At 32.2% G+C, this 58892-nt stretch overlaps 3 protein-coding genes, 2 long non-coding RNA genes and 1 pseudogene across 6 annotated transcripts; 2 read left to right on the top strand and 4 right to left on the bottom strand.

The window, feature by feature from the left end:
- Nucleotides 1–3893: 3893 nt before the first annotated feature.
- LOC144552657 (uncharacterized) lies at nucleotides 3894–5274 on the bottom strand. The gene is made up of 2 exons (XR_013511190.1): nucleotides 4643–5274; nucleotides 3894–4430 (listed from the first exon to the last, which is right to left on the bottom strand). It is a non-coding gene; the product is annotated as an uncharacterized LOC144552657 (long non-coding RNA).
- A 1028-nt stretch (nucleotides 5275–6302) lies between these two features.
- On the bottom strand, nucleotides 6303–7823 carry LOC144552447 (2-oxoglutarate-dependent dioxygenase 19-like). Its single transcript, XM_078300430.1, has 4 exons — nucleotides 7776–7823; nucleotides 7347–7588; nucleotides 6822–7149; nucleotides 6303–6696 (listed from the first exon to the last, which is right to left on the bottom strand). Exons 1-4 carry the CDS (start codon nucleotides 7821–7823, stop codon nucleotides 6442–6444), a joined length of 873 nt encoding a protein of 290 aa, XP_078156556.1. The 3' UTR covers nucleotides 6303–6441.
- Nucleotides 7824–8487: 664 nt separating this feature from the next.
- On the top strand, nucleotides 8488–9819 carry LOC144552388 (uncharacterized). Its single transcript, XR_013511113.1, has 3 exons — nucleotides 8488–8611; nucleotides 9231–9461; nucleotides 9609–9819. It is a non-coding gene; the product is annotated as an uncharacterized LOC144552388 (long non-coding RNA).
- An 8287-nt stretch (nucleotides 9820–18106) lies between these two features.
- Nucleotides 18107–21122, bottom strand: LOC144552700 (protein DETOXIFICATION 27-like; annotated as a pseudogene). Its single transcript, XR_013511205.1, has 8 exons — nucleotides 20761–21122; nucleotides 19843–20383; nucleotides 19678–19764; nucleotides 19476–19532; nucleotides 19095–19333; nucleotides 18614–18732; nucleotides 18386–18472; nucleotides 18107–18281 (listed from the first exon to the last, which is right to left on the bottom strand). The product of XR_013511205.1 is annotated as a protein DETOXIFICATION 27-like (transcript).
- Nucleotides 21123–23342: 2220 nt separating this feature from the next.
- On the bottom strand, nucleotides 23343–27685 carry LOC144552699 (protein DETOXIFICATION 27-like). The gene is made up of 8 exons (XM_078300693.1): nucleotides 27304–27685; nucleotides 26380–26921; nucleotides 26202–26288; nucleotides 25590–25646; nucleotides 25213–25451; nucleotides 23952–24070; nucleotides 23752–23838; nucleotides 23343–23609 (listed from the first exon to the last, which is right to left on the bottom strand). Exons 1-8 carry the CDS (start codon nucleotides 27538–27540, stop codon nucleotides 23568–23570), a joined length of 1410 nt encoding a protein of 469 aa, XP_078156819.1. The 5' UTR covers nucleotides 27541–27685; the 3' UTR covers nucleotides 23343–23567.
- Nucleotides 27686–45661: 17976 nt separating this feature from the next.
- LOC144553641 (purine permease 3-like) lies at nucleotides 45662–47830 on the top strand. Its single transcript, XM_078301887.1, has 2 exons — nucleotides 45662–46571; nucleotides 47293–47830. Exons 1-2 carry the CDS (start codon nucleotides 45765–45767, stop codon nucleotides 47641–47643), a joined length of 1158 nt encoding a protein of 385 aa, XP_078158013.1. The 5' UTR covers nucleotides 45662–45764; the 3' UTR covers nucleotides 47644–47830.
- Nucleotides 47831–58892: the final 11062 nt, after the last annotated feature.

Consider the following 58892-nt stretch of genomic DNA (forward strand, 5'->3'; position numbering starts at 1 on the left):
TGCATGACCGAGATATTGTAAATATGATTATCTAATATGATGTGGATTTTATTCTATAATGAATATTTGCATGTTTGACATGATACATAAGCATTGCATTTTTGGTAACTAATGTTCATGTTAAAGGTTTGAGATAAATGCATAAGTTTAGGTGAGAATAGGATTGCACAAGAAAATTTTATTGAACTTTTAAGTCTATTGCACATGAGCATTGCATAATAGAAACTAACAACATTGAGATAAATGCATTTTTTTTTTCTATGAGCAATTTACATGCTATCTGATTGATTTCAGATTCTTTTGTTATTTCTTGGATTTCTATAATTATTGTTATTTTATTATAATTATGCTCAGTGCTGGTTTGTTTAGTTGGTTGAGTCATATAATAATTCGACTAGAACTGAATACCGCACTGGGAGATTTTCAATCTCTCAAATTTCCACTTTGGTGGATTCCAGGTACAAAGCGCAAGACACAAAAAAATGAGATGTTGAACTAGAGAGCTGCATGACGTGCCACAAAGATGAGTATTTGGTTCACTCTAAATAAATAAGTTATGGTATTTTGATTTCATTTTATTATACCGTAACATGTTTATTCTCAATTTGTTTGTTACATGTAAATTTCGAAACTTAAAAGAATAGTTTATTCATGTATTGTGGCTCTTGTCTTTGTCATTGGTAATGTACATATATATATTGTGTATGATTATGGAATCGCCTTGTATTAATAAAAGTGACAGGTTGTCTGCCCTGTTGTCGGGTGTAACAACTAAAGGGGATATATCAATGCAAATATACAATCACTAGTGGAAAAACAGGAATCAGGATCGGTTATATACACATATCAGTATCGGAATCCAACCGATCCTGATGAAGGCGATACTGATACTATCAGGATCGGTTTTATATTTTTCAAGAACCGATCCAAATAGAAACTATTAGGATCGGTTTTTTAATAAAACCGATCTTAATAGTTGTTATCTAGATCGGTTTTTGACTAAGAACCGATCCCGATACGTACTATCAAGATCGGTTTTTATATAAGAACCGATCTTGATAGTATTTTCGAATTTTTTTTTTAAATTACATAACAACCGATCCTGATACATACTATCAAGATCGGTTTTATATTAAAACCGATCTTGATTGTATTTCAGATCATAATTCCAAAAAAAAAAAAAAAAAAACTTTTAGGATCGGTTTTTATTTAAAAACCGATCCTAAAAGTTTTTTTTTTTTTTTTTAGAATTAGGATCGGTTATTTTAAACAACCGATCCTAATAGTAGTAATCTGGATCGGTTGTTTAAAATAACCGATCCTGATGTTTTATTGAAGCTAAAAAAAATATTTTTATTTATTTGACCAGCTTCCATATATATTTTGCTGGCCAGCATCCTAAATTTTTTTTTGTTGCATAGTAAGAAGCAATAATCAATTAAATATCATATACACATTCTAAATTAATTATCATACACATCTTAAACTATTACAAAAAATTCATGTACTTCATAAAAAGTTTTGTAAAGCATTACATGTTATAACAAGAAATTTAAATCCAAAAAAAAATTAATTAACAAACATACAATTGACTAATTGGGCTATTTCTTCAATTAACACACATTTATACAATATACACATTTATGCAATTAATGTAAAGCACAACAATAAAAAAATCAATAATTACCTCTTTTGCAATCACATCACTTGAGATTAAAAAAGACCCTAAAAACAAAAACAAAGGTAACAATTAGATGGAAAAACATTTTCCAATAAAAAATACAAAAAAATGTGTTTTAAAAGTATAATAATGAGAAAATTAGATAAAGCTAATACCATGATAGTTGATCGGCCGGATGATTAAGTAACTTGAGAGAGATGTCCTCAAAACTGTAAAACAATATACAAACACCATTAATTAATTTTTGAAACAATAAAACAAATTAAAAACTGGCACAATTGAGTCGGAGGTGCGAGAGGCTCGGATTTGAGAGGAAGAGACGGAGAGAAAGAGAGAGAGAGACACGGAGGAGAGGGAGAGACGGAGACAGAGAGAGAGAGACAGAGTACTGAGGATTTGAGAGGAAGATACGGAGACAGAGACAGAGATGCTAAATTGAAAATGAGAGGCGCGAAATGAAAATAAGAAGAACCCTAGCTAAGCTGGTTATATAGGAATTATCATTAGGATCGGTTGTTTATAAAGAACCGATCCTAATAGTATCAGGATCGGTTTTATAATAAAAAAACCGATCCTAATACTAATTTTTTTGTATAAAAATAGTATCAGGATCGGTTTTTTATTATAAAAAACCGATCTTGATACAAATTTTTTTTTCAAAATTGATTCTGTAAAAAAAAAAAAAAAAAAAAAAAAAAAAAAAAAAAAAAAAAAAAAAAAAATCAGGGTCGGTTTTTTAGAAAAAACCGATCCTAATAGTATCAGGATCGGTTTTTTATAAAAAACCGAACCTGATTTTTTTTTTTTTTTTTTTTTTTTTTACAGAATCAATTTTGAAAAAAAAAATTTGTATCAGGATCGGTTTTATTGCTAAAAACCGATCCTGATAGTATCTGGATCGGTTTTTAGCAATAAAACCGATCCAGATAGTTTTTTTCTTTTATTTGGAAACTCTTTTCATATGGTTATGTTTAAATAAATATAAAAAATTACATATTAGAAATATAAGTTAATTATTTAATAGAAATTTTATTTAATTTTCAAATTCTACTTAAATAATATTAAACAGGAGATAGGTACTATTTGACATTGACATTTCATTAATGTAATTTTGATGAAAATTAATGTAATTTATATTATTAAAATTTATGTGATAATATAATTAATTATTTGACATTGATATTTCATTTTGAAGTCATTTTGACTATTGAATTTTTTTATACAATCATGCATGATGCATCAATGACTTGTGCCATATAATAATATACATAGGACTTGAACCCTTGTTGTGTGGGGTTGTGAAGGAACGAATACGAACATTAGCATTTGGTCGATCGGAACCGTTAAAATGAAAGAATGTCATATTAATTTCACCATTATAAAATTTGATACAATTCGGGATTCATTTACTAGTTCATCAAAGCAAAACAATATAGCAACATCGCACGGCCGTAAATAGTTTACGTTGGATCTTAATATTATTTAAGTAGAATTTGAAAATTAAATAAAATTTCTATTAAATAATTAACTTATATTTCTAATATGTAATTTTTTATATTTATTTAAACATAACCATATGAAAAGATTTTCCAAATAAAAGAAAAAAACTATCAGGATCGGTTTTTAGCAATAAAACCGATCCTGATACAATTTTTTTTTTTCAAAATTGGTTCTGTAAAAAAAAAAAAAAAAAAAAAAAAAAAAAAAAAAAAAAAATCAGGGTCGGTTTTTTATAAAAAACCGATCCTAATAGTATCAGGATCGGTTCTTTATAAAAAACCGACCCTGATTTTTTTTTTTTTTTTTTTTTTTTTTTGCAGAACCAATTTTGAAAAAAAAAATTGTATCAGGATCAGTTGTTCTAAACAACCGATCCTAATAGTTTAACTATTAGGATCGGTTTTTTAGAACAACTGATCCTGATACTATCAGGATCGGTTTTTTAGAACAACCGATCCTAATAGTTTAACTATTAGGATCGGTTTTTTAGAACAACCGATCCTGATAGTATCAGGATCGGTTTTATAAAAAACCGATCCGGATAGTTCACAAATTAGGATCGGTTGACTAAAAAACCCGATCTAACTAGTTTTTAGGATCGGTTTTGTTCAGAAAACCGATCCAGATAGGTATTAGTATCGGTTGTTTCATATAACCGATCCAGATAGGCCGATCCTGATTCATGTTTTTCCACTAGTGAATAGAGACATAGTGGACGCATAAAAAATGAAATCATTTGAACCATCTATAAAAAAAAATTGGCAAAATAAAGTGTTGGACAATCAAGAAAGAGACCCAAACAAGTATAATCTTAGTCTTTCCTTATTTTTATTATTTCAGTTTTATTTGCTGAACAATAAACACCTTGTACTCAGAGAAACAATTTCATCATACAAGTCTTAATTATCTTTGTGCAATCTTACAAGGTTCAACGCTCCTTTCTCCACAAGACTGTTGCTCTGTTGGTGTTCCAAGTAATCCCTAAACCTCAAGCCGTGAAACACGGCAGGGCAATCGGTGTTGACCAAATCCGCAATTGGTTCCACAATCACATCAAGCGATGGCCCAATGACTGTCACAATAGACATCCTGTATCAGTTTTCGAGTTAAAGCCACTACCGATTCGAATCGGATCCAATACATGTGCCCCGATATATGATCCTTTTTCATTATCTGTCAGATCGAACAACGCCTTAAATGATTCCAGCATCTCATCCTTCAACCTGTCTTGGATTCGATGATTTACCAGCTAAAAAAACAGTGAAAATAAAAATAAAAATAAAAATAAAACTAAAAGTGACAAACAAAAGATATAACGTAAGATCAGAAATGAAATTGTCGGATATAAGAATTTCATTGTCTCCAGCATCAGAAATTTCTAAACAAGAACTAACAGAACGATGCAAAATCAGCCGAGCAAGGCAAATGATACGTACCAGTACAGTATGTGAGTGTGCGTACCGAATTATATATGTTCTAGTAACTAATCAGTACCATGAAGAATCCCCAATCTTCACAAGCTGTGGCAAGTAATCAAACCATCGCCGACTGTTGATCAGGGGTTCCATTAACAAGAAGTCTGAAATCAATGGTTGGGATAGTCTCTTCTTTGGGAAGTTCAGCATCTAAAGAAATTAAAGAAGTCATAGAAGAGAAACAAAAGAAGAATTGATGAAGCACTAGCTGTCGACAAACTTATTAATGTCTTAATTATTGCCTTTATGATTGTTTCCAAGAAGAAAAGGACATATATATACACACCATAGTTTCAAAAAGGAAGAACATATGTGGACCGAAAGCTCTGGTCACATATCCTTATCATCAAAATAAATCGTTTAATTGGAAATAACAGAACCACTTTCCAGTATATATAAATGGTGACAGGCCTAGTTTTTTCTAGAAAAATGAAGATTTGATTCTATCCATCTAAAAAGTAATAATTACGGAAATTAACAGAATTCTTAAATAAAATAATTATGAATTGTTTACCAGAAGGAAGATTATACAAAATAATAATAAAAAAAGTAATCTGTTCAGCTGGGTTGAGAGGATACAATTGACCACATGTGAAGAAAATTCAACAAAATTATGTCCGGTGTCATCCGTTGGAACAATGTCCGATGATATGATTTGGATGTTCTAACAACTCTCCTCTAAAATGACATCCCATGATATGATTTGATAATTTAAAACAATACTGACACATAGTGACATTAATTCGGTTCCTTCTTCAGGTATTAAGCCAATAATACTCCCTGATATGATTTGAGCATTCTAACTACTTTACTGCAATAATATACCATGCACGAATCACATCTTATATAATTATGAAGCATAAAAACTTGGTGACCATCCTCAGAAGCTTACCAACATTTTTTATTAAGTGGCAAGCCAGTGCCAACTCTATTACATGTTGAAGTAATCTAATAACAAGTACTTGTTACGGCATCCAAAAGTTTGTTACAACTAGTATCTCTTGCATACTGCTATCACTCCAAGAATTTTCTCTAGTACGGCACTTAGTTTTATTTATTTTTTTTCTTCTTGAACAGAGGCAGAACGTGCCATGATCAGGGAAAAATGTATGATGCTAGATTATAATGGCAATAACAGAGAAATCCAATGTTATTGATTTGTATTACCGTATGAGGAAAAATATATAGAAGGTAGAGTCTAACGACTTTGTTCTAACAACTTTTTACTGGGTCAAATATAAAAGCCAGAGTCTAATTAAAGATTAGAATATCTCGACCATTCAGAAGACCAAGCGTTTGTTTTGGACCGTGATATATAGAAAATTTAGTGGTTTAATTATTTAGTAGTGAACAATGTTAGTGTTTCCAGTTTGGAATTCTCCTGTGATTGTGAGGGAGAGACGAGTGGAGGACATGACAACCAATGATGTTGGCTGCTGAAATGTGATAAGATTGTCACTGGATGCGTCTTATAATTACAAATATATCATAAATATTAATATCACTCATATAACATGGTCATGATTTTAGTTCTGGTATTACATATCTCAATTGTCATTTAATATTTAGCTAGAGAGATAATTGAAATTTTACATCGATTAAATAAAAAAGTAGAAAGAGATCCAAACAAGAGCACATTCAGACAGCTCCCCTTAAACTATGATCTGTATACATAGTCTTTCCTTATTTTTATTATTTCTGAGTTTTATTTTTTAAGCACTACACACCTTGCTATTGTGAATGTTTTTCATCATACCAGTACGACCAATTGTCATTTTCAAAGTCTTAATTATCTGTGCGAAATCTCACAATGTTCAACGCTCTTTTCTCCACAATACTGTTGCTCTGTTGGTGTTCAAAGTAATCCCTATATGTCAAGCCACGAAACATGGCAGGAGAATTGGCATTCACTAAATCAGCAAATGGCTCCACAATCGCATCAAGCGACGGCCCAATTACCATCATAATCGACATCCTCACCATCTCACTGTCCAGCACTACTCTGTGCAACACACTCTTGTATTTGCCATTGCTTACTATCTGCAAATATATCAAAACAACTTTTTTTTTTTTTAATTTTTATGAACAAAACAAAAGTCGCATAATGCGCATATTCTACAAATTGAGACAACTATTTCAGATAAAAATATCGAAGATGCCTGTACCTCCATGTGATCGCCGATATTGACCAAAATGGAATTTGGTATAGGCTTTACGTATATCCATCTATCTTTGTGCATGATTTGGAGGCCATCAACACCGTTTTGGTAAACAAGTGTGAGAAAACCAAGGTCGGAGTGTGGTGCCAAACCGAATGCACTACCAGGATTCAAGTACTGTGGATATAGATTGGCTGCCAAATATTGTGTGCATAAACCGAGTTTTAAGGCCTCCATGACGCGGCTTTCTTTTATGCCTAAGCCCTCCCAGATAGCCTTGAGGAGCTCCAGGCCTATAACTCTTGTGCAATCAGAATACTGTTTTGATATATTCCTGTGAATTTGAATTTAAAGAAACAACAATTTAAAAAGGGTAATTGAAAAATAGTACAATTTTAATTATGACTGCTGCTCCAGTGATATATAATGATCTACATATGCTTGACAAAAGATTTTGACCAGACAAACCTTAATGCACCTTATAAACATTTAGTACAACCTGCTGTCTTAGGGTTGAATACTTTGTGGTACCTGAAATTAAGAGGCTTTGGTACAGAGTGGAATTCAGGATGCACCAGTATCTTTGCATGATGTCTCACACACTGACACTCCCCTGTATCAGTCATGGAGTTAAACCCACTCCCCATTCGAATCGGATCCAGTACATGCGTCCCGATATATGATCCTTTTTCATCATCTGTCAGATCGAACAATGCCTTGAATGCCTCGAGCATCTCATTCCTCAATCTTTCTCGGATTCCATGATTTACCAGCTAAGAAATAAAAATGACCACAAATAAATTTAGTAGTGCATAAGATCATAAAGGAAATCGTAGGATTTAAAAATAAAAATTTGCAACATAGGCCAAGCTAGGCAAATGATACATATTATTATCAGTACGGTATGCGAGCGTGCGTACCGATTTATATATATACAAGTTAATAATAAGTAATCAGTACCATGAAGAATCCCCAATCTTTACATGCCTTGGCCAGTGTTCGAAGCATTACAGACCGTTGATCGGGGGTTCCATTGACAAGTTGTCCGATGTCAATGGTTGGGATCGTCTCTTCAGCAGGAGCTTCAACAACTAAAGTATTTATTGAAGTCATAACACATAAACAAAGGAAGAATTGATTAATGAAGCACTAGCAATCGATGAACTTATGAATATGATATATTTTCTTTATGATTATTTCGAAGAAAGATGGCACATATATATACACACACACACTATATATACTTTCACAAGGGAAGGCACGCTGTAGTTTGGAATCATTATTTTCAACAAAACGTGTTTCATGCTTATTTCTAGGAGGAGGGATCGAGTTACAACAATTCTGAGTTACAACATTTTGACACTATTTATTGACCTTTGGATCTGCTTTAAAAATGGTGCACATCTATGAAAATTTGTCGCTGAAATTCATCTCTCTATGGTCTGGACACGTCCAGTTAAATAAACACCCCCCAAACCTCACTCTAACATCCAGTTAATGAAACTCCGGACCCCTCTCTCTCTCGCGAAAACTCCCAAGTAGCGAAAACCTAGACGGTGCGCCCTGTCCTCTCCACCCCGACCCAATCCTCTCCTCCACGACCTCGCCTCTCCTCTCTCGGCACCGCACCGAACCCTCCTCTCTCTTCCACGACCTCTCCTCTCCTCCGCTTACTTTTCTCTTGCCTCCGCGCCTCATCTGTCTCTCTGCCGTCGGAGGTGTCAAACGCACTTCGGTTGGAAATTTCTGTGCTGGAACAAAAGAACCTTTATTTGCTCCAAACCGTTGTTGATAAGGTATTGGTCTTTTCGAGTAACTTTGTTGTTTAATTTTATGTGGTAATATTTGGCATCAATTGTTGAAAATTTCACATACTTATGGTGATTTGAGCATGCACATTTTATATATTTGTTCATGTAGGATGTAATGAACTCAATTTACAATTGAGTTTTGATAGCTGAATTTTTGCAAAAGAAAAGAGAAGAAAAGGGTAAAAGAGAAAATTTTGGATTAAAATGCATAATAAGATAGAAAATAGGGTTTCTTTGGTTCTGTAACAACAATGGTAAGCAAATTGCAGAAAAACAGCTTATTGGAAGAAATGCAACTAGCAATAATTGAAAGAAATGCAAAGTAACAAGAATGATGAGTTGATACCTAAATATACAGTGCTCCAAATATAAATTTTATTATCATAGTACAATTCAAGTAGTGCATACTTTAATTTTACCTAATGGTAGTTCTGAATAATACCAATATATCGGTAATTCGTTAATTATTATGACTATGTACCAATCTGATTTGGAAACCCTAGTAGAGGGGATGACTTTGTTACTGCTTTTTAACACTGTTGAAACTTATCTCTTGTGAGTTCGGGTAATTACACCTCTAAATCAATCTATAAAATGCTCACAGGAGGAAGGATTACTTGCAATTTTAGAGAAGTGTGGCAGGCCAAAGCACCAACCGTGCGAATTGTCAGATACACCCTCTTAAAAGAAAAAATTATGACAAGAGATGTTCTTCGGAAAAGAAAAGTGGCTTGCGAGTTGGATTGGGTAATGTATGATGATCAGAGGGAGGAGTCAGCGTTGCGTCTCATGTACACCTGCTCGTATGCACGCGGTCTAGAGCTATGGATCTAGGGTTCTTGAGAGGGACCATGATATAAATTTTCAATTTTCCTTGACAGCCACTGTTAAGTTATTTTTTGGAGATGTAGAAATATGCCAACATATTTGAGGGATGAGATGATGAATTTGAATGCTGATGATATAGAAGAATCACATAAAGGCTAACAACTTGTGATGTTTATATGACAACTAATGTTTTTTGTATAGTTCTTATGTAAAATTGTTTATATGACAACTTGTGATGTTTCTATTGTGTTGTTATTTTTTTGTGTTATATTTTTTTTGTTATGCTTAGATGTTGTAATTAAGCTTATTACTTTTTAGGATATGGATTCTTTTGAGATGTAATTTTTCAATATGAAGTTGTTAAATGGAAGTAAATTTGATCTTTATATGCCCTTTTAATTTATGTTTCTAACTGATGTCTGATTTTGGTTTGTTCTGCGTATCAGTTTTTGTATTTCCAAAAGCTGATCTTTGAATCTTCACCAAAAATTGTAGAAAAATTCAAAAAATGTGAAACTTGTTTCTATGTACTCATGGGGAAGTCCTCTATTAGCTGGTAAAACAGTTTCACTAAATTTGATCTCTAGATGCCCTTTTAATTTATGTTTCTAACTGATATCTGATTTTCGTTTTTTCTGCATGCGTACCAGTTTTTGTATTTTCAAAAGCTGAACTTTGAATCTTCACAAAAAATTGTAGAAAAATCCAAAAAATGTGAAACTTGTTTCTATGTACTCATGGCGATGTCCTCTATTAGCTTGTGAAACAGTTTCACTAAATTTGATCTCTAGATGTCCTTTTAATTTATGTTTCTAATTGATGTCTGATTTTCGTTTTTTTTGCGTATCAGTTTTTGTATTTTCAAAAGCTGAACTTTGAACCTTCACCAAAAATTGTAAAAAAATCCAAAAAATGTGAAACTTGTTTCTATGTACTCATGGCGATGTCTTCTATTACCTTGTGAAATATTTTTACTAAATTTGATTTCTAGATGCCCTTTTAATTTATGTTTCTAACTGATGTCTGATTTTTGTTTTTTCTGTGTACCAGTTTTTGTATTTTCAAAAGCTGAAATCAGAAAAATAGAATCACAACAAAAGAAGTCATGCTCAAATCAGTAAATTAGAATAACAACACAAGTACAACAATAATAATATAACAAAATATATTAACTTTAGCATTCACTTAAGTATTCATACAAAATCTATTAAAAGCAATACAGTCAATCAAGATGCAATTTTAGGAGAATAGATGTTTCTTGCGTCTGTCATCAATAGAAGGAATTTATTAAGTATACTACCTGCGAAATTTCCACTAGATAGCGTGAGGTCAGAGAGAGAGAGCGAAGGGTTGGAATCCAAATCGTGTCGGAGAGATTACACCAAGGTTTTCAAATTGCGTCATCCAGTTCGCGTCGGAGAGAGTATTTTCAAATTGCGTTGGAGAGAGAAAGGGGAAATACAGTTCGCATAAAAAAAATATAGCGGGGGAATTGGCAACTGGACGGTCCAGTTCCGAGATAGCGCCAGCGAAATTTGTAAATTGATCTGGGCCATTTGATTATAATAGATCCAATGGTTTAGAAATAGTGTAAGATGTTGTAACTCAAAATTGTTGTAAGTGGATCCCTCCTCATATATATATATAATATAATAATAATATATTATTATATTATATAATATAATAATAATATAAATGAAAATCTCGGACTGGTTTTATAACTCCGTCCGAGCTATTTTTTTTTTTTTTGTTCTGTTCTGGACGGGTCTTTCTATCCCATCCGAATTCTTTTTTTTTTCTTCCACGCGACTAAGCTGCTGTTAGCGTTAGTTAGATTAAGAAACCCGGACGGGTTAATTAGTCCCGCCCCATGGGACGGGTTATTAGAACCCGTTCTACTTATATCTCGAAAAATTTCAAAAACAATTCCGTATTTCGATATTTTATTTATTTTTTTCTATTAATAAAAAATTCGGCAGGAGGAATAGTGCTCTAGAGGAGAATTTAAGACGTTTTGAAATAAATGGTGTTGATAATCATGGAGACATTTTTGTAATGCCAAGTAAATTTAAATTAATGTAAAACCTAAACTATATTAATTAAATGAATTAGTAGAGTCCAATTAGTTCCGAAGTCCATATTTTCTGATTTGTCTTCAGCCCAATTTAATTAGTTAATTTTCTAAAGCCCATATTTCCTTATTTAGTTTTCAGCCCATAATTATCTCTCTGCCAAACCACGCACTCCTTAGTTCGCATCCCTTCTCTGTTCGCTCCTTATCCTCTCCCGTACGTAACTCCTAGAGAAAACTCTTCCTTTAAAACTTGTCCGCCAACCCTTGTATTCTAAAATATAGAATCCTTATATGCTACGTTTCTCCTAGTAGTACTCTTATTTCTGCTCATCACAATTGCATTCATTTCACAGGTCACATACTCTTGTTAATTCTTTTTTTTTTTACTTTAAATTTTCTCTTCTTATATAAGATTGTAAAATAGTGAATATACTATGAATATTTGTAAAATAAATATTTTCAGTCAATCAAAAACTATTTTCATAAGAATATATATATTTAATATACAAATTACGTTTCCCATTGATGTTTTATTTCGCTAATTGTCACAACATTCATTAAATATGGTGTACACATATATATAGCTCATGTATAATTAAAACATTATCTGTCAATTTAACAATGTCTTCCATCATATATTTTTATATACATGAAACAAAATTAATTGAAGTAGTAATGAAATAAATTAGGTTCAAGTCTAGAGATTGGAGAACGTGACGAAAGTGAAAGGTACGCTTCTGGATAGTACGGAATTCCAGGTGCGGTGTACTTATCCCGGATAGTTGTTAAATTACTTTACCGCTTTGGTTAAATATTTATATTTATTGTTATGTGATGTGTGAAAATCTAAGGAAAGATGCCATAACTATTATTGAAATGGATTTTTGAAAGGAACGTGATATATGTGAATAGAAAAGGCTAGGATACTATAAGTGAACAGGGGCCGATATGTTTTACATATCGGGATGTATACATTGGGTCAGGTGTTCGACTAGATTCCTCGTTAACGTGACAGTAGGCGAAAGCGGTCCTGTCACAGGTCAAAATTTAGCGGAAAGCCGGATGCACCGTCTAATGAGACAGTCAAGACCTAGCGGAAAGCTGGATGCACCGCCTAGTGAGACAACCAAGACTTAACGGAAAGCTAGATGCACCACTTAGTCAAGCAAAATAAATGTAAATTAAAAGAGAAAAATAGATGTTTTGATTAAATAACTAAATTCGTGCATCATTGGATAGATTTCATTAATTGAATTTGAATGAGAAATTTATATTTGATATCTAAAGTTAATTTCACAAAGATCAGGGCTGGAACTAAAAATCCGCACGGAGAGTTTCGTTCGAGCTCTCATCAGTACCACTTTATTTATGTGGGTTCTAGGTGACAAAGACAACGTAGCTAGGCGAGATGAAGAGTAAAATGAGAAAGCAAAGCAAGGATAACTATTATATTGCCACTTAGTTTGCTTATATTTTATTTGTTTGAATACATATAATGAACATGGTTATGTGACATTTATATAATAGCCATGTCTATGTATGTCCTTTGTATCAAAATACTTGTGTGATTTATATATAGATTTGTGGCAGTATATATATATTTTATTAAAATTTTATTGATAATGTGTGTAACATGCTTACGCCTTACGTATAAGTACGTAACGGGTTGTCATGGGGTGCGACAATTTTGAACAAAATGGTCTAGAGGAATAGTGGTCAAAGGTGTTACCAATTAAGTAACGCATCACCGCACAACATTTTTCTTTTACGAAAGAGAAGTATTTTGATCATTTTTATGGTCAAATTGTGACCATAACTTCTGTCAGAATTTTTAACGCCTAATATATGTAGAGTTAGGCTACGGTGCTATGCACATATATAATGCTATCTGATGCTATGTACTTTTTGACCATTGATAGGCTTTGAGATCTGTGCAAAAATGATGTAACACTTGAATATGGGGTTAGTGGGATAGACAGGATATGAAGTTTTCTAGCGGCAGACAACAATCTGATTTTATCCTATTGATATAGATGTTGTGCTCAAGTTAGTTGGGATAGACAGAATATGAGGTTTTGAACATGTGATGAAATGAATTTTCTATTAGTGGGCATTTTGGTCATCAATGATGCAAGCAACTAGATTTCTATAATAGTAATACATTATAGGTGTTGTGTATGTTTTTTGTTTCTATATATGACCAGTATTAGTATTGGTACCAAGGCAAATTTATTATCAAGATATGTATATGATGCATGTGTGTGTGTTTTTTTTATTATAGTAAACATCATTGGTACCTTGTATTTGTTTCTTCTATTACTAAAATGACAAAAAAAAAAAAAAAAAAAAAAAACGAAATTTGGTTGTGTAGATATATGGCAGAAATAGGGAATGAAATATACTCCAATTTGACATGCAGGATATTCTTTATAGTGTGATTTTTGATGTAGCAATCCATTTTTCTCTCCAGGAACTAGTTGGCTGTGTTGTACCAACTAGTACAAGATTGACCCTATCAGGGAAATAAACTAATTGAATAAGAAAGTGATTTTTAAAGCTATTTTATAGCTGGCCAGTATATACAATCTTGTTATGTACCTTGTAGAAAAATTTCGATGATAAGTTTACTTAAGTAGCTTATCACAAAGTATGCTGTAAGTATTATGATATGTTATGATTGTCACATTGTGTTAGATTTTGCTGTGTTAATTTTTGCTTTAAGAAAAAAAAACTGTCTATATGGTGTCCGTAATCATTTTCAGCACAACTAATTTCTGTTCAAAAAGCAAAATAATTCTGGATGATTTTCTTCACTTCCTTTAACCATATAAGAAACAAACAAAGTTTTGAAGTTAATTTTTAGCATAAGAAATGAAGAAGAGTTGGATGCATTGACAAATACAAATTATCAGCTTGTTAATAGATCTGATAATCTACTGGTACTTGAGAATTTTTTTCTGCTTCATCTGTAACAGTAGTAAGATTAGCAGATGACCCATGATAGAACATAGCAATTTCAAATACAAACAATTTAACCTCAGTAAATCTAAAAAATTACAAATGAGATAACATAGCAATTTCAGATCTAAAAAATTACAAGCAATGGCAAATAGAATTAGATGTAAATGTTAAGACCTGAAAAAGAAATGCAATTACATAATAGGCCAAATGGTCATACATATATCACAAAGTTTAGTAACGAGACTAATTATGCACAAAAACTTAGTCCATTCAAATGCTTAAACCAAATAATACATGGTACAAAACACTAATGCTAGTAGTTTAAAATAAAAAACACATCAACGCTTAAATTTTCTATAGCTACATACTAATTACATCGACAACTCTTGTCAATTCCTCAACACCTATTTCTTTTACCCTGCACCTCTGCGTACCTGATTCATATATAGGCACCTGGCATGGGAACCTGAGTCGGCCAACAATCGGCTTGTGGTTCACGAAGCCCCATATGCCATATGTACCCATCAAATAATCCAAATTCATATATTATCTGCACAGCAAGAAAATGCAAATAGTACATTAAAATTAAACAATTATGGAAGTGAGATCAATTTCAGATCGGGATTAATACCAACATATGCATGCCAGACCTCTCTATTTTGTATATTCATCTCTTAAGGGAATGATTTGGTACCGAGTTATGAACTGATCCAGGGAATGTATCTTTCCCTACATCAAATTTGAACTTTTAAAGTCGAATTGATTGGACTATTAATATATTTTTGGATATTATAATACTTTAAACACAATAATAACAAAATAATCCTACAGAGGTCAGTACCAAATCATCTACTTGTATGTATTGGCACGACAGTACTAGCAGTGAGAACTTTTCCAAACCTTTAAAATTTGTTTTGAATCCTTCTGACTTCTGAGGTCCACCTGATCTGTATTTTGCACGAATATTCTCGGTATTATAGTTTTTACAAATTTTTAAAGAAGGCAAGGTCCTAAACAGAAATTGTCCAACGGGGGAGTGGGGTCTCACGAGGTTCGACGATCAGGTCCCCCGACCCTTTTCTTTCTTTTAGCAATTACCGTTAACTCCTCTCCTCTCCTCTCTCTCCACGTCTCCCCCGAACCTTTTCTTTCTCGTGCGTAGAGGTGCTACTTTTACCCGATTACCCGGATCCGATCCGGAACCGAACCGGATCCGATTAATTTGGATAGGGTATGATTTAAAAAATATAACCGATTAAATTATGGGTATGAGTACAAAATTAATAATTTAATATCCAACCCGGATCCGAACCGGAACCGATACTGTAATGGGTAGGATATGGGTATCATTTAATTATCCGACCCATAACCAGACCCGACCCGATACCCGTATAAATACCCGATAAAATATATATTAATAACTCTGCATCAAGTTTTTGTGTTAGATAATATATTTCAGCTGAGCTATAATTTGATAAAACTTAACCAAATTTATGCTACTGTTTTACACTACCCTTTAATTACATCCTTAACTAGCCCTTTAATTACGTCATTTAATTTTTGTTCTATATTATACACATGTGACACATGACACATGATTGTCAAATTTATTCTTCCATAACCAGTTTATTTTATATTTTTTTTCTTCTATTACATTCAATTCATAGATTTTTTTGAATTATAGAAAAGAAAATCATCATCTCTAAAAATATTTTACTTTCTAAAAATTATATCTCCTCCATCCTCCTGAATTCAAAAGCTATTAACAAAAAACTGAATTCAATATTTTTTGTTACACCATGAGTACTCCAAACAACCAACAACCAACTAATAATTTAGAGTTATTATTTTTATTTTGCTATGTAACATGATATATTTTATTATTTATAAACATGATTAATAGTATAATTTTTATTTTGCAGTAGTTTTTAATTTATATTGTAATGATTTATTATATGAGATGTTTAAGAAATTATAATTATATTTAAATGTAAATAATTTCTCGAATACTTTGGAGTTGTGACCTATACCCGCTCTGGATCCGGAACCGCCCCGTATCCGAACCGGACCCGATAATCCATAAACAAGTTACGGGTATCTATCTACCCGGAACCGAAAGACTGGACCCGAAATATCTACGGGAGAGTCCAATTTAAGGATTTCATAGTCTTTATCAATTTATCTCAAGCTTTATTGTCCGCTGTATTTGTTATATATCCTTTCAGTTTATTTGATAGATATAAAAGTATTTTCTTTAAAAATAATTAAATAAAGCAACTTTTCTTTAGGGGTTAGAAACTGAAAAAAAAAAAAAAAAAAAAACTGAATTAGCACTGAAAGAAAGTCTGAAAACTAGAAACTGAAAGCATTGGCACTGGAGGCTGTTACCTAGTGTGAAAAACGACACTGACAAGTGGGACCCACTTCTTCAACTATGAATATTTTCTTGTTAATGCCACATCAATATTCATTGCATAGACATTTGTCTGAGGTTCTTTTCCCTCTTAGTTCATTCATCTATTTAAGTGCTAGCTACCACTACCAGTGCATGGCAGTGAGTGAGAATTTAGCATCTCACATTTTTCCTCCATCTCTCCTTCCTTGCTTTCTCTTTGTTAGTTCTTTCTTCCTGTGTGTTGCAACTTGCAAGGTATTTAATTTCTTACCACCTACTACTTTGTGCCTAGTTTAGTAAATGAATCAAGCTAAGAAAACACTTGTTTTCAGCTCATACTTGAATTAAACGAGCTATTTACAAGTTTTTCAAACTAATTTCAAACGAATCACAAGCTATAAGTTTTTTTTGTCAGTCCTCTTTGTATCATATAATCACAATAAAACTATTATTATGGCAGATTCTTAAAAATAAATTGTTTACTAGTTATTCCATAATTATAATCGTTAAAAAATATTTTGGATTGCCAATCAGTAGAAAATTAAAATAATACAAGGGTATTTCAAGATTTTTTATTTCTGTGTTTAGGGTTCGATGGTAGTGAGCTTAATTATAATTGAAAATTTATAATTTTGTAATTTTTTTATGCATTAATATTTGTCAGTTCTATTAATAAAAAAAAATACTATACTTAAGTTTTTCACCTCTTCTAACTATTCTTGGAACGCTTTTCGACTCTGTATTTTTTTTTGTTATTTTTTAGAGAAATATTAATATGAACAAGAAACAAGAAGATGTAAACAGTAAAACACACAGATGCAAACAATAAATCATCAATAACATAAAATATTGACAACCACATTGTTAAACATTAGTAACTGTTCACAAGATGAATACTGTAAAATCACAAGATAAATACTGTAAAATTAACTAGTCTGTATCAAGCAATTTTTTTCTTTTTTCTTTTGAAGTGATACTACTGATAAAGCCTTCTGATTTCAAATTTTTTACTATGCAAATTTCTACTCAATTTACAGAGAAATTTAAATTGTCTGCATTGTAATAAAATTGTGTATTTTTCCGTTTTACAGGTTACAGCAGCTGACATTTAGCAATATGCAAGTTGGATCGCTTATGCAAATAAGGGATGAATCGTTATTTAATTAACATTTAATAGTCAAATGTACATTACAATCGTTATTTAAAAAAAAACAAAATTCTTTGTAATACACACTAAATCTGCTTTCACGATGAACTAAGCCTAAAATTTTAGTATCATAAAGGTGAAACTTGAACACTAATGACAGAAGCATGCATGTCTTGCTCATTTAGGATATATTTGATTAAATAAGTCATCATTTGGACCACCTTGATATGCGTCTACTTGCTTTATTTGCCTGGAAAAAAAAATAACAATTTGTGAAGTAATTTTTTTTTTTTTTTCCTTTACAATGTACACACAGTTGACCTTAAGTTTTTTAAAAAGAAAAGAAAATCTTACCTCCTCAGTCCAGTTGCATCTGATGGTGAGAACTGCTAAAATAATTGTCTGTACAAAAGTTCCTCCAATCATCCCTGCCCAAATACCCTGTGCAATAATAATCAAATTTATAATCTTCTTCAATCAGAATTTCACATTGATCACTTTAACATTACTTTTCATATGAAAATTTGGAAAATCAAACTCTCCAAATACTAACTATCGTAAGAAATGTAAAGAAGCATTTACCAGAACGCCATAATGGAATGTCCACCCTAAAAATATCCCAAATGGAACACCAATCAGGTAATAACTCCCGATGTTCACGTATGCCACCACCGATTGCCATCCTGAGCCCACTGCAACGCCTAAAAAACAAATACATCATTGAGTTTCACAAAAAGTATTTAAATTCCCATTGCACAGGGCTCACCACAAATAACCAATAGCTAGGAAATTTTGTTACTGGTATAATTAAGAGTTATATGAGGCATACATAGTAGCCTAAAACCTGTAATAACCAGCTTATGTTTGGTAGTGGTTACATTCTAGAGTACGCAGCCTAAGTACATTACCTTCAGCAATGGTACCATGTTAGATCAGTTAAGAAACTAATAATAATCAGCATATGTTTGGTACTGGTACAAATAGTCAAATACCATTTAGAATTAGGTAGGATCTGATATAAAATGAAATTATCATATATGCTTGAACTTTGGTAACGACTAACCAGAAAGAACAGGTTGGATGCTATTTAGGAGAATTGTGCAGGCTAGCAAAACAGAGAGCTTCTCCACTGCATTGAGTACTACCTCACTCGATGTGAAAAGCAGGGCAATTTTGTCATGGAATGCCAGTATTAGAACCCAAAAGAAAATTCCTATCAATAGAGAAGTCACCACTGACACAATCATGGCAAATTTCGCTGCGTGACCTCTACCTGCACCGAGTTCATTTGCCACTCTCACCCTTGAAAAACAAAATATTTTTTACCAGTAGAACACTCGAAAAAAATAGAAAAGAATTTGTAATTTTCAGTTTTTCTAAATTGAGTCTTGTTACAGTAATTACTAAAGAAAATGACTTCATTATTATGGTATTTTTGACTAACCCAGTTCCAGCAAAGAAAGCGAGAGGGATCATCAGCTCCCATGTATTTATGCTCATGCTGTTCCAATAAATTTACACATATAAGCTTGTTGCAAAAGATCTTGAACTTAGTAATTAGTGGATGATTTTACACTTTCAATCATGCATCTACAGACGAAATTTTATTTTTTGACAAAGGTAAAAAAGAAACAATTAAAATCAACCAGATTGTAAGCGCATCAACGGCAAGTTCAGCATTGGGCAGATATCCTGTAAGCAGAACTAGCACTCTATAATACCAATTCTCCAAGCTGCAGAGAACAACTAATTTTCAACATTACAGAGCTTACCACAATATAAGTCTAAACCCAAAGTAATAGTTTGCTTACCACAACATGACACCCGAAAAGGTGACAGCTTCACAAACTCCCACGTATCGGCAAATGCATCCATAGATAACCCCTTCCATGTGTCGGGGCACCCCCCACAAACGACATAAAAGAACTGCCCGAGCATGACCAGCCACCAGCTACTGTCCAATATCAATGCCGCAGTAACCAGCCCATAGTGCCACTTGTACAGAAACAACCAACTAAGAATTATGTGTGATACAAGTGCTGTGGCTGCACTGGCAGCAGTTACCCAGTTCTTGAGTTGGCTTTGCAAGAACCGGTTGATTGGAAAATTCAGAGCAAATGCAAAATGCAGGGGAATCTGCCAGATTGATATTGTGCCTGTCATCTCAGCTAGATTGTCTGGCTCACCGCATAGTTTGAGTAATGGAGTTGTGTAGAAGTAAATTGGAAGGAGCATGACCGCAAAGATAAAAAGAATGATCCATGAGCGTTGTAGGTAGACACCGAGCATGTGGTACTTCTTTGCTCCAAATGCTTGACCACACAAGGTCTCGAGGGCACTTGCCATGCCCAGCTAAAATCAAGATTTGATATTTTATTTGTCATACCAGGCTTAATTAATTCATTAACTAACTAATGTATATTTAAACTAATGACTCACCCCAAAACGTTAGGACATCACATGCCATAATATAATTCACCTCCACTGTTTATTTTGACTTTTTCATAATTTAAAATTGAGCTATAATTTATTTTAGCTCCAATCTGTTTATACTAATGGATTTAAATCTGTAAGTATTTCAGATGCAAATTTTGATGAAATCACAATTCTTAATGAAGTTTTAACATAAGAGAATACTGAATGAATAATAAAAAAAAATATTTCAAATGAATTTTTTGTAATTGATAAGAGATTTGCAATTTTATGTAATTGATAAGAAATTTGCATACAAATAAGCCAAAATTAAAACCGGTGATGACAGTAGAAATGGAGTAAGCTGCAAGCTCGAGATCACCCAAGTGACCCGCAAAGGCCTGTGTGATGACAATCGTGCTAAATATCACAACTCTTTGAAATATCGCCGGCCCCACAATCCGCCATAGTTTCTTTGACTCCTCGAAGACTCGCCACCCCAAGCTCCTCTTCTCTTCATTTTCACCACTCTCAAGTAGAGGTACTCTCTCCATTTTTGCTGTCTTTCCTTATCCTCTACTGCTTCTTCTTTTTCTTTTTCTGATACTATCTGCCTGAGAGTATTGTGATTTGACTTTGAAAGAAGAGGAAACCTCCCTCCGTGTATCTTACGTACCCCACCTTCCATCAAAAATGGTAAGAGAGTTGTATTATATCAAAGCGTTGAAAGTATGCTTCATTAACAATAATTGTGCATAAAAAAAATTTTGGAATTAAAAATAGTTTTTGACCCCTTCCAGAACACTAAGGGGCACGATACAGGTTCTTAGTGTCATTATTTATATTAAACGGTTTGGTGTAATAATTATATTGAGGAAGAGGGAAGAGAAAGTGATAAAATATTAATTTAAAGATTGTTAGTTTGAGTGGCAGTAATATATATAGATTATGGATAGCCTCAATTATACCAGAGAAGAAGAACATGAGAATTATCATCTCGATCTGCGCATCTATTACATATAGAATTATGCTGTGCTTATAGAAGTTTGACTTTCGAATACATATCTGTTATGTAGAAAAGGACAGAAGCACAAATTTAACGCAAAATTGGTCTATCAATTAAATAAAACTTGTGCTTCGAGCATGGTTCCAACACACAAAATAATGGGTTCTTTTGCTACAAATAAGAAAGATCATTTTTCAAGCGATCGAGTCGTGTAAATTTAGGAAGTCAGCTGGCTATTGTACAATTGTATATATATATATCAAACAATTTTTTATGCTTATTCTTTTTTTCTTTTTTTAGTGATGCTGATCACCCAAGATTTCTGCATTTTATTAAAATAAATTCTGGCGAATGATGAAATGTTTCAAACTGGAAATTAGTTGGTATATTACCTGTCCTAGTGAAAAAATTGACCTGTGATCATGGAATTAATTGTGGATGAACTAGCTCTGGATCTCTAATTGTTACGAACTTACGATATCTCTTAATGATACAAGTCCAAGTCAAAGTAAAAGTCTAACACTTAGTAAATTTTGTGATAAACCCGGAATAAGTAACACATCATAAATTAACATTTTATAAGCAACGACAGTCGTGCCCTTTCCCTTCGACTTCACAACCGCACCATTATCCATTGCAATTTGAGTAGTGGTGGTCGTATCAAGTTTGCAAAATAGCGACTCGTCTCCAGTCATGTGATTGCTACACACGCTATCAACATATCACACACTTCTTATATTTCAACCGCTAATTGACCTGCATAAAATGTGTTTTCAACCGCTTGTCTTTCTATTAAATAAAATGTACTTTCAACAACTTCTTTTCAACCACTGATTTGCATTCATATTAATAGACTTTTGAAACCCTAGCCGCCCTAGCCTCAGCCACCCCTCCTCCTCCCATTGCGCACTGCCTTTCTCCAGCTAGCGACCGTCCGCTCCACCCCCATCTCTTGCTCTCCTCAGGGGGAGCAGGGTGATCCGCACAGCACACTAGTGGAAAAACTGGAATCAGGATCGGCCTATTTAGATCGGCTATATAAAACAACCGATACTAATATCTATCTAGATCGGTTTTCTTAACAAAACCGATCCTAAAAACTAATCAGATCGGGTTTTTTGGTCAACCGATCCTAATTTGTGAACTATTAGGATCGGTTGTTTATAAAAACCGATCCTGATAGTTTCTGGATCGGTTTTTACAAACAACCGATCCTAATACTATAACTATGAGGATCGGTTGTTTATAAAAACCGATCTTGATACTATCAGGATTAGTTGTTTATTGGATCCGGTTTATTCGGTTTTGAACCAAACCGAATTAGTTCGGTTCAAACGGTTCGGTTTGTTCGGTTTAATGGTTCGGTTTGGTTTGTTTTTTAAAACCGAATTATAACTTCAGTTCGGTTCGGTTTGAAAATTTTCAAAACCGAAATAACCGAACTGACCAAACTTTTATATAATATGAATTTGATCCGAACCGCCCCGGTTTTATTTCTTAATCAATTGCTTTAAATACTTGATTTATTTCTAAATATCTTAGTTTATTTCTTAATACTCTGATTTATTTCTTAATATACTTCGGTTTGTTATAAATCAATTGTTTTAAATAAAAAAAATTTATATATTTCGGTTTGAACAGAACAAACCGAAATAAACTTCGGTTCGGTTCGGTTCAGTTGCAATGCTAATTCGGTTCGGTTCGGTTCTATTTTTAAAATTGAATTATAACTTTAGTTTGCCAAGTTCGATTCGGTTTCAACCGAACCGAACCGAACCAATGAACACTCCTAATTCTCAGTATGGAGGCGTGGAGCACTATGCAAGTTGGATTGATTATGCAAAGGGATGAATAGTTCTTTAATTAACATTTAATATCAAAAGTCTATTAATATGATAGAAAGGAAAGAACCACTCGTGTTAACAAAACAAAATTATATGGTATTACACAGAAAATCTGATTTCAATATGAAGCCAGCCTATAAATCTATAATTTTAGTTTCATAAAGGTTACACCTTCAATAACATATTCCTCTGCTATTTTGTGGTGAAACTTGGCACTCCAAAGCTCATTAATGGTATATTTGAGTAAATAAGTCATCAACAGATCCACAAGTCATCAGCTGGACCACCTTGATATGCGTCTACTTGCTTTATTTGCCTGAAAAAAAAAAAAATTTCTTAAGTGACGTTTTTATTTCCTTTTTGTGGCAATGAAAGCAAATTGGAATTGCAATTTCCATGTTTTCTTTACAATATACACAGTTGACCTTTAGTTTCTTAAAAATAAAAGCAAATCTTACCTCCTCAGTCCAGTTACTTCTCATGGTGAGAACTGCTAGAATAATTGTCTGTACAAAAGTTCCTCCAATCATCCCGGACCATATACCCTGCACAACAATAATCAAATTTATAATCTTCTTCTACCAATATTATGCGTTGGTCACTTTGAAACTACTCACTACTTTTCTTATGAAAACTTCAATTGTATACAAGCATTTACCAGAACGCCATAATTAAATGTCCACCCCAAAAATATCCCAAATGGAACACCAATCAGGTAATAACTCCCGATGTTCACATATGCCACCACAGATTGCCAGCCTGAGCCCACTGCAACGCCTGAAAAAATAGACAACATTGAATGAAACAACAGGCTCCCAACAAAGGATCAATACATGCGGCCAATATATGAAATGCATTATGTGGAATCTGTAAATAGTCCCAGTATGAGATCTGTTATTGGTGTAATGTAAGAGTTATATGAGGCATACTTTTGGTAGTGGTTACATTTTAGCAGTGTTGCAAAATGCGGTTCTATGCGGCGCATATGCGTATGCGGTTGAAAACCGCATAGAAAAAAACATATGCGGTCTAATATGCGGTTCCGCATATGCAACTGCATATTCGGCCGCATAGTTTTGACCGCATACAGCCTAATCAGCCGCATTAAACCATATTTTATTAATAAAAAGCGGATCAGATAACGAAATCCAATATCACATACTCATCCGGACCCTGAGGTCCAGTTAAGCTATTTTCCAAGGTGTATCCGACTTGTTTTATAGATCCCATGAGCTACATCATAACATTGATTAGATGATGTGGGACTAATAACTGTACCGGTCGGGAGCTGGAGTTCACGGAGGTTGCTTTGAATTGATTTAATTTATGGGGATCCACCAACAATGTGCGGCCTGCTTAGGTTAAATGGGCTTCAACAGAGAATAATGTACTACAAATAGGCTTTTATTTATTTTTTATTTAAGAATTAAGAGTGATGCTACCAGTCTCCTTCTTAGCCTCTAAAATTGATTGATATCACATATTATTCAAACAATCTAAGCACAAGTGATATGTTTTATATGTTAATTGACAAGTATCATAATTAATTTTTGATCAAATTAAAGTATATTAAATATTTAATATTTAATTTAGGATATCATATTTAATATTTAATGAAATAATCCACATATATAAGTCCGCATAAAATTCCGTATATGCGGCCGCATACCGTATATGCGGTATGCGGTGACCTTCCGCATACCGCATAGAAACCGCATTTTACAACACTGCATTTTAGAGTATGCAGCCTACCATGTTAGATCTGTTTATGAAGAAGCCAATGTAGTGAAACAAAAACCCCTAGTACTAACCAGTATATGTTTGGTACTGGTACCAACCCCAATTTATATCAGTTAGATAGGAGCATATAATATGAAATCGATTTCATATTATATGCTTGAACTGTGGTAAGGACTTACCAGAAAGAACAGGTTGGATGCTGTTAAGGAGAATTGTAAAGGCGACCAGTACAGTGAGCTTATCCACTTCATTAAGTACTGCCGTACTCGACGTGAAAAACAGGGCAATTTTGTCATGGAATGCCAGTATCATTGCCCAGAAGAAAATTCCTATTAATAGAGAAGTCACTACTGACACAATCATGGCAAATTTAGCTGCTTGACCTTTTCCTGCACCTAGTTCATTTGCCACTCTCACCCTTGAAAAACAAAAGATTTGTTACAACTTACAAGTACAACACTTGAAACCAAAAAAAAAAAAAAAGGAATTTGTGATTTTCAGTTTTTGACCATTGAGTCTTGTTAAAGTAAATATTCAAGAAAATGGTTTCACTAACCCAGTTCCGGCAAAGAAAGCGAGAGGGATCATCAACTCCCATGTACTTATGCTGATGCTGTTGCAAAATATATAAACATATAAGCTTGTTGCAAAAGATACTGAACTTGTAATTGGTGGAAGATTTTACACTTTTTGTCAAGCATCTATAAAAGAACCTTTTTTTTTTTGAGGAGGGTTCAAATGCCTCCATGTTTTTGTGCCTCCATCATGCCTCCATCTCTTTTCATCATTTTCAAAGTTCAAACAGTCGATCCGAACCGCTTAACCTAACCTCCATACTAAAATATGTTTGGAGACCAAATTTTATATTTTTAGGAATTTTTTTACTATTTTTTTAGATAGGTACAAAAATACTGTTTTTAGATGGTTCAGATTTACTGATTTTGTACCTATCTAAAAAAATAGTAAAAAAATTCCTAAAAATATAAAATTTGGTCTCCAAACATATTTTAGTATGGAGGTTAGGTTGAGTGGTTCGGATCGACTGTTTGAACTTTGAAAATGATGAAGAGAGATGGAGGCATGATGGAGGCACAAAAACATGGAGGCATTTGAACCCTCCTCTTTTTTTTTTGTGACAAAGGTAAGAAAGTAACAACTAAAATTTTACCAGATCGAAAGCGCATCAACAGCAAGTTCAGCATTGGGCAGATATCCTGTAAGCAGAACTAGCACCCAATAATACCAATTCTCCAAGCTGCAGAGAACAATGAATGTTCCAAATTACAGACCTTACTGCAATAAAATCCATCTTTAAATGTCAAAAACCAAATTAATAGTTTGCTTACCACAACATGACACCTGAAGAGGTCGACAGTTTGACAAACTCCCACATATCAGCAAATGCTTCCATAGAGAACCCCTTCCAAGTGTCTGGGCAACCACCACAAACGACATAAAAAAACATCCCGAACACAATCAGCCACCAGCTATTGTTCAATATCAACACTGCAGTAACCAGCCCATATTGCCACTTGAACAAAAACAACCAACTAAGAGTTATGTGAGTTACAAGTGCCACGGCTGCACAGGCAGCAGTTACCCAGTTCTTGAGTTGGCTTTGCAAATACCGGTTGATTGGAAACATCAGAGCATTTGCGAAATGCTGGGGAATCTGCCATATGGTTATTTTGCCTGCCATCTCAGCTAGATTTTCTGACTGGCCACATAATTTGAGTAATGGAGTAGTGTAGATGTATATTGGGAGGAGCATGACCGCAAAGAGAAAAAGAACGATCCATGAGCGTTGTAGGTAGACTCCGAGCATGTGGTACTTCTTTGCTCCATATGCTTGACCACATAAGGTTTCGAGTGCACTTGCCATGCCCAGCTAAAATCACAAAAATATATTTTATTTGGCATGCCTGGTTTAATTAATTAATGCATTAGTTAGTTAATTAATTAATAATTAAACTAGTAGCACATCCCTGAACCTCAGGAAATCACTTGGTTGTAAAACAATCCACTGTTTACTTTGACTTGTTGATATTTTGAAAAGTATGAGCAATAATTAATTTTTGCTCAAATCTGTTTTGATTACCATTAATAATAATGATTTAAACTGATGGTTCTAAATCTGTAAGTATCCTGGATGCAAAAGTTTGATATATGAAACACACAGTTCATTAATTTCTAACATAATCAGAGTGATCGAAGTAATAATAAAAAACTCTTCAAAGGAATTTTATGTGGTTTATGAGAGATTTCCATACAAACAAACCAAAATTAAAGCCAGTGATGACAGTAGAAATGGAGTAGGCTGCGAGCTCGAGATCTCCCAAGTGACCCGCAAAGGCCTGTGTGATGACACCCATGCCATATATCACAACTCTTTGAAATATCGCTGGCCCGACAATCCGCCATAGTTTCTTCGACTCATCGAAGACTCGCCACCCCAAGCTTCTCTTCTCTTCACTTCCTCCATTCTCTAGTAGAGGAACTCTCTCCATTATCAGTCTTTCTTCTCTTCCTCTTCCTCTCTTTTTTTTTTTTTTTTTTTTTTTTTGGTACTATCTGCCTGATAGTATTTTGATATGACTTTACAACAAGAGGGAACCTCCTTCGGTATCCCTTGTGTACCCAACTTCAGTCAAAGGAAGCGTTGTTTTGTTCATCGTTTGTTCACAGCTTTAACTTGCGTGAATACTGTAAAATTACTTTTATATGCTGTATAATTATATAATATATCACATAAAATATATCAGTTAATCATAAAACATTCAGCAACTATTTGAAGTGGTCTCATGATAGTTAGAAAAAGATTGCAACTTGCACAACAAGACAAAATAAATGTACTTTCAAACTGTACTTTCGGAAATTACAGTTATAGAAAGTTATTGGCAGTTAGAGTTAGTTATTAGCGGTTATTGGCGGTTAGAGTTAATTATTAGCATCCGCACTGGGTTGAATCTTGTATACTGTAAAATTGAATCTTGTATACTGTAAAATTGAATCTTGTATACAGTAAAATTTTCAATTGAATCTTGTAAACTGTAAAATTGAATCTTGTATACTGTAAAATTGAATCAGCATAACTGTAAAATTGAATCTTGTATACAGTAGAATTTTCAATTGAATCTTGTTCGGATGAATAAGAAGCCTCTCTATCATCTCTTTCCTCCAGATTTTCACAAGATGAATACTGTAAAATTACAAGATAAATACTGTAAAATTAATAAATCAATACTTCATATCGTATTTCTATCATCTCTTTCCTCCAGATTTCTACAAGATGAATACTGTAAAATTAATGGGACAATATTATAAAATTAACAGATCAATACTCCATATCACCTCTCTATCATCTCTTTCTTCCAGATTTCCACAAGATGAATACTGTAAAATTAACAAGGCAATACTGTAAAATTAACAGATTAATACTCCATATCGCCTCTCTATCATATATTTCCTCCAGATTTCTACAAGATGAATACTGTAAAATGACAAGATGAATACTGTAAAATTAACGACCGATCATCTCTTTCTTATCCACTCTCGTTGCCGTTGCGGCCGTCGGTAGAGAGGTGAGAGAGAGGAGAGATAAGAGACGAGAGGCAGCCAAATGAACAATTACGACAAAAATGAATCAGTAGAATTTTCGTTTGACCACAGCACGAGGCAGCCAAATGTAAAGATACGAACCAAATCACGAATGAACAGATCCAATGATCATAGGGCAGATTGTCCCATCCTCGTGTGAAGATTGTTCGTCCCATCCTTTTTTGATTCATCATTAATAATCTCGCCTGCATATTATATCTGCATATGATATCTCTTTGAAATAAATATCCCTTCCCCGTCGCCCCATTTATTCGCCTCGGTTTTTGAATAATAAGACGTAAACTTTAACCTTCTATTAAATGCATGCCTACATTGAGCACAACACCTTCAAGAAATAATTATTAATTGAGATGACTTGATTGATGCTTGTTGTCACTGATAAGGGTGGCAACGGGCTCGCTTTCTCGGTCTGATTCTGAATTAGGCTCTAGCTCAATAATTTTAGATTGAGCTACATACATTTAAGCGAGCTGAACTTAGAGTATTCGAGCTAAAATTTTAGCTTAAAACTGTGACAAGTCAGTCCGAACTGAGTTGAATTTGCTTGGATTTTGTTTTAAGAAGAAAAAAAAAATTTACTTACTTTTTAGATCAAGCTAAACTGAGCTAGACAATATAAAATGAATAGAAGTTCATACAAATTTACAAATTGATGCTTAGCCGAGCTAGTTCGCAAGTTGGCGAGCAAGCTAGGCTACAGTTTGAACTCATTAATTCTGAATCGAACTAGTGACAAGCTGTCTCGTTAACGAGTGAATCAGGTGCGAGTTACAATCAAGTCATGCACGAGCTAAGAGCTTTTTTGCCACCTACTTGTTGATACCGTATAAAACATTTTCTTTAATTTTAACACTCTATTCCCATAACTTTCTACCAAATCGGGGCGGTCTGATATGTCGGAGTCATCCAATTTGCATTGAAAGATCAGTGTGTATAATTTCAAGAGAGCCGTCAGGATCAAGTATACTGTATACATGAATCTTGACAATAACAAATTTTGGTTCGATATTTATGAAACCGCCCTCCAATCTTTTGAAACTATAACTTTAATTTCTTATATATTTTTTTTAAATATTTTCTCGACATGTTTTTACATTCTCCATTTTTTTTTAGTTTCAATTGCTTGATAATATTAGAGTCGAGTTCTTATAACCTTTGGAATTTTTATTATATGTAATAAAAACACCACATACTCTGGTCAATGAACTTTGTTGTACATTCATGTGCTCCATGATTTTTGTGCCGCCTTACATGAGAGCAAAGAGAACGGAACGCGAGAGATTTCTTTATTTAAAATGACTGAATGACGATAGAAAGGTAACTAAATTGGAGAGTTTCTATATTTTAGAAGGATAAATATGATACTTCAAATTTGGTGAGAAGTATGTAATATTAATGGTTTAGAAGGATAAATATTAGAGTTTTTTGAATTTTAGAAGGATAAATATATCATATGTAACATTAAACATAATTTATAATTTTAAAAGTTAGAAGGATTAATGTGAGATATTTTTGTTTTAGAGAGGGAAAATGTAATTTAAATGTTTTATAAATATATGTATGAAATTTATAAAAATTAAAATTTATTAATCAGTCATTTTATGTGAAAAGTCATGCCTTGCATTAGGCATCATAGTTCATGGATTATCATACATATTTTATTGATATTATAAAAGTTTGTTATGAAATATTTCTTAGATCAATAGCTTTTTTCTCGTATATTAAATTAATTCATGATTTTTGAAGGTGTTTTGGTATGTTAATCACAGGTGCAAAGTTGGGCTCAGAAGCACTCCTTCAGCAGTTCGAGAAATTTTTGAGAGCCGATATCTTACGATCTGTTTTGAGATTTTGTATGAAACTTCACAGTTTTATTCTATGAAGTCAAGAATGCATGTCGGTAAATTGTCATGATTTTTGAAGGTGTTTTGGTATGTTAATCAGAGGTGCAAAGTTGGGGTCCGAAGCACTTCTTCAGCAGTTCGGGCAATTTTTGAGAGCCGATATCTCACAATCTGTTTTGATCTTTTGTATTAAACTTCACAGTCTTATTTTATGAAGTCAAGAATGCATGTCAGTAAATTTTCATGATTTTTGAAGGTGTTTTGGTATGTTAATCAGAGGTGCAAAGTTGGGGTCAGAAGCACTCCTTCAGCAGTTCGGGCAATTTTTGAGAGCCGATATCTCACAATCTATTTTGAGATTTTGTATGAAACTTTACAGTCTTATTCTATGAAGTCAAGAATGCATGTCGGTAAATTTTCATGATTTTTGAAGGTGTTTTGATATGTTAACCAGAGGTGCAAAGTTGGGCCAAAAAAAGAATTTTTTTTTCTCCAAACTCTAAAAGAAAAAAAAATATTTTAAAATCCGGGCCGCAGAAAATATCCGCGCTCGGAATAAAAAATTAAAAAAAAAAAAATTCGGGGCGCAAATATTTTCCGCGGCCCGGAATAAAAATTCCGGGTCGCGGAAAAAATCCGCGAGCTGGGTAGTTTTAAAATTTCAGTTCAGATATGGTTATTTTTATTAAATTAATTTTTTTAATGGGTATTTTTAAAAAAATCGGCAAGTCAGATGTTAGTTTAATCATCAGTCAGGTATTGCACTGGATATGAATATGAATTAAATTCCATGGAGACGAGCAGATGGGAATTGATATCCGGAACTACGGACAGCCATATATTTGGAAAGTAGTAGATTCAAGGAAATACCTGTCGCATTAAAAGACCCTTTAATCCAATGAATTCTTATCCTCTGCATTAACTTAAAAAAAAAAAAAAAAAAGAATCTTTTGAGTTAATGCATCTGAATTGGTTATGTTAGAATATTTGTTTAATTGATTAATTAGTAGCTTGGCTTTTAAGTTGATTGAATTTAAATGTTTTCTTAAGAAAGATAGAGTTAGCCTACCAAATTTTAGTGAGAAATTTTATAGATGATCTTTCTTTTAAAACTATCAAATAAAATATCTCCTTTAAAATTTTATAGATGATCTCTCCTAAGTACTCTTTTCTACACAATTTTTCTTTCTTCTCCCTTCTCCAATAAATATTGAATTAAATAATTTATAATATTGATTTAACAGATTTTATTCCTTTAAATTTTTAAATATTTGATTAGGCATAATTTCTCTTATTTTGATTTATTGCAATATTATATATGATGAGGTCACGTGCAATGTGTGAACCATGAGTGATGAAACAAAAAAATAAATTTAATAATATTATAAGCTTGTTTTTCAACGAGGAAAAAAACATGGGTGTGATATAAAAAATTGAAAAGTTTTGTCCTATGAATTTTGACAGAGTCATGTACAAATTCAATTATATTCATTCCCTCTGTAATGAAATTTGTATGGACGCATTTAAAATTTTACAAACTTTGATCATCTCAAGAATTAATTTAAGTCGTCAGTAATAATTCGATCGATATGTATTAAAATTTCGTACAGACGGAATTAAAATCTTTTATAAAGCGTCTCAAAATTTCATGAGTATTCCCTCATGTACTGAATTCAATAGAATACTCGCAGTCAGATTAAAATTAATTTGGTGCCTATTAAGAATAGAGTTTGACTAATTCTTTAGAATATGGAGAGAGATTTTTTTTATTTATATTAGTGTCAAATTAAAACCGACAAGTCGGGTATAATTTTACTCAGTCAGGTATTGCACTGGATGTGATTATGTGAATGTGAAATAATTCTATGGAGCCGACCAGATGGGTCACAGATCACAGATGGATATATTTGAAATCCAAATAAATCAGCTGTTATTCCAATCCTAACCGTTCTAACTTTCTAATACACGAATCTCAATGAATCTCAACGGTTGGAATTGGAATAACAGGTTCTTGTTATTCCTTTGAAATAACAGCAGATTTATTACCATTTGGAATGTAAGAAGATACCCGCCGCATTAAAAGACCTTTATTTGAATGATCACTGAAAAGTGAAAACTCAAAGACAGCTGCCACTAGATTTTCTGTGCATTAATTATATCATACATCAAAATATTTGTTTAATTGATAAATTACTAACTTGACTGGTAATAAATTTGAATTTAAATGGGTTCTTACGAAAAATATTGTTAGCCTAAAAGAATTAATGGGAAATTTTATAGATTATCTTTCTTTTAAAACTATCAAATAAAATATGTCTTTTTAAATTATTAACAAAATACAATAATGAATGCCAACTTTGTCATCCCTTCTCCATTTTTAGGGATTTCTCCAAAATTAAGCCAATTATATGTTTTTTTGCTTTTTTCTAAGAAAGAGGTTGGAATTAAGCAGATTGTTTAGGAATTTCTATTTATGACAGTGGACACTATAAAAGTTAATTCATTTAGAAAGATAATTTAACTTCATTTTACTTTTATTTTGCTCCACATCTGAAATTGAAATATGAAGTAAGAAATTTACTTCACAATCAAACATTTGTCATAGTTCTTATATAAATTTGAAGTAAGAAATTTACCCCACAATCAAACATTTGTCATAGTTGTTATATAAATTTGATACATGATTTTTTGAACGCTTCTTTTAAAGGAATCTTTAAAAGGTACATGCTGCGAAAGTTGTGTGACCTTAAAGTGGTAGAGCATTGATAGTCTCTTTTGAATATATTAGTTAATAGTTTACCAGTATCATCGTATATGTACGTTATAACGGAAACATATTATATGAGAAAAATCAAATATTTTCATACAAATTTATTTTCAGAAAAAATAGACTGATAAAAAAAATAATTATTCAACAATAACCATGAATGATATTAAAATAAATTTGTTCTAAATTCATATTATAAATAGAAACTCAATTAGTATAATAAAGTACAATGTGAAATAATGATGACTTAGTGCAAAATGAAGATATCAATGTAGTAGCTATATTATACATCTTGTATCTATCAATGATAAAACAAATATTCATCTGCTCTAGTCATTTTGATATTTTTTATTGAATTAGCAAAATTTTTATTACATTTATTTAAATAAAACGAAATTTTTTTTATTGAAAACAATAATTTCAATTAGATTAAAATAAATCTTGACCATATCAATATAACAAGTCGTGTAACAATCAATTACAAGCAACTAATTAGGATATTAAAGAGAAATTAATTAATTAATTATAAGCAAATTTCCATTATAACAATGTAACAATCGATTATAATTGATATAAAAATGAAAAGAAATAAAAAAAAGTAACCAATCAAAGTTCAAAAAGAAAAAGAAAAAAGAAACATGTACCACCAATGTATTTTTTTTATGAATGATAAATTTTCATCAAATTTTATCTTTTGCCATGCATGTGACTTACATATATTGTATATTACAATTCAAATGTTTGGTTTCAAATTAGATATTCTTTATAGTGATTGTCAACATTGTTAATTGATTTCAAATCGAAATATGTTTGGAGACCAAATTTTATATTTTTTTTCTAAATAATTTTTAAGAAATTAAAATATTTCAAAAAAATTGCCTGCAAAAGCATTTTAATATGAATATTATATTGAACCGTTTTAATTGACTTTTTAAATTTTATAAATATATATAAATATGTAAAAAAGTAGGAAAATAATAATACTTTTCATCCCTACTCGTAAAACATAGAGATCTATTTTGATATTTGTGTCAGATTAAAACCGAGTTAGATCTCATGCATTCTACTGCACTGGATCTGAATTCCAATTAATTCCATCGAGCCGACCAGATGGGAATTGGTATCCGGAACTACCGACAGCAATTAAATTTGGAGTGTAGATTTTGTTTTTCCAGATATTTCATACAGTACAAATGAACTGTAATGTTTATTCTTGCTTCCAATCAGAACGTTACGGTTTATAGTCCGCTGAACGTTATAAATAAATCATGAAGTTTTTCTTAGATTTCAAATTATGACAAAATCTTTCACTATTATCGATATTTTTTTTTATTTTATTGTTCTAAAACCCGTAACGGGTTATCCGAACCCGGTCCAACGGTAACTGGAGTAGTAGATCCCATGAATCATTCCAACGGTCCCCTCACTTGATAGTTGATATCTGTGCATTAATTAATTATCATTCGTCAAAATATTTGTTTAATATAATTGACCAATTACTAACTTGACTACTAAAAAGTTTTAATTGAAATTTTTTTTTCTAAAAGGAAAATAGAGTTATCAACTTATTAAACTTAAACGAATTATTTTATAAAATATATTTTTTTGAAACTTTTAGCAAAATATTTCCAAGATAGCAATCTTTATAAATAAGTATATTCATTTTTAAAACTCAACAAATTTTGTACTGTATAGTTAATTTTTAGAAGAAAAAAAATGTACAAATAAAGCGGTGTACTCTTATAAGGAAGTAATTAACATAATTAAAACCAAAATGAAAATGTTAAAATTGTGTTTAATGGGAACTATGGAGTTCAATATAACATTCCCCAAAAGTTTTCCACTTAATTAAGGCCGTTAATATTTCATATTGATGCAAATGGGCCTTTTTTCAATGCGTCAAAATTCATCTGTTATCTAGGATGTGATACAATTAAAATTGACAGCCTGAACCTACTGCAACGCCTGAAAAAATATACAACATTGAATGAAATGCATGGCACACAACAAAGGATCAATAGTTCAATACATATGCCCAATATGAAATCCATTATGTGGAATCTGAAATAGTACCAGTATGATATCCTTTATTGGTAATGGTCATATAATCGAACTATGATATTTTCTTAGTGGTATAATTTAAGAGTTATATGAGGCATATGTTTGGTAGTGGTTACATTTTAGAGTATGCAGCCTAATGTATATTATGTTCAGCAATGAAGATCTGTCATGAAGATGCCAATGTAGTGAAACAAAAAAACCCTAGTAGTAACCAGCAGTATATGTTTGGTACTGGTACCAATACCAGTTTAGAGTTAGTTACGTTGGAGCAGATATAATATGTAATCATCATATTAGATGCTTTAACTGTGGTAAAGACTTACCAGAAAGAACAGGTTGGATGCTATTAAGGAGAATTGTGAAGGAGAGAGGGATCATCAACTCCCATGTACTTAATTATATGCCACCGGCCAGTTCATCAACTCCCGCTTCAATGCCCCTTCCGTCCTATATATATGCCACCAGTTCATCACCTTCTTCTCTTCTCAGTACTAGACCAGCTCCTCCCTGCCACGCCACGCCTATCTCCAGGACCCATCTACAATTCTACATAGGAGTTCAGATCCAGTGCAATACCTGGCTGGGTAGAGTTTCCAGTATTTGACCAAGCTGCTTGGAATTTCTAGTAGACAACATTAATTACAAACAACACGGATATATAATTTCTCTTAGGCCGGTGGGCTAAATTTTAGCCCATATTACATAAAACATTCAAATCAAAACTAAATCATATGCACAGTACCGAAACTGGCAACAGACCTAAATTAAGCTTTTCTCTTTAATAAATCCTCTATATATATATACAAGATGTGATACAATTAACAACGTGCTTTTTGCATCTAACCATGAACATTTTATTGAACGGATCCACTTATTATGATTTTTGCAATAAAAAATATATAAAGTTTACAGATAAATTAGATTAAATAAATAAAATTCAGTTGTTCTACCCAATACATTGGTTTTATATAACTGAAGTATACAAGTATAAAATGCTATCTTACCTGGATATGCATCTGAATTAATTTATTAGTTTTTATCATACCACGTGGAGAAGATCAATGATGTTTTTCCATTGTGTTCTCGACCATTTTTTTTTTTTAATTTATAGAATGCTAGCTGGAAATTTGTCATTTGCCGCAGAATTTTAATTTATTGATCAATTATTTCATCGATTATATTTATATATTTTCTATCGTCCCTCAAAATTTGATTTCAATATAATATAAAACAATTATATATTTATGTTTCTTCAATTTCGATATTCTTATATATCTGTTGAAAGCTAGAATTATTATATTTACAGAGTCAGAACTAAATTAAAAATTAAAATTGATGGACGAAATGACTTATTATATTGTAGTATAATTTTGTTTTATAAAGGGACTAAAAAGTATAAGTACTTACAAAAATTATAAAAATATAAAAAACAAAACTGTTAATTTTTAATTTATAAAGATGGTTTAGCCACCTCTAATTAACATGTATATTCATATCTTTATCGTATTCGATTCTATTATTGAATTTGAAGAATAACGTATGATCATATTTTGTATCGTATTCGTATTAGATATGATACTGATATAATTATCTATGCAATCATAGACTGATAATCAGTTGAAAATTTGGGGATACATAGATATATCCTGAATTTTTTTTAATACCATAATAAAAAATAAATAAACTAAAACACTCCCGTTTTTTTGGGGATTTCAATATTTATCCGGACCGCAAGGCTAATCTGCAGCCCATTTATGAGAGGCTGCAGATTGGCTTAGAGGTCCCCAAAAGCACAAAAAATGCACTGTAATATTGAATATATTTAGGTTTTGGAGACCTCTAATTCAATCTGCCGTTCCCCAGCCAAAAATGCACTGTAATACTTTACATGTCATTTTTTATAGACTTTCATCATTATATGCCCCTTCAAATTTAGAAAACATTTCAGACCGTTCATTTTCACGCGAGAAATTAACGGTCGATCTGCAGTGAAATAATTCTAAATATGTTTTAAAATGATCAAGAGAGAACATTGAACGTAACCAACCTAAAAGTTTAGAAATTTTATTATGTATGAGCTTCGATCCAACACAAAATGTTTATGGCTATATGATTCTTCAATTTTCGGTCAATTAGATGGATGGGTTACTAAAAACAAATTTTGATCAAAATTGGATGCAAGACAACAAATGCAGTGTTATTTAATTTAAACGGTTTCGATCGATCAACGGATGATGTTTGTCTTTGTTCCTTCATTAACTCAGCCAACAAGAGTTGATGTTCTATGGTCATGCATGTTTGACATAAGTCATTGATGCAACATACATGTTCAACTATACAATTTAATTTTTCAAAATCATTTAATAATACAATAAAAATGTTCTAGCATTATATTTTGATATAAATTTTATCAATATCATTTTAAATTATTGTCATTTTAATAATTACTATTTTAGCATTTCTATTTTGTTATGGATGCATTACTTAATTACTTTATTTTGTTTCATTTGCACTTCCTTCTCAAATGGGTATATAAATCATTTTCATTTTATTTTGTTTCTTTTCATTTTATAATTTGTACTTATATAAATCATAATACTTATTTCGTTTCACTTTAATTTTATTATTAACATAAAAAAATTTGACATCCTAATAGTGCCTAAATTAGAATGTAATATTAAATTTTTTGTTATAATATGTAATGCATTACATCTGAATTCACAAAATTTTGGTTCTAAAAAAAAAAAAAGGAATTAGGATCGGTTGTTTCAAATAACCGATCATAAATAGTACTATTAGGATCGGTTATTTGAAACAACCGATTCTAATTTAGGCACTATTAGGATCGGTTTTTTATAATTACCGATCCTAATAGTGCCTAAGTTAGAATCGGTTTATTAAAATTGCCGATCTGAATAGTTTTTAGGATCGGTTTTTTCAAAAAAACCGATCTAGATAGGTATTAGTATTAGTGGTTTACTATAGTCGATCCTAATTCCAGTTTTTTCACTAGTGTCTACAAGTACATTTTAATATCAAGATAACGTTGAGCCGGTTTGATCAATTATTTGGACTTTAAAAACAAAATTAAGAATGCGAGGTCTGATGAAGGTATGAAAAACTGGAGCATTTTAACCCTATTCAAGTACAAATAATATCTTCCAACTTATCAAATATTATAAAATTACACAACTCCAATTTGACACAAAAGCCGTAAATATATATATAGATATAGAGATAGGAGATTGATAGATAGATAAATACAATCTGAACCAGTAGTGCTTCAAATTATATATACTATATGTCAGTGGTAAATGTCTCAGTCGCCATCTGAAATTTACCCAGGTGATAAAAAAGAAGTTTTTGGATAGTTAAAAATAATAGAAGAATTAATAAGCGTGCACCTTCCAAACTCTTATCCTGCCAGATTTGATTCAAAATTTCAGGAAAATATTCTTCAGTAAAATAATCGTAAGCCTTAGCAAACCAGCTGCATATTAATTAAGCAAATTAACCACATTTCCCAATTGCTAATTACAAATTAGCTTTTACTCCACAATTCTAGGAAAAAAATGTATCTGTAGAAATTATAAAGGAAGAGAGAAACAAAAAAAAAGTACATTGTATTTTATATTAGTAGAAAGATCAATAGGATTTAGGAGTGTCAATGAGCTAGCTTGATTCGAACTAGACCCTAGCTCAGCTTATTAATTTTGAACCGAGCTACAGCCGAGCAAGCTAGACCTTGGGCATCCAAGCTAAAATCTCAGCTTGAACTCGTGACAAACCAGCCCGAGCTAGCTCGCAAGCTGGCTCGCTGGGTTTGACTGGATCTTGTTTTGAGAAGAAAATCAATTATACAAAGTTTTTGGATCGAGCTGAACTGAGACTGTATAAAATGCACACAAATTCATACAAATTCACAAATTGATGCCTAGCCGAGCTAGCTCGCAAGCTGGCGAGCAAGCTAGGCCCCAGCTTGAACTCGTTAATTCTGGACCGAGCTAGTGATGAGCTGGCTCATTAATAGCTCGGTCAAGTAACGAGCGAGTTGTTAGCGATCGAGTCAGGTACGAGTCACGATCGAGCCACGAGCTACGAGCTTTTTTGCCACCCCTAGTAGGATTCCTACCAATCCAAACTTAGTTTTTGCTTTTTTTAATCTGATACTTAGATAGAGATAAAAACTTTTATTAGAGTTTTGGTAAAATGTAAAAAGTTTTTCAAAAAATAGATGAAATATTTATATTATATATAGATTTTAAGATACTTTATCTATTTTTGTAAAAAAATTATGGTTTACTAGAAAAATTTTAAAGGAAAAAAATACAATATGGTTTAGATCAGTATAATTTCTACCGATCTAAACTTTTTTTATTTTTAGGATCGGTAGAAATCCTATCTATCTCTCTGCCAATAAAAAATATAATTTACTCATTATATTTCTCTCTCTTCCTTTTTCTTAATTTCTACATATAACAAATTTCCCAATTTTAGAATTAACAATAAATGATCGAAATAATTTCTCAAATAAACAAAAAAACTAAACAATAAATAAATAAATAAGCACAATATAACATATAAAAATTTGACTTAATCACAACATATAAGGGCGAAGCCAGACTTTTAAACTATAGAGGTTAAATGTGAATGGAGAACAATCATATAAAATTTTAATGCGGCGAATGAGTGTTAATTTTACAATATACATGATATTCTATTCTAAATTATATATAAAATTATGCATTAGCATAATAATTTTGAAAATAAATGAGAGTCAAGACTCAAAGACATGAATAATTTACACGTGCCATTGACAGCACAATATGGCACGTACGACATGAATAATTTACATCTCTGCTTAGCCGTGCTAAGTGCTATTTAGGTCCCACTCAAGACTCAAGCCATCAATGATGAGTGCATGGCATTGATTCTTTCAATTTTGAGTAGAGCTAGCTCTCCTTAGTGCTTCTGCCTTTGAGCGGCTTTTTGATATATAGTTCTTTTGGTATCTATCCTGTAATGCTGCCATGTGACGATGTGCAACATAATATATTTCCAATACTTTTGCTCTGAGGCTGGCAGCTGCTAAGGACAAAAACATATATAATTAAAGAGCATATAATTAGTCTTGCTGAATCTTTAATCTCAGACTAAACAATGGTGGGTTTTTAGATTTCCAAATCTCTTCAACCGTTGCTTATCTGATTATCCATTACTTTATATAATTTAAAATAAGTCCCAACTATTTTTAATGGGCCGTGTGGCATGTTCAAAAGGTATTTTTGTTTATTGAAAAATAAAAATAAGGTTAACAAAGCCGAGAATCCATTTCACAAACATATTTTGTTAAAAAAAAAAAAAATTAGCAGTGGTTCTTAATTGTTTTCGACTTTATCGAAATTAATCAAGAATAATATTACAATAACGTAGCGATAAATATTTCACATAAAAAATTGACAAGAATAAATTCTTGTTTAAGTTATGCTTGTATTTAGGGCTGTTCATTAGGTCCAGTTTAGTCGGTTTTGAACCGAACCAAATTAGTTTGAATCAAATGGTTTGTTTTTTTCAGTTTAATGGTTTGTTTCAGTTTGTTTTTTAAAACCAAATTATAACTTCGGTTTGGTTCGGTTTGAAAATTTTCAAAACCAAAATAACCGAACCGACCGAACTTTTATATATTATGAATTTGGTCCGGACTGTCCAGATTTATTTCTTAATCAATTGCTTTAAATGCTTTGGTTTATTTCTTAATATTCTAGTTTATTTCTTAATATACTTCAGTTTATTATAAATCAATTGCTTTAAATAAAAAATAATATTTTGGTTTGAACCGAATAAACTGAAATAAAACTTTGATTCGGCTCAGTTCAATTCGGTTGCAATGCCAAATCAGTTCAATTCGGTTCTATTTTAAAATCTGAATTATAACTTTAATTTGCCGAACCGAACCGATGAACACCCCTTCTTGTATTATTGTGTAGATTCCTCGCTTTTTTTCATCACATAATATTTCTCTCTCACTAATTAATGAAATATTTGTTTGCATCTAATGAGGTAAATGTAGGGGTGTACAAAAATACTGTTGACCCACCCGATCCGTCTGACCCGTCCGACCCGACCCGTATTTTACCGGGTTGAGATGTTACTGGGTCGGGTACGGGTTGGATTTTGACAAACCCGTTACTTTGGGTCGGATCATGAATTTGCTCTTAATAACCCGTTTATACCCGGACCCGGCCTCAAATATAGATTGAATATAGATTGAAGGCATGTCGGCTAATATAATAAGTACTATGTTGTTCTTTTGATTGCATGATTAATTGTTAGTCCTCATTTCTGAATTTTTCGCTGGCCACTGCTCTAGCTCTGGGTACCATGCATGCATGCATGGAATTCTTATCAACTTATAAGGTAATATTATATTATTCCTAAATAAAAAAAAGCTAATATTATATTTCTATTTAGATCTGAACAGTTTGATAGGAATTCACACAGGTTCTGTGTATTTCACTTCGGGATCGGGTGGTCCGGATATAAACATAAATATTTAGTTATCTCAGGATATGAATTTACTAACATAAATATTTATAACTTTATATGATTTTATTTATGTTTGTCACTTTTATTTGTAACTAGTTTTAATAAAAATAGTAAAAAGACATAATAGATTTTCAATCAAAATTATAACCCGTTTAACCCGTCTAACCCGCATAACCCGTAATAACCCGTATATAAAAAAATAGATGGGTTGGGTTGGGTTATGGGTGGGTCAAGTAAAAAATATTTTTAACCTGGTGTAATCGGGTTGGATTCAAATTTTAATAAAATATTATCGACCCGCCCGTTGTACACCCCTAGGTAAATGAATGTTGAGTGAACTGGTCAAACTACTTGTGACCTCTCAAATTTTAAAGAGGATTCAAATGCCTCTATTCTTTTTTGTTTTCACTGTCTCTATTTTTAAAAACTTTAATAATTTTTAAAAACTTTAATAATTTTTAAAAACTTTAACAATTTTAAATTTTAAATAAAACCATTGGATGTGATCTACATCATTTTATCTATGACAAATTTTATTTTAGTTGTCATCAAGAGCTTGTAAAAAACGTACTAATGTGGATAATTTCTAGACATTGATTTTTGTACTTATTAATTCACATAAAATCAAAATTGGAATGTGATAATTTTTTATGAGCACATAGATAAAATAACATAGATCACATCTAACGGTTTCATTTTAACTTTTAAGTTTCAAATTTTTAAATTATTAAAGTTTAAAAAAATGAAGATATGATGGAGATACAAAAAATAGAGGTATTTGAACCTCCTCAATTTAAAATTTATATATCCAAGAAAAAAAAAAAATTCAAAGTAGATTCATGTGAATCTTTGCGTGAACAAGAATCTCATGTACTATTTTATGTAATAAGCTACATGTTCCCATTTTGACGAGACAAATACAATATTGACTCAAAATATAACTACACGCTATTGTGTTTTTTTATTTTTTTTTATTTTTTTATTGTATCTTAATCTGTGCCATTAATTGTAAGGGATATATAATAGCACCCTTTTTCTATGGTTTCTTTGTAATGACTGGTTATTAGAAAGATACTTGTTGTTTTTATTATAGGGTTAATTTTTTGTTCAACTTTTCTTTTTGTTGAACACGCGGCATTCTTTTATATTGTTTAAGCAAAAATGCAGCGCTTGAAATCATGTATAACCTCCACGATTTGTAAAAGAAAGAAAGAAAGAACTTTTTTAAGTCCTTGTGAGAGCATTTTTAATTTGTTTTATTGAGTTGTAGTCGCCTTTTTTCAATATCACGTAGCTAATTTAACCATATATTTCATACGGATTTCAAAGAGCACAAATTTTAACAAAAAATAATCGGTCGGATAGTGTAAAACATAAATATCGTGCGTAATATTAATTGCTCAGTACCTAATATTAATTGCTCCCATGAAAGATTTGGTCGGCTTTTATAAAACAAACTTGTTGGTTTTCTATTTGAAATAATGGAAGGACCATAACAAATTTTTGTATCATGTTTCTCCGTTTCTGTTCATGGGTCCGGATGCTCTGCGGTAACTTAAACTTTCAGCATAGAATTCGAATCAATAATTCCCAAAATCTCTTTTGACAAATAATTTATTTTTTTAAATTAAATTATTTTATTCTCACATTAAAAAATGTCATCCTCGTACAATACGTCATGCTGACAAATGACAAGGCCGCCGTTCAAAGCCCAGGTTTATAATTTCAAAAAGAAGATAGTAAAAAGCAATCAATTCTAAATTTCTAATATCTTAGAATTCTGTCGGATTTTCTATTTCTAATATCTCCATAATTAAGCTTGTTCTCTGGCTGAAGAGTGAAGAGTGAAGACACGGATGCATGTCAAATGGAGATTTCACTTTCTGAAATTAAGATAAAATATTAAGTGGCATTTTTATTTTTATTTTATTTTCAAGAAGGTCACAAGAAGAGTAGCAACATAGATATCTACATGAAAGCTTGATACAGTAAATCAGACAGCCATTTTTATTGGCTGCAAAGTGCAACGGCATTGTTATCCTGATTCTTACAATTGAAATTAAGGTCAACGAACGAATGTAAATGCAGCCATCGGAAAAATTAGTAAGGTCCTGTTCGGCTGCACAGTGGAAATGGAAATAGGAACATGAATAGGAAAAGTTTGAACTAAAATTTACTGTTTACGTGAGAAAAAAAAATTCAGTTTGAGTGAATTTTCTTTTTCCCACGTGAACAGTATTTTCAGAATTACATTCGAACAGACCCTAAACAACTGAGAAAGATGATGATGTGGCACGCACGCACGAAAAGCATGCAGACTTAACCATCTTTCTACTTATATATAGATAAGCATAACATGATTCCATTTGGAATCAGCTAATATATGATATAATCAAGTTTTAGATTTGATTTTTTTTTAATATAGAACATATCCATATATTCGATTTTTGTTCGAATAAATCATTTTTTAACACTTTTATTCGTACTTAACAAAATAATTAATTGTGATAGATAAAATTTGAACATAATCTAACTCATTAAAAAAAATTAATTGTTTAAGGTTATTGTAATTGGAGAAAGATCATAATCTAAGATACTATGACAAAATGCAATGTCCAAATTAATCAACAAGAATCTTTGAATTTTTTGTATTGATTAAATTATATAACATGGACAAAATCTAATGGACTACTCTGTCTATATCTAATAGTGACAAGTGACAACAGTTCAAGGATATAGAAAGATGGTAAGTGGTAAGGGGAGGTAAGATAGCGGTTTTTTGTGTGAATTTCATTTATATATTTGTTTATAATATATTACGATTCTAGGAATAGATTATTTTTTCATTAATAGAAAAATGTAAAAAGAAGAAAACTGATAATTGTGTCTTTTCATTTGCAATTCTTATACACGCATTATAATGTTAGATTATTAGTTTAACATAGAACTTATACGTAAAATAAATATGTATTTGTATATTATCAATTTTATGCTTAATTAAAAATGATCATTTGCAATTAATATATTGAATATTAATGTGCCACATTTTTTTAATGTTTAGAACTTAATGAGTAAATTCAATTTAATGGTGAGCTGAAAAATAATATCAAATATGGTTCAGGTACACTTTTGCACATCACTTTATAATTTTTTTATATTCAACACATATGATTATGATGCTGGCGACAATATGCTGTTTATATTTTCTTTTAAAAAATATATATCTGTTGCCAAAATAATTGTTATAATTTTGAAATTTTGCAAGTAGAAATTAAATATGCATATAATATATATAAATTTCCATGTAATCCGAACCAACATATTGTCTCAAATTAGGATATCATCAGATGAGAGAAAGAAAATAATTAAGAAAAATGAACAAATCATTAGAATCTCAAACAGAGATGCAAATGTTTTTCGCAGTTTTGAAAATCCGGATAAGGATCCTGTATTTTGTGTATCGTTTAAAAGGATTTTGTTGTTTGCGCCGCGGTTCTTCAGTCAATGAGATATCAAATTTCGACTTACTAGTTACTAACTAATGACATAAATTAATGCACAAATTAATTTTGAATTTTCTTCAGAAATTTTATGTTTAAAACTCTCATTTCGTAAGCTTTTGTTTTTTTCTCACGAAAAACAACACAATAAATGTTTGATGCCTGTCCGTACACATAAATAAAATTCACAAATTTAAATTCCAATACGATTCCAATTCCATTTAACGCGACGCAACCCAACCGATCCTTGCACGGGAGAGAGAGATAGTGAATGATCTACCGCCCCCACTTAAACCCTTCTCTTTCTCTATATATAGCCAACTAAGGAATTAATAGTACCACCACCTAAAACCTTTCCTTCTTTCCTCTTGAAATTAAGCACCTCTTCTCTAATCATGGATGTAGAGAAAGCGAAGCAAGACTTAGAGAACCAAACCAGAGGCAAAACCATGAGCATAGAGAGCGGTGGCGTCGTGGAGCCTACACGCGACATGACCGGTGGTAACAGCAACAAAAGCCGGTTAATGGTGTTCCTCATCGGGCTTAACGTCTTATTGAGCGCATTGGGAAACACCGGAGGGCCCCTCATGTCGCGTCTTTATTTTCATAAAGGAGGCAAGCGCGAATGGCTCTCGTCTTTTCTTGAGACAGCCGGGTTCCCCATTCTCATAGTACCCATGTACCTCTCCTACCAAAACCGCCGCCGCACCGACCCCACCGCTCGCTTCTTCCTCTCCACCCCAAAACTTTTCTTGGCATGTGTGGTCCTCGGGATTCTCACCGGCGTTGACGATTACTTGTACGCTTATGGGCTATCTTTTCTTCCAGCCTCCACCTCAGCTTTACTGATCTCCACTCAGCTCGGGTTCACCGCCTTCTTCGCATTCCTCGTGGTGAGGCAACGGTTCACGTCATTTTCGCTCAATGCGGTTGCGTTGTTGACGGTAGGGGCAGTGGTACTGGGGTTGCATGCTAGCTCGGACAGGCCAAGCGGAGAGTCGAATGCGGATTACTACAAAGGGTTTTTTCTAACGCTAGGTTGTGCGGCACTTTACGGGTTAATCCTGCCGCTGATTGAGCTGACGTACAAGAAGGCAAACCAGGAGATAACGTACTCGCTCGTTGTCGAGATGCAGCTCGTCATGGGGGCTTTCGCAACCTTGTTCTGTGCTATTGGTATGATCTTTGCCAAGGATTTTCAGGTACTAAACATAGTAGTAGTACTAGTACAATTATTTCAATTGGATACAGAGATATTGACACAGCTGGTTTGACTTCTTGCAAAGCACTAGTCATATACTTTTTAATTTGAACTCAATTGATCATGGGTTGTATAAAGTTAAATGAGATCTGTCAATATCTTGACACGAAACATTTTCTCAGATATTAAGAGATACAAGATGTGAATTATGGATATAATTAGAATGTGGAATTTAGTAGAGCACCTGTGGTGTGCGGTTCCTAGTCATTGGGCTGTCTTCTTTTCAGAAAAGTAAAGAATCTATCTTTGGGCTGCACAAGTCTCTACTGGCTTTTGACAAATTGGCCGACAATAATTGAGGGCCCATTTGGTGACAAAGAATCATAATTGTGTACTATAGTTTAGTTTATATCTGATGGCACTATAGTATAGACTACAGACATCATGTGGTGTCCCAGAATGTTCTATTTATAAATTGAGGTAAATAGTTTTCAAGGAACAGTAAAATCAGGTTTGTTTTCATGTGCTGTGCCAGAATGTCCACTGGGCCTCTCATAGCCATCTAATTATCTGATCTAAGAGCTATTAATGGATTTAATTGGTACCAATTAATAATTAAACATATAATTTGATCAGAAAAGCATTTACATTTGGTATATATAACTGACCAATATCAAGAATTATGCAATTCTTTCTTTACAAAACTATGGTACCACTTGCAGGCAATTCCAGATGAGGCGAGAAATTTCGGACTCGGCGAGGTTCGATACTACGTTGTGTTGGTATGGTGCTCGATCTTCTGGCAATTCTTCTTCCTGGGCGCAGTCGGCGTGATCTTCTGTGTACACACGCTGCTCGCCGGCATCTTGATTGCCGGCTTCATTCCAATAACTGAAGTCTTGAGCGTCATTTGCTTCAATGAGAAATTCGGCAGCGACAAAGCGATTGCACTGGTTCTGTCGTTGTGGGGCCTTGCCTCGTATTCTTACGGCGACTACTTTGAAACCAATCAGAAGAAGAAAGAAGCTGCTCTAAGAGCCAAAATATTGGAAGAGTGTTCAAGAAATAATTAAAATGGAAGAAAAAGTGCTTAATTTTTGGTTTATTTGTATGAGCTGTTTGCTTTTTCATAATCCAAATAATTTTGCAATCAATTATTGCTAAATGAACGGAATTGTATGAACCCCAGAATGGATTAATAGGTTTGGTTATGATTTTCCTCTTGTAAATTAATAATATATTGTGGTTAAAAGGATTTTTTTTTTTATTTTTTTCCAAAAAGAAATGATCATGCTTTGTCTCATTTTTAATTTTAAGTTCATTACTTGAAAGGAAATGGATAGAAGAATTGGCTTTATAAAAATTGTTCTAATTTACCCGTAATTAATTAGCACTTTTTGATTTGGTTAAATTTACAAATGAACTCGCTGTTTGCTGAAGTTTATTGAGAGGACAACTTTACTTTCTACACTAAAAGGAAAAGGGAAAATTATAATACAAATTAAGTTACTGTCTACATGAACTAAAAAGACTTAAAATGCATGCACTGAACTAATGAAATAACGACTGAGATTGACACCTGTTTATTATATAATTTTGACATCGGTAAAAAATAATACATATATTAAAAAGAGTTTAAAAAAAAATATAATTTTAAATTGGACTCATGAAATTTAATCTATATTTTTATGGACGTAATACACATGGAAAAACATAAAATTTGATGTAATTATTATCATTTATCAAATAATTTGAAATTAAAAATAGTCTACACGTTTATTTTTTACTTTTACAATTTTTTCACTTGATTTGAAAATAGAGTCAAAAGTTGTCGTTATCTGGTTCAGCAAAAAGTATTTATGTGTTTGCTTTCTGCCTAAACTTACATGGGAGCCTTTTGACTTTGACCGAACGAAACAAAGTATCTCAAATAAAAATAAATTATACCTAGCTTAAAAAGTTTAATTGTGGCATACGACATACATGTTAAAATCAAGAAATTCCATTTAAATTTCATAGGAAGGTGTGAATAAATCCTTAATTCATTTGTGATAAAAGATAAAATCTTCTGTGAAAGAGCCTTTAAGTCCTTTATCTTGTAAATTAATTATAAACATTAAAAAATTTGAGTTTTAAATTATAGACATAAAAACTTGATAGAGTAAACATCCATTTTCTCTAAAAATAAATATCTTGTATCAGAGACCCAAGCTACAATAAATGCACAACCCAAATCTGAAATAAGAGAGCACAATTTTCCATCAATAATTGAGCAATAGATGCCTCAAGGTCAAGGGTGCTCTAATCGTTGCTACAACCAAATCAGAGACCCAATTAAGCTATAAACAAAATACCTGCCTCGGCTATCACTGAGTTTCTATGCATTATTTTTTTCAAAAAGGAAAATATAGTCCCTCTATATCGTTTGATTTAAGCTGAACGGGTCGATTTGATTCGATTCGTTTAATCGGACAGTCCGATTTCAAATACTAGACTTCTAATTTTTCGTTAAAACAAATAGGTAATATCAATTTGACAAGGACAAACAATACAATCTCCAAACTTTGAGACCAAATAATTTATTTGTTCTTAATTTCATGTTCTCGAAATAATTTATTGAATATTCTTGCCAAAAAGTCTAGCTAGCTTGCTTTGGCGTGCTTCATTGGACTGAACAACATAAATACTTGTTAAAAATTTCAACATCATAATATCATAAAATCATACTTTTTCCCTCTAAAATTAAATATTTAACATCATATTACATATCTCCCCCTCTAAAATTATAACATCACAATAAAAATTTCATGTGTACCCCTCAAAAACCTCAAGTTACATATTTCCCTCTCTAAAATTTATAATATCATATTTTACCCTTCTTAATTTCAAAACCTCACAAATTTACACAAGTTATTGACTTTTCTATTAAAACTCTTTATAAATTTATAAGTACTCATTTTTACCACTTATTAAAAAAACATATAATCTGTGTAAGGAAAATATTTCGTCTTTTAACTGATCAGTTTTCAAGGACAATTGGTTCATTTCTTTACTTGTGACGGATATACAATGACAATTATTCATATGCTTGGGTGAGTCCAATGAAGATGAATCATTTGTTCTTAAAATCAGTCAATTAGAAGACTAAATATTACTCTGAAACATGTTATATATTTTTTATTTTTTTAATGAAGAGTAAATGAGTATTTTTTATAAATTTTAAAAGAATTTTAGTAAAAAAAAGTCAATAAATTGAGTAACTTAATTTCTAAGTTCTTAAAATTAAAAGGGTAAATATGATATTATGAATTTTAGAGAGAAAATACGTAATTTCGTGGTTATTTAGTCTGATCGGAACGGAGACACAACCTCTCAAACAGGAAATAGAAATAGAATTCGCGTCAGGTTTGTGATCGGAAGCAGTCAAAGTAAGAGAAACGATTTCAGTCGGCGTGATTTGGGCATGCCGAAATCGCGAGAAGAAATCGCGCCAAAAGTATAGAGATTCGGCGAGAAATGATTTTGTAATGGTGAAAATACATTTGCACGCTCGTCTTCTTTATCGGGATAAAGAGAGCCCTCTCACTTAATCTGAAAATATCTCTGTCACTCTTGCTCGGTAAAGAAGAAAGAAAGATGCAGGGTGAACTTTGCAAAATTTCATGTATTTATGTTATGTGCATCCAGAGAATGCATCTCCCACCAAGTTGGTTTTGTTACAGATCTCCAATAGTAATCTTGCTTATATGTAGAAGCTGTTATTTTTTTATCTCAAAGAAATAAGTTACTGTTTTGATATTATTGATAGTGGTTTATATATGATTAAAATAAGTATTTACACTGAGATTATGAAATGGAGTGTTTGGATTTGTATATCAGTCCGGTACTGTATTTCAGATTTTAGGTTTTGTGCGATCTATATTTATTCAATGGCATGCTCAGTAAATAAGATGAAAAGTATAACTTTTTTCAATATAGCTTCAAATCAATTATTTTTCTTAAATTAACCATTCCGATCATAAAAATTCAATTTCAAATCATTTCATTTCAATTCTATTCTATTAAAATGAATTTAACTCTTGTTATACCTTCATTCCGATCATACCCTTAGGGAATAATGAAATTTCTCCTTTCTTATTGTCTCGGATCGCTTTAGAGTTTAGAGTATATTTTGGTTGATTTTATTAATTAGCATTACAAGTCCCCTCTTCAAATATCTCCATTTGTTTCAACCAACTTTGTTTAATAAAAAGAAGTTGAGTAATTGTGCACTCTATAATATATAAAATTAGAGTAGAATTTGAGTGTTAACTCCAAAATATATTGGATAAACTTCAAATTATTGAAATCGATCTACTTTATGAGTTATGCATTTACATATAAAATTTATAATTTTTCAAATTAATTTAGTATCGAGTTCTAAAGCGATAAAGAAACAATGAAAAATGAACATATTGAAATAAACTTATATTAAACCTTTTATTTTTTACTACTTGATTTATATTAATTTAATTAGAAAATTTATTAATTTGAAGCACCTCAGTTGTAAAGTAGATTGATTTTGATTTTTTGTCATTTGAAGTTGGATTGATTTTTTAGTTAAACTCACTAAAAAATAGTAAATTTAAGAAAACCCTAGTTCTACTCTATATAGTTATATTATATAATAGTCAAAATATAATATTTCTTTTATAGTTCGGAAGAATCACTCCTAATTAATTATTTGGAATTCATACCACCTTAGTTACTCTATTTTTTTAGTTTGAATTCAGTCCGTTCGTTATAAACTAAATACGAATTTTAAAGAAATTTTGTGCATAAATTTGGAACCGAATAAATTCGAATTCGATTAGAGCATCTACATTCCTGAAACTTTTGGAGTTTTTAAATAACTGTTAACTAATTTTTAGAAATTTTGTCTCTGAAAGTTTCTAAACCTCCACATTTCTGAAACTAAAATTAGAGTTTCCTAATTGCCACATTAGCAAATAAATTACAGGAGAAAAAAATTTCAGCGAATTATTTGACCACATCAGAGTTTATAAACGATTTATTATTAAGAAACTTTGGAGCAAAGTTGCTAAATAAGAAATTCATCTGCATTTCTGAAACTGGTTTAGAAACTCCAAGAGTTTCAGAGATGTAGATGCTCTTAAGACGTTCCGAACTAAAAGTCAAACAGTGCATGAATATGGATCCGACTCAATTATTTGCAGCCTGATTTTCGGGTGATAGAAGTAGTGTTTGGTAAATGCCTCTGGGGGTCCAACCCGGACCGGTCCGCCCGTGCCCGTGCCCGGACCGGACCGTGCCCGTGCCACGGGTATGCACGGGTACACGGGTACACGGGCACGGGTATTAAACGGGCCGGACCCGGTTTTTTGAAAAAATACCCGTGAGAACCCGGACCCCCGTACCCGTAACCCGTACCCGTGACGCCCGTGCCCGTGAACCCGTGCGCCCGTGCCCGTGAGCCCGTGGCAGATTTTTTTTTTTTTAACTTTTGATCTAAAATTCAAAATTTAAACCCAAATTCTCTCCATTTCTGTTTTTTTAATTTCTGTTTTTTAAATTTTGTTTTTCTTATTTCTGTTTTTTATTTCTGTTTTTTAAATTCTGTTTTTTTATTTCTGTTTTTTATTTCTGTTTTTCTTATTTCTGTTTTTTTATTTCTGTTTTTCATATTTCTGTTTTTTATTTTTGTTTTTCTTATTTCTGAATTTTATTTCTGTTTTTCTTATTTCTGTTTTTTATTTCTGTTTTTCTTATTTTTGTTTTTTTATTTCTGTTTATTTTATTTCTGTTTTTTTATTTCTGTTTTTTTAAATTCTGTTTTTTAAATAAGAAAAACAGAAATAAAAAACAGAAATAAAAAAACAGAAATAAAAAAAAACAGAAATAAAAAACAGAAATAAGAAAAACAGAAAAAAAAAACAGAAAAAAAGCAGAAAAAAACAGAAAAAAAAAACAGAAAAAAAGCAGAAAAAAAAAAAAAAAAAACCGGATCCGGATCCGGACCGGACCGCCCGGCCCCCCGTACCCGGACCGTCCTGCCCCCGAACCCGTGACTGGCACGGGTATTAAACGGGCAGGGCAAGATTTTTGAAAAAAAAACCCGTGATGCCCGGCCCGTTTTGCCCGTGTGCCCGTGACGCCCGTGACCGTGGCTACCCGTGCCCGTGCCCGGGTTTTGCCCGGACCGCCCGGCCCGGCCCGTTTACCAAACACTAGATAGAAGCCTTTTTAAGTCTTACAAGTCACAAAGTTACAATAATTCAACTTTCCCTTTGTCGCATCTGCGAAAAACAAATATCTTCTATTACATTTGAACTTTATTTTGTTTTTGTTGTGTAGCATGAGAATCTGGGATCGACGAACTCTACTTGATAAGACGGAATGAATATCATTATTCATTTGTTTGTAGCTATAGCCTATAGGACTGTGAATCCGTATCACCCCAGGTACCTGAGGTGCAAGTGGTCAATCTGGATCGTTCATTTCACTTGGCACGAATCTCAAAGCAGACCCTCAAGTACCTGGATAGAATTAATCTAGGACTGTAAGGATAGGAAATTTTTTATTCATAGAAATTGAAAAAAAGGTAGAGAGAGAAACAGAAAGAGTACAATATTTGTTATATTGATAGAAAGATCGGTACAGATTCTACCGATCTAAAAAATCAGAACACTTAGGATAGGCAGAATTCCTACCCATCCTAACTCTTCTTGGATTTTCTGTGACACCGTCTTCAAAACAGGAATAGCAACAGATCAATTCTTGATCTTCTCAGGCACCGTCTTCACAGAAGATCCGAGATAAGTTAGGATGGGTAGGAATTCTGCCTATCCTAAGTGTTCTGATTTTTTAGATCGGTAGAATCTGTACCGATCTTTCTATCAATATAACAAATACTGTACTCTTTCTGTTTCTCTCTCTATCTTTTTCTTAATTTCTATGAATAAAAAATTTCCGTAAGGATACGAGTAAATGCTGAAACGAATTTATTATTCTCTATGTAGGGTAACTGCAGAAAATAAAAATTATATATATGTAATAATTTTAAATTGACTCAAATAATGATATATTCTTAATTCGGCTGATATCTTTATCCATTGGACGTTTTGTATGGTATAGATTAATTAGTAATTAATTCGTAAAACAATTAGATATATATATTTTTTTAATTTATAATATTATTCACATGCATGTTTCATTTAATTACTTACTATTTATCCGAACTAATTAAGATTATATTAATTATCATTTTATTTGTTAAATATATAATGTTGGTCTGTTATTTTAAATATTATATGAATATCGACTAAGGCTCCTTTTGGATGAACATAATTTCATGATTTGTATTGAATTTTTGGACTAAATTTTCTCATAATGTATTTGATGCAGGGGCGGATCTACTGTAGCACAGGGGGGAGCTGCCCCTCTGGATTTCGAGTTTTAGTGGTGATCTATTGGTACCAATCGACTTTGCCCCTCTCTGAATGTTTGATTTGTAATTCGGGTTAAATTTAGTGTTAAAATTAAAATAAATTTCTTGAATTATGATTGGTAATATTAATTATAAGTTATAGGATCATAAATTATAAATCAGGGTATTGAAAAATATAGGGTAAATTTGGCTGTAGGTCACTAAACTTTGTTATTTGTCACGAATTGGTCACTCAAGTTTGATTTGTCCCTTTTGAGTCACTCAACTTTGTTATTTGTCATAATCAAGTATCTCTATACTTTTCCATCCAAAATTTTAACGGAATATTCCGATTCCGTCCAAAAAATTAACGGAATATACTCATTCCATCCAAAATATTAACGGAGTTAGCATATTCCATCCAAAATATTAACGGAATTAGCATATTCCATTAAAATTTTGGATGGAAAAATATAGAGGGACTTAATTGGGACAAATAACAAAGTTGAGTGACTCAAAAGGGACAAATCAAACTTGAGTGACCAATTCGTGACAAATAACAAAGTTTAGTGACCTACAGTGAAATTTACCCAAAAATATAAGTCAAAACATTGTTTTTTTTTTTTATCGAGTACCCAACTAGTTAATGGGTTTAAATTCGTTAAGCTATTTAAATTCGATTCGATACTTTTTTGTCCCTTCCTGACAAAAATTCTGAGTCCGCCCCTAATTCGATGGACTTTTTTTTCTAACCCAACTTAGAGTCCACATTCTGAAGTTCATTTCCATTCAAAGCTTAAAACGATGGCAGTTTCTTTTTCCCAACATCTTGGGAGGTATGTAGGGGTGAAAACGGAGCAGATAATGCTAATACCATATCCGCATCCGTCGGATAATGAGCGGATACGAATACAGATACGGATAGTAAATGGATATCAAAATTCAAAACCAAATCCGCCTTAAATGGATATGAATGCGGAACGGATGGTTCACAGATACGGATTCGAATACGGATATAAAACTAATAATGGTCAGATAATTGAATTATTTAAACTTTAAGATACAAATACTAATTAATAAAATTCAAATATGGAAATGAATGAATAATTTAAGTTAATTTATTTTTATTTGTAATTAAAATTTATGGAAAAATCAAATCAAATCAAAGATGTAATAGAAAGATATGGCAACCACTGCCTTTTGAAGTACGAGCCTCATAAAGGGATAAAGATTTTAACAGAGTGGTTTTTGCTTCAGGCAGCGCACTTACCATATACACTGCTATTTTTATTCTATAGTTCGTTCGCTGCGTGAAGCCAAAACTGCTTTGTTAAAATCGTTACCCTCATAAAGCAGAGAAAAAGGTGCTAGCTAGCTAGCTAGGTCTGTCCGGATGCTTCAAAATAGCTTGAGTCCCACAACCAAAAAGGAAAATAAATATGGTTAACATATAACCCTATCGGAATCCGTATCCGGATACTGTTCCTCTTATCAAAGAATTATCCGGATCCGTATCCGGTAAAATCTGAATCTGTTTTATCCGAATTCGGATCAAATCCGGATATGGATCGGATACGGAGCGGATAATTCAACTCCGTTTTCACCCCTAGAGGTATGTGGATGATTTAAAGTAGTTTAATTAATCTATCTTCTCAATTTATTTATTATTCTTTGGAAATAAATTATTTTAATTGTATTTTTTTCACCATGAATTCCAACTTTACCTTTTCAATTTATTTTTGTTACAAAGCAAAAATAAACAAACACAAACAAGATGGAGAGAATGTAAATAATGGTTATCTCTTATTCATATATTTCTCATGTGTACAATACAATATTACAATGCCTCTATTTATAGGCTACCAATTGTAAATAAAAAACCATTACAATAATAAATACAAAATGAATTCTAAATAGTAGTGGGATATAAATTCCAATGGTAGTGGGGTAGTGGAGATTAATATTGGGAGTTACAAATGAATGGACCATCCATTATATTCATAACACTCCCCCTTGGATGTCCATTATATAAGAATATGCCTCATTAAAACCCTATGGGATAAAAATCTAGTGAAGAAAAAATAGTACATTATTCTTTTAATGCGTATTAACTCCCCCTCATGACAAGATCTTTAAGTCGGCGAACTCTAATATTATGAACTAGTTTTTCAAATATTGTAGTAGGAAGTGCCTTAGTGAATAAATCTGCTAGATTTTCACTTGAACGGATTTGCTGAACATTAATAGTATTTTCCTTTTGGAGATCATGTGTGAAAAAGAATTTTGGTGAAATATGTTTTGTTCTATATCCTTTAATGTATCATTCCTTTAATTGAGCAATACATGCAGTATTATCTTCATATATGATCGTCGGGATCATTTTTTCAGAAGACAAGCTACATGTTTGATGAATGTGCTGAATCACAGATCTTAACCAAACACATTCTTGGCTTGCTTCATGTATTGCTAAAATTTCTGCATGATTAGAAGATGTGGCTGTTATAGTTTGTTTCACAAATCGCCATGATATAGCTGTTCCACCACATGTAAATAAATAGCCCGTTTGAGATCGGCCATTATGAGGATCAGATAAATATCCAGCATCCGCATAACCAATTAATTCTGATTTGGATACATTTGAAAAGAACAAACTCATATCCATTGTACCTCGGAGGTAGCGAAGTATATGTTTAATTCCATTCCAATGCCTTCGCGTAGGAGAAGAACTATACCTTGCTAATAAATTTACAGTAAATGATATATCTGGTCTTGTATGCCCAGCAAGATACATAAGTGCTCCTATAGCACTTAGATATGGTACTTCGGGACTAAGTAGTTCTTCTTCGTTTTCTCGAGGTCTAAAAGGATCTTTATTCACATCTAATGATCTTACAACCATTGAAGTGCTCAACGGATGTGATTTATCCATATAAAATTTTTTTAGCACTCTTTCAACATAAGTTTCTTGATGCACAAAAATACCATTTTTTAAATGTTCAATTTGCAATCCAAGACAAAATTTTGTTTTTCCAAGATCTTTCATTTCAAATTCTTCCTTTAAACAATTTACTGTTTTTTGAAGCTCTTCAGGAGTTCCAATGATATTTAGATCATCAACATAAACTGCAATTATAACAAACTCATTTCCAGTTCTTTTCATGAAAATACATGGACAAATTGTATCATTTTTATATCCATGTTTCAATAAATATTCACTGAGACGGTTATACCACATGCGTTCAGATTGCTTTAATCCATATAAAGACTTATTCAATTTAATTGAATAATGTTCTCGAGAACCAAAATTACATGCTTCAGGCATCTTAAATCCTTCAGGGATTTTCATATATATATCATTATCAAGTGAGCCATATAAATAGGCTGTAACAACATCCATTAGGTGCAAATCAAGCCCTTCATGTACTGCCAGACTAATTAAGTACCGAAAAGTTGTTGCATCCACCACAGGTGAGTATGTTTGTTCATAATCAATTCCAGGTCTTTGCGAAAATTCTTGAGCTACAAGTCGCGCTTTATATCTTACAATTTCACCTTTTTCATTTCTCTTTCGCGTAAATACCCATTTGTATCCTACTGGTTTTACGCCTTCGGGTATTGGAACTACAGGTCCAAAAACTTTTCGTTTTTCAAGGGAGTTTAATTCTGTCTCGATTACGCTTTTCTATTTTGGCCAATCATTTCTTTGTCGACATTCATTAATAGATTTTGGTTCATGATCCTCATTATTCATTACATCTAGTGCTACATTATATGCAAAAATATCATTAATATTAATTTTATCTCGGTTCCATCTTATTCCGTTAATGATATAGTTTATCGAGATCTCTTCATTTTCACTAATTTTATATTCTTGAGTTTCTGCTGGAACTCCAATATTAGTTATAATTTGATTTTCTTCTGAAATTTTTTCTATCATATCCTCGACTTGGCCATTTTCATTCTTTGCTTCTTTTCTTTTTCGAGGATTTTTATCTTTGGAACCGATTGGTCTTCCACGCTTAATGAGTGTCATAATCTCATTAGTTTGTCCAACAGGGACATCAACTTTTATTGGAGCATTAGCAGCTGGTACATGTGAATGCGTCTGGCAATTGGTTAGCTAATCTTTGCAAATGAATTATCTTTTGAGCATTTAGTTCACTTTCTTTAGTACGAGGATCAAAATGTGATAATGATAATTCATTCCAACTAATGTCTTTTTCCAGCTAATTATTTTCTCCCCTTAATGTTGGAAATTTTGATTCATCAAAATGACAATCGGCAAACCTAGCCGTGAATAAATCTCTTGTCATTGGTTCCAAATATTTTATTATAGATGGAGATTCAAATCCAACATAAATTCCCAACCTCCTTTGAGGTCCCATTTTAGTGCGTTGTGGTGGAGCAATTGGAACATATACCGCACATCCAAAAATTCTTAAATGGGAAATATTAGGTATGTGACCAAAAACTAATTGTAAAGGGGAAGTTTCATTATAGCTAGTTGGCCTAATGCGAATTAGTGCTGCTGCATGCAAAATAGCATGTCCCCAACAAGATATTGGAAGTTTAGATTTCATAAGTAACGGTCTTGCAATTAATTGTAATATTTTTATAAATGATTCTGCAAGTCCATTTTGTATATGAACATGAGCTACAGGATGTTCAACATCAATTCCAATAGACATACAATAATCATTAAATGTCTGAGAAGTAAATTCACCAGCATTATCTAGACGTATTTTTTTAATTGGATAATCAGGAAAATGTGCTCTTAATCAGATTAATTGAGCAAGTAATCTCGCAAACGCCAGGTTGCGAGTTGATAAACTTACATGTGACCATCTTGTTGATGCATCAATTAAAACCATAAAATATCTAAATGGTCCACATGAT

The sequence above is a fragment of the Carex rostrata genome, chromosome 4 (genome assembly GCF_964058835.1).
Source record: "Carex rostrata chromosome 4, lpCarRost1.2, whole genome shotgun sequence".
Classification (NCBI taxonomy): domain Eukaryota; kingdom Viridiplantae; phylum Streptophyta; class Magnoliopsida; order Poales; family Cyperaceae; genus Carex; species Carex rostrata.

What these genes read in the sequence shown, in the direction of transcription:
- LOC144553641 (XM_078301887.1), top strand. Translation starts at nt 45,765, where the DNA reads ATGGATGTAGAGAAAGCGAAGCAAGACTTAGAGAACCAAACCAGAGGC. An exon ending in TCTTTGCCAAGGATTTTCAG is followed by an intron (nt 46,572 to 47,292) that starts GTACTAAACATA and finishes TACCACTTGCAG; the next exon opens with GCAATTCCAGATGAGGCGAG.
- LOC144552447 (XM_078300430.1), bottom strand. Translation starts at nt 7,823, where the DNA reads ATGCTTCGAACACTGGCCAAGGCATGTAAAGATTGGGGATTCTTCATG. An exon ending in CCAAAGCCTCTTAATTTCAG is followed by an intron (nt 7,150 to 7,346) that starts GTACCACAAAGT and finishes TCAAATTCACAG; the next exon opens with GAATATATCAAAACAGTATT. An exon ending in ATATCGGCGATCACATGGAG is followed by an intron (nt 6,697 to 6,821) that starts GTACAGGCATCT and finishes ATATATTTGCAG; the next exon opens with ATAGTAAGCAATGGCAAATA.
- LOC144552699 (XM_078300693.1), bottom strand. Translation starts at nt 27,540, where the DNA reads ATGGAGAGAGTTCCTCTACTAGAGAATGGAGGAAGTGAAGAGAAGAGA. An exon ending in TCTTCAGGTGTCATGTTGTG is followed by an intron (nt 26,289 to 26,379) that starts GTAAGCAAACTA and finishes TGTTCTCTGCAG; the next exon opens with CTTGGAGAATTGGTATTATT. An exon ending in GTTGATGCGCTTTCGATCTG is followed by an intron (nt 25,647 to 26,201) that starts GTAAAATTTTAG and finishes ATTTTGCAACAG; the next exon opens with CATCAGCATAAGTACATGGG.